The sequence below is a fragment of the Balearica regulorum genome, chromosome 1, assembly GCF_011004875.1.
Source record: "Balearica regulorum gibbericeps isolate bBalReg1 chromosome 1, bBalReg1.pri, whole genome shotgun sequence".
NCBI lineage: Eukaryota > Metazoa > Chordata > Aves > Gruiformes > Gruidae > Balearica > Balearica regulorum.
In genome coordinates this window covers 31,871,876-31,943,964 of record NC_046184.1, presented here as the reverse complement: position 1 = coordinate 31,943,964, position 72,089 = coordinate 31,871,876, and the positions used below count along the sequence as shown (strand labels likewise).

The 72,089-nt window shown below is 39.7% G+C and overlaps 1 protein-coding gene across 7 annotated transcripts; it reads right to left on the bottom strand.

The window, feature by feature from the left end:
• Positions 1 to 14,004: 14,004 nt before the first annotated feature.
• PNPLA8 (patatin like domain 8, phospholipase A2) lies at positions 14,005 to 59,903 on the bottom strand. Of its 7 annotated transcripts, none has more exons than XM_075744317.1 (12): positions 59,701 to 59,892; positions 58,505 to 58,577; positions 57,361 to 58,218; positions 56,418 to 56,567; positions 55,046 to 55,197; positions 53,183 to 53,277; positions 46,521 to 46,692; positions 41,544 to 41,601; positions 39,125 to 39,319; positions 24,983 to 25,042; positions 16,953 to 17,148; positions 14,005 to 14,867 (listed from the first exon to the last, which is right to left on the bottom strand). In XM_075744317.1, the coding sequence occupies exons 3-12, from the start codon at positions 58,192 to 58,194 to the stop codon at positions 14,593 to 14,595; spliced, it is 2,187 nt and encodes a 728-aa protein (XP_075600432.1). In that variant the 5' UTR covers positions 58,195 to 58,218; positions 58,505 to 58,577; positions 59,701 to 59,892; the 3' UTR covers positions 14,005 to 14,592. The 7 variants fall into 7 exon arrangements, with proteins under 7 accessions (XP_075600432.1, XP_075600440.1, XP_075600417.1 ...); XM_075744325.1 differs by lacking the exon at positions 59,701 to 59,892 and adding an exon at positions 59,313 to 59,451; XM_075744302.1 differs by having other exon boundaries at positions 57,361 to 58,577; positions 59,701 to 59,896.
• Positions 59,904 to 72,089: the final 12,186 nt, after the last annotated feature.

The window sequence follows — 72,089 nt, the reverse complement described above, 5'->3', positions numbered from 1 at the left end:
ATGAATGCAAAATGGAAGGAGAGGATCCTGTTCGTCGAGGAGCAGATGGAGAGGAGGAGCTGCTGGTGCTATCACTTGTCTCATCTTCCATTAGCTTGATCATTCGAGTGCTAAGAAAGGAAGTAGGAGGTCTGGGTTCAGTTGTTTCCTTTGCTTAATGAACTTTCACTTCTCAGGGCACAAACCTTGCAACAGCATCTAGGAGAATGTGAGGATGAAGACAGTTTTCAATGCACCCTATTGACTCTCTTCCACCTTGTACAGGATAGTTAAACACTGAGAGAAAGTAAGACTACACATGTAAAATACATCCCACACAAACGCACAGAAACTCTGTAATTGATATATTTGCCTATGTTTGGGGAAATTTGAGTTCTAACCCTATACCTGCACATATTTCACTGCTTTTTTGTGTCTTTTTTTTTTTTTTATTAGATTTGTAACTGACTTCCCTTCTCCCCAATAGCTTGACTAGACTAATGATTAGAGTGTTCTCTCTTGTGCCTATGAGTATTTCATAATTCCATGCAAAGTTCTTCGGAAGCAGATATGACAGCCGCATTTTATTTTTGAATACTCCATTTCTTAGCTGCTAGGTTGCAAAGGCTGAAAAAGGAGTTAAACATACGTCACACACCCTGGACAATTCTAATCACAGGAAGATATTACCATCAGCTTGGTTTTGTGTCAAGCTTAATCAATCAGATGGATGTGCTCTAAGAATGCTTAAGAGATCAAGTTTTTCAGGTAAAAGAGAGAGGTGAACTTTTTAAAATGTCCACAGGTACCAAAGTATGCAGACCATGGTACTTTTGGCCATGCTCAGAAGGTGATCTCAAGGAACATAAAGGACTGTTGGAACTTGCCAGAAACTTGAGAGAGAAAGGATTACAGAAAATATGTGTTTAATGTGATCCACGGCATATTACAGAAACTACATCCATTTTTGACAGCTGTATTCAACATGCTGAAATGGCTCAAGTCAATGGACATTTGGTACTGATTTCAACAGGACCAATGTTTTATCTGCTATATAAATAAAGGAAGGAAGTCCTTCACACACAGCGGATTAAACTGTCTGCAAACACCAAACACGTTTTGTGTGCATGATCAGAGTACACATTTTTCCATTAGAAGAGATTGGCTGAGACAGTTGAAAATCTCATACAAGCCTAATTCGTGGTTCAAGGTTCATGAAAAACTGCTCCATGAAGATCAAAAGTCTACAGACGCCGGGCAGTTTATCCAAGGGACTTCTAAAGTGCTGAATACTAACCAGCTCCATTTTAAAAAATTGGAACTTAAAATCAAGCTTGAACTTATGATTTAACCTGTTACGTCTTTCAGCTAAGTGTGTCACAAGTTAAGAGAGTTTGTCTTCAGTGGGGAGTTTTCCATTACGGAAATGAGCTAGGAAGAAACTCCAAAATTCTGGAAAATGCCTAATAACAGCTATCAGAGCTGTAACTCTTGCTTTAGTGAAACTTTATTCCAATCCACTAAATGTTCATGCACTTGTTTATTGTGTATATACATAATGTGAATTAACTTAATGATTCACAAACAATAAAATTAAGTGTGTACATCTTTTCAAATGACAGAAAAAAAGAGCAAAGTTGGTGAAAGAGTAAGATCTGCTCCCTTTCCCAACACATGAATATGGATTTTTATCACATGTAGTAAGGCTTAGAATGAGGGAAAGGTTTTGCCTGGGAAACTGAGAAGAAAGAGAGGAAAACTTTGGTGAAAAATTACATCAATTATGTCCCTTTGAAGTTATCCTTTAGTCTTGAACTAGAAAAATGCCCAAAGGGCCTTTCTAGTCTGCTTGCTTAAGATACACCTTGTTCTCTAAGTCTGTTGGACCTTCTAAGGATGAGATTAGTTTTAAATTACAAACACAAAATTGCCCTAATGGCTTGTTTGTATTTCTTGAGGCAGTTGAAGTGAGAAAATCTCTGGATAAACTGACTGCCTCTACCAGGTTCCCAGAGGTGAGACATCAGTTCATGGTCCTTGTAGCTTTCTGAAGCAGATGAGAGTGAATAATCAGCTTTATTTTTTTCTGCATAACCAAACATATTTCCAAGATTCTCTTGTATTGGTCACCATATCAGGATAATGATATATTTTTAAAGGGTCCGAAAACTATAACTACTGTAAGTGAAAGGTTTCATACTTCATGTTTTTATTTATTTTGATCCAAAATACCGAAGAAAAAATTATTTCTGACCCTGAAAATGTATAATTCACATGGGCAAAACACTCAGGATAGGAGGAAAAGCAGTACATGTGCAGGCAGGTGCCTCAGCATAAACAGAAGGAATAACTTTCCTTTATCCTCTCATTCCTAATAGAAAGTTGCACTGATACATAAGCAGCAAGCAGATCCATTTAGTTTTACTATTCTGTCTCTAGCAGATGAGCTTCTGCCTGTGGTTTTGTATTTTGTTTGATCATTTTCAATTCATGGTATACCAGCATAGCACTTCTCAGTAAAGCAACCGAATGCTTCACTATGTCCTCTTCTGCTTGATCTCCCCTAACTCCCTGCCCTTTGCTGCATAGTCCCTGAACTTTGCTATTTTTCTGTTCTTTTCTAGCAAGAGCATAGCATTTTCCTTTCACAAACTGAAGAAAAGTGACACAATTTCTGAAAAGAATACTGGAAATGAGTCTTCTCTGTCTCACTATTTACACTTTACTGAAATAGCTGGTATCACATACAGCAATTATCATGAAGTTTGGGTATCTTCCATCTGTGTGCTGTATCTCACTCAAATACTTGAAAACCTTGGTTAATGATGTATGATCCCTGCTGTTCACGTTTTCCTCTCACTGGAAGTGAACCTTTTTCCAGTTTGTGTTTTAAGATTATCAGTCTTTCATTCTGTAACTACCCTTCTCCTTCCAAAGTGCTCAGGCTGGGCTCACGTTTAAAGGATAATCACTGAGCTCCTCCAGTGCTGGAACCCACTTCCCTGCTTGCTGTGATGCTGGCTGCTACAAGAGTCCAGCAGCTTCCTCAGCTCAGGAGTTGTTCCTTTGAATATTTGAAAATTTGCAGAAGCAAATTAGTATAGTTACCACCTATATGCCCTCGAATCAGATGGCTGAAGTGACAGAGCACAGACTATGTGATATTTCATCACCAACAGTGGTGAAGTTTTCCTGGTTTACTCAAACTAATACCAACTGAACTTTTTGGTTTTTTAATAATAAAGGCAGAGTGGAAGCAAGCCTAAAATGTGAAGCCTGCAGTTTTGTTGCTCCTTGGTGCCGTAAATCCCAACTGGTGACAAGCAATGATGTGGTCCGTAGCCCTCACAGATGTAGCTGGCAGACTCTGATGCCCACAGCTGGAGGCAAGGTGGGTCAACCAACCGCAGGACAGGCGGTGGAGACCTCTGGATCTGTGGGACTGATTCCCTGACTTCTTAATCTAATACAGTCCCTAAAATGGAGCCAGGAGAATGCCTTACTCCTTACAGGGCATGGATACATCCAGGATTTTCTGTATGTGTACATGCACCTGTTCACTATTTTCCAGTACCACAGATCACAGAAACAGCTTTAAGTATGAGTTCCCTCACATATTTAAATACGCTAAATAACCATTTTATTTAGCACGTTCAATAGTAATTTGTATTTGATATATGATTATCTGCAATCAATACACAAATGAAGTTGTGGCTTACTGTTTCAATCTGTGCCTTCAAGCCAAATAGATTCATCTGTCATCTAGATTTCTCTTCAAAAACATGGTATGTATATTACCTTTGACATCAAACTGTTTTTTCTGTTAACATCCACTTATTTTCTGAAGTTATTTTATGTTGCTGTGATTAGGGAGGAACCTTCTACCATACCCAAAATCAATCCCTTGGCACTGTCTATGATCTTCTATTATTTTAGCCATGTAATAATGACTTTCTCATTGCTCCAATCATCTGTTGTTCTGAGAAACATTTGTGATCTGCTCAAAGGTTTAGAAATGCTGTAACACTGACATTTTTGAGCAGGAGAGACAAGGCTATTGCTTTTTTTGCTGTAACATTTTATCATTTGTTCTATGGCACAAATTCAAGAAGTAACATGAAGAGAGCTATCTTAGGCAAGTACACTCTTGTCCAGAAATAAACAGAAAAACAGATGAGCACAAAGCCATTCTATAAGCCATTTAACAATTGTTTATAACAGCAGCATTAAGTTTCAAAATTAGGCATCTTATCATTGAAGACAGTATTTTAAAACACAGCATACAGGGGCATCAGAGGTCAAACCACGCATAGACAAGTCCACAGGGCAGAACTTAAAAGTAAGAATTCTTCAGAACGTGGAACAATGACATAGAAGAATGTCCTGGTTTCAGCTGAGAGGATTGATTTTCTTCATAGTAGCTAGTGTGGGGATACGTTTTGGATTTGTGCTGGAGACAGCATTGATAATATAGAGATGTTTTTGTTCTATGGACTTATTGTTGAGCAGTGTTTACACGGGGCCAAGGCCTTTTCTGCTTCTTGCACTGCCCTGCCAGTGGGATGGCTGGGGGTGCACAAGAATTCAGGAGGAGACACAGACAGGACAGGTGACCCAAACTGACCAAAGGGGTATTCCATGCTATATGACGTCATGCTCAGTTTATAAGGAGCTTGGGGGAAGAGGGGGGGGGGGGCGGCGGCATTCGGAGCAATGGCGTTTGTCTTCCCAAGTAACCGTTACGCGTGCCGGAGCCCTGTTTTCCTGGAGATGGCTGAACACCTGCCGGCCCATGGGAAGTGGTGAATGAATTCCTTGCTTTGCTTTGCTTGTGCACGAGGCTTTTGCTTTACCTATTAAACTGTCTTTATCTCAACCCACGAGTTTTCTCACTTTAACTCTTCCAATTCTCTCCCCCATCCCGATGGGGAGGGAGTGAACGAGCGGCTGCGTGGTGCTCAGCTGCCAGCTGGGGTAAAACCACGACAAAGAAAAATGATCATTTCTGGGAAAGAGAAAGGGAAGATCTTGAAACAATACACAGGTAGGAACTCATATAGAAATGCTATCATACCTTTTGTCCCTAGGGAAGTAAACCTGGACCTTGAGTCACAACAGCTACTTTTCTAGACCTGGAAAGCAAGACAAGAATAAGGCACGATGACTTGTCTGAGAAAACCTATGAAATCCTAGATACCTTCACAGAGATGTGGAAGAGTAGACGCAGCTGAGTGTACAGCTCCTTGCCACCATCTACCGTGACGTCTTGTTTCAGTAGCGACAGGGACATACACGTAGAGATAAGAGATATACAGCTCTGACACATATACCAGAATAAAAGCCCAAAGACGTAAGATACTAACATTGAGCCTTCTGTGATCTCATTTCTTGACCATCACAGTAGGTGACTGCAGACCAGAGGCTAACACTAACATACGGACTAGCTGGAGCAGGTATTGTTTAATTCAAGCTAAATAAAACCTGCAGTGCTCTATCTCTATAAAGCTCTTTGAGCATGTCTGCGTGAGATTAGAAAATCAACTACTTTCAATCATTTTCTAGTCTGCTGTTTACTGTTGTAGAGAAGGGGTTTATGAGATGCAATGTGTTTGTTTTTACAAACACAGTCTGACAGGATGACTTACCTTCTGAAGAAGCTCTTTATTCTTGTTTCTTTTTAGGTGACTAGGGAAGAAAAGCTGTTCAGGAACTGTCATGACAGAGTACATACTTCTGAGCACCTTCTGAGCACCTAATTAGAAGTTCTGCTTGCTGCTCTGTATAGACTTTGGGTTTGCTTTGCGTAGTTTCAGATTCCTTCGTTGTCTTCCCTGATCATGCCTCTGACAGCATCCATAATGCTTTGGGGCTCTGGAGAAAGACCCTGCTGATGTCCAGGGGCCATGTTCCTCAAGGAACAGGACTCTTACACTACCGTTCAGATCACCTCCTCACGTGGTTTGCAGTGATTTGAGACTGCCAGCACATATTCCATGCCACCTCCACAGTGCATGCTTTTGCTGACATAGATAGCACGTGTCTGCAAAAGCATGGCAGCACAGCCACATACTGGGACCAGTTACGGTTTTCCAACCCCCAGAGGAGAGTGCCCTCTCTCACACACAATAGGAAACTTGACATTTGGAATAGCAGTCTGCCTATCCCCATGTCACCCCATGATGACAACCAAAAGTCATACAAGTGGCGTGTAGGGTTAGCAGAGCAGCAACCATGCCTGTCCTTTGGCTTGCTCAGGAAACATGCTCCCTTCCTCGTACCTCTGAAAACCTGCTCTAACACCCCTCAGCCCAACACTGAATCAAGCTTGGGAACTTTGTTGTGTCATTGTACAGTAGATTTCTGCAGGACAGAAGGTTGGCATGAGAGTCCTCTTTCAAGGAACTGTCCTGGGAAGAAAGGAGAAGGCTTAGCACCAGCTCCATGCTAAGAATAACTCTCTACCCATTTCATAAACATCCCTATATGTCAGCTGGACACTTGATACCAGGTGTGTCAGGGATGCTCTTGATAGAAAAGGTTACCAGAACAAGGTACCCAGTGTCAGCTTGAGTTTATTTGCTCTGGGGACTCCACACCTCTGAAGTGCTTTTGCAATGGAGAACTTACCATGGGGACCTTCTGCAAAGGGACCTCTTGACACTGCCAGTCTTTCACAATGCCTTTAGGGTTTGGCAGTCTAAGCCCAACTGGAAATCAGACATTTCAGAGTATTTTGGGGATCTGAGAAATAGTCCTTTTCGGGGCTTTTAGTGACTTTGAGCTGACTGTGGGCTACTGAGACCATGGAGTATTGTTTTCTGAGGCCTGGCTGCAAGAGCTTCTTCTTTACAAGTAGCTGTTGTTAGGGAGGAAAGCAAAGCCATTGTGTTCTGGACAGTAATAACAATCTAAGTCTTCTTCCTCATTATCTCCAGAAGGAAAGAGAAGTATCTTTTTCTGTGTGGTTTGATTTTGTGAAGGCCTGGCTGCTCAGAGCGACTACTAATACAAAGTGGCTACAACTCTAATGTGAAGGAAGGGAATATCCGCTGAATAACCGATTGCTGCCCGCGTACAGCTGCCGCAGTCTCCCACCAGCAGGGGCCATTTGCAGAGTGATGGAGTGACCATGCCGCAGGAGCTGCGTGGCAGTAATGCTGCCTTCAGGGGTGCCACTCATACCAGTTGCTCACAAAAGATGATAGCAACCCCTCAGTTTTGATCTAACATGTTCTGGATATATTTGATTCTGGAAATGAGTCTCTTTTGTAATAGTATTTGTTTTAATATGATGTGCCTGCTGTAAATGTACTGGTTTCAAAAGAGATGATGTTTACCTGAGAGGTTGCAGTGTGCTGAGCCTTGCATAATAGATGAGGAAAAGCTTTCCTTTTCTCAAAGACAGTCTGAAGTGAATGCATTCTACAGGCCAGACATAAAATACATAGGAACAACATCATGCTGCAAATATTTTGGTCTTGTTTTTTTCTTTACTATTTCTAATATATAAAACCATTTATATATACATATGTATATGAACCCACGCAATAAACAGCTGTCCAGAGCACACTTGCTTCCTGACAATCTCATCTAAGCTGTTCCCAGGGATTTATGACATATCTAGTGCCAATTATTTAGACCTCAGTCTGCTAGAGAAATATTATTGTCTTTCCTGCTGTATTCATACCCAGATTTGTCTAAGTATTGGTCAGACCTGCCTGGTGATTGTTTTAATTCTAACATTTAGCAAGAAATAAACCAGCTAGAATGGACACAATGCTCAAGTTTTGAAGCTATGACATGCTCATGTCTTAGTAGACTCTGTAAAGTAATGCTCTGAAGTCAGATTTAGCAGTGCCAATGGTTTTGTCCTTTGACTCCACATTTTAAGCAGTACCTGAGATATCTGCCTTCCCTTGTAGGAGGCTAGAAATATTCCCTACTCGACTTTTAAACTCTCAAATATTTCTGTTTTCTCTACAATATATGTCTTGTTTCATTGTTGGGGTGTTCCATTACTGCCTGACTTGCCTGCCTGAAAATGCATTCAAATGAGGTGTACAAAAGGACAGGGCATGACCATGTTTCTGATTTCTACAGAGGCACCAACGAGGAAGTATGGAACATCAGTTTTGCTGAAATTATGCCCAAAAGTGGACACAGACGAGGTTTTTAAGAAATTACTTCTGAGAGTTTGCTATCAAAGTTTTGAGACATTCTGGAAGACTGTTTCCCTATAATCCTGTGATGATTATTATCTCATTCAATTATAAAATAATGGTGTGAGCACAAAAAGCTGTTCCTTTTCCAGTTTACAAGGTTTTGACAACAAGAAAAAGCTTTTAAATGCTAAAATCATAAGTTTGCTGCACTCAGCATTGCACTTTAGTGGCATTAATGATCTGTCCAGGTTGTCTGTGTGGTTTTACATGAAAATCCTATATTATAGCTTCTTACTGAAAGGTAAAGATTTCAAAGTTCTACTGTGTATTTTTTATGCTATTGCAACTATATGGTAAAATAGCCATCAGTGACAGTGTCATGATAAACCAATAAATTAATTGAAATCATAAATAAAAAGCAAAATTGCATTGCTACTGAAGATTAGACGTGCATTACAGGGATATAAGTACTGGAGTATTTCAATACTTACTTCATTTTTATATTATGCTAAACATCACGAATGGTTCCCCCTTACTGAAGTCTGTCAGTTTTATTAAAGAATAGAATTATCCTTGTTAAATCTTGAAGAAAGAACACTAAAAAAAATTTGTTTTGTTATGTAAGTAGCTGCAAACAGTGAAGGACATCAGCAAAGCACTGAAACAGGTGGGACACCAGAATTAACTGGTACATACTGGGAGCATTCATGACTGGAGATACAGAAATGAGGAGGCTGGGAGTGAGGAGGCTGAGCAGCGAAGAGGGGAATGGGGGGGCAGCAGCCCCTCGAGTTCACACCTTGGCGATGTGGGGCTGGAGCAAGGAAAGAGCTGACTCTTCTTATTCCTGCAGAGTTTGAGAAGAGGGATTTGGCATGCTTATTTTTCCTTGTAAGTGAATATGATTACACTAAGAATATACCTTACCCTTAGCACCAAACTGTCACTCAAGTGGAACAGTGCTGCAAGGTCTGAACATTTGACTCACTTTTTAGGGAACAGTGCAAAAAAAACCCCAGTGGTTTTGCTTTCATGCCTTATGTAGTTGAGCGTAAAAGACAACATGTTTATACCACAGCTGTGCCTGGGAGCGCAGTCCTTAAGCAGAAACAGGAAGCCTTAACACGGCCTCTCCTGCAAAAGATTATGTCTGTATTTAATGCGTGTGATTTTGAGAACAGTCTTTTAATGGAAGAAAACCAGCACTATTTGTTGACCCAGCAGCATGTAAGTATTTTAATCTCTGATGAAAAATTAACGCTGCCAATGAGTAGTGAGCACATGCCAGATTTTTCCTTCACCTGTCATTCATGTGTCTTGTATTACTTCAGCCTCTGCAGCTCCCTTTACCAGCTAAGCAAGGAAAGCAAAATAAATGAAATGCTCTGTAAGTGATGGATCAAAGACAAGACGTAATCCTTATCTGTTAGGCCTAATGAGAAGGAGCTTTTTGAAACTTCCATAAGCCTATGGATTCTGTTATATATGAGGGGTTAACGAGTTCTTACCTGCTGCATAGGTCAGAAGGGATTCAGTTGGCCATGGAGATGGTAGCCATTCTCACAGTGCATTGTAGAACCCCATTCATGAGCTCAGTTTCTAAAACACTAAACCAGGTTCTTTTGCTCTGTTACTTCTCTATATAGCTTTCTGTAATCTTGCTGCTTGGGGCTTTGGCACTTTTTAACTTTCTGGCTAAATTTATTTCTGGTCAGTTTGAGCACCTTTGGTTTTATGCAAGTGTTGTCTTTTAACTTACTATCCTTCCTTCCTGAAGTATTTTTAAACAGCAGCATGTACTCTCCTTCCAGCCCTTGTTTTGTTAGATGAAACAAACCATGCTCTCTTAAATCTTCCCTTTGGCAGCCCTTCTTTGCATCTGTTTTAGTCTGAATATCTCTTTCTCCAATAGCAGTGACCAAAACTATAATTGCATTCAACTGCTGCTGCCTGCGCCTTGTGCAATAGAATCAGTATCTTCCTATCACTGCTGGAATGGACACTGACAGGAAATAGCCTGAAATCAGTGGTCACGCTTCAACATTTAAAAGTTTTATTTTCTTTCCTTTGGTAATGAAACCTCCTTCAGTTAAGAGCTCCTTCTGCATAGGTAATCAGAAACAAAGAGATGACCTAGAGGATTTTTATCTTTCTGACTTTGCACAAAGGGAGAGTATTTTGTGTCTATACCTTTTAACTTCTTGGTCTGGACTCTTTCTTCCTGCCTTTCAAAATCAGAGCAAGGACACTATGTCAATTTTGCAAAGATTTGACATTATCCCTGTATTGGGTCTGGCCGAGATGGAGTTCACTTCCCCACAGCAGCCCTCACAGCGCTGTGCTGTGTACGGGTACCCAGCAAGGTGTTGGTAACACACCAGTGTTTGGGCTACTGCTGAGCAGTGCTGGCACAGCACCAAGGCTGTCTCTCCAACATTCCCCCCAGCAGCAGGCTGGGGGTGGGCAAGATCTTGGGTGGGGACACAGCCAGGACAGCTGACCCAAACTGACCAAAGGGATATTCCATACCCTATGACGTCTGCTCAGCAATAAGAAGCTGGAAGATAGGGGGAGGAACTGGGGGCATTTGCTATTTACAGTATTTGTCTTCCTGAGCAACCACGATGCGTACTGAAGCCCTGCTTCTTGGGAAGTGGCCAGGCATCACCTGCTGATGGGAAGCAGAGAATAAATCTTTTTTTTTTCCTTTGCTTCCACTTTATTAAACTGCCTTTATCTTAACTGATGAGATTTTTTCCACCTTATTTTCTCCTCCTGCTGTCCTGTTGAGGGAGGGCTGATAGAGCAGCTTGGTGGGCACCTGGTGACCAGGCGTGGTCAACCCACCACAATCACTTTCTAAACCAAAGCATGAACTTCCTGGATTTCTTTCCAGGATGCAAACCTGGCACATTTCAAATGGGAACACTCATCTGGCAGACCTTGTTGTCTTCTCTAGCTTCATGAGTAACCTGGAATGGTTATCTACTATCTTCTTGTGATTTCTTATTCTAGATTCAAAAATTACATTGATACCTCATTTTTTCAGGTTTGTTCAAATTTTCCTGGCCAAGGAATTCTCTGGTGCATTGATACACGTCCTGATTTTTGTAGCAGTGACTGCTGATTCAATTTCAATTTGTTAATTAGATAACCGCACAGCATTCCCAAGGGTACTTTTTCAAAGCAGGATTCCTTTAACGTGATGTTCTGCATTAGATTATTCCTTCCCCCCATTTTACATTTAAACTGAATCAGAGTCTTTTCATAGAATTAACTGATTTAAATACAGCCATTTCTTCTTGCTCTTTATACGCAGCCTTGACCTCATCGGTTTAAGAGTTATGATTTTTTTACCCTCTGTAGTCATAAGAGTGAACTGGTGTTTCACGAGATTTACCTAGTGTTGTTGCTATCCCTTATCTCTACGTGCATGTGCCCTATCTCAAATATTACTGTTTATGCACCTCAGAACCAGACTTCCTTTAGTGCAAACCAGGGATTAAAATCAAGCTATACAGAGGTCTAACATGAAGCCCGTGCACTTCTCAGGTCCTAGTTCTTGGGCTGAAGCAACAGACACTGGGATTTTGTAGAGAGAAAGCTCTGAATAGCATTTTGCAAGTACTGTTTTGAAGGCAAAACACGACTGGCCTTCACTCGCATGAGCTGATTAAACGCACTTACGTATATCCACTTGGAAAGGCCACCTCAAGTAATATGGAGACAACGTAGATGTCTTTGCAAGTATATTGTAATTTCGTAAATACGGGATCTAAAAAGTCAGCCAAATAGCTGCACTCACCAACCTAGAATATGTTTAATGTAGTCTTCTAGAAGGCGGATTGAAAAAGCCAAGGCTCTACACAGAATGACTGTTTTTTCAACAGGGCTGTAGTGGAAGCTTTGTAGGCAGCTCATAAAGAACTAGAAAAAACCTCTGATATTTAAATAAAGCTAGTCTGAGATATTCTGTACTCATTCAGAAGATGGGTGGCTTTCCTGGGTAACATTCTCTATCACCTCCTAGTATAATGTTAAATTTATCCATGAGAAGACTACAGAGGACTTAGAGAACTTCTCAATGAAGAAAAATCCTTGCATTATGGCAAACAGAAATGACATTCCACCTGCAAAGACCAGTTCAGTATGTGCACTTACTCCACTGTCTGAACGAGTGACTTTATTTAGTAATTTTATTTGTATAAAAATTAGGTGGAAATGTTACCACTTTGTTCACTATAGGTAAGCATTGTCTTAATTAAATGCTTATTCCAAAAAACTATGACCAGCAACTTAGGAATTCAGAATCCCACCTTTGGCAGCCTCACAGAGGATGCCATGGCTTTGCTCTTTGCCAGGGGAAGCAGTGTATTACATATGTTGTTACATCAGACCATCCTGTCTTGTCTATTTTGATTTAGGATGCTGGCAACACAGCGTAACTCTACAAGGTACCTTCATCAGAGTAGCGCTGACATTTCTTTTGTGTATGCTTAAACTATCTCACACCAATGTAAAGGCTTGATCTCGTTACTCAGTTCACAGTAACTGGCACGAAGAAGGAAAGTTGTACAAAGTACACAGAACTTTCCTTTTTAGTATTTTTACTGCCCTATTTAAATAATTTTTGGTGTTCATAGTTAAAAAAAGGGGGGGAGTGAGGAATGAACAACATACATTCTTTCAGTTCTTATCTTTAAATTGCTGTAGCTTTTAAATTTCTTTCTGTTTCTCTTTTCCTCACATATTGAATTACAAAAGCTTCTTTAGTTCTTATGCACCTAGAATTTGTTTGCATTGGGAACAATTTTAAAAATGTGAAGGCTGCAGGTTATGTACCAATGGCACTTACCAGTTTCATTGGCAAAAACCAGGCAGAGAGCTGAGGGAGCACCAGAAAAGCATGGGTAGCTGAGTAAAGTGACACAGGTAAAAATTAAAAATATGTCAGACTGAAAAAGAACCACCCAAATCAAACCTTTTTTTTGCAGTCACAGGATACAATGTAGCAGCCCCTAAGATAATGAAGGATCTCAGCTGTCTTCCTCAAAGTTTCTTTCCTAAAGGCAACCTAATACCATTTGCAATCTTTTAAGACAGCAAGTACAGATGGTGACTATCAAATTAAAAGTTCTTTTTAGTAGATAATGCAACAGCAGGCGATTACCCCAAAAGGCAAAGTGACAAATGCACTGTTTTTTGGTGAAATTAGACATTTTATCTACTGCATAAACCACACATTTTATCTAGCAACTACTTTCATGTACTGTAGCTGCCTAGTAAGAGCCAAAAACCTGGAAACCTGTCAAGCAATCTTATTAACAGGCACATGCCCCAGGTGTGACAGCAGCTGTGTCTAACTCAAATTTCACTGCAGTCACACTGTTTCAGAGAGCTCATGTTCCTGTTGCTGAAAATGTTGTTTCATTGATGTACTGTATCGTCATATCTTACCACACTACCCTTCTTGACATAAGCAAAAAGTTGCAAAGGAATGAGTAGTAAGATCGTAGTAAGCTCTAAATGCAACTTCACAACTCTAAGGTAATTTCAAGCAGATGCACATGTGAAAGTTAAAAGACAAAAGGAAATCCATAATTTATTATTTCAGATATCAACTGCTAATTTTTTCTTGACTAGAGACACCAAAAGTTTGGCATTCAAAACCTCCAAACCTGAAGCTTCTACAGTAAGCTTCTAATTCACTTATGTAAACTATTTCAGTATTTTATTTTCTTTATCCTGTGACAGTAACAGCTGCTCGAGTGAAGTTTTGGGGCTTGGAATTATTTTCAAATAATGAATGAACCAATCTGAAGTTATCCCCAAAAAAACCAATAAGCAGCAACTCCTAAAAATATCAGTTAATTTTGATAATTTAATATGCCATATGTAGTCATCCAAACATCTTACTCAATACTGTTATGTACAAAAACCACTGAAAATAAAAAAAGAATTTAAGTGTTATCTTTCAAATGTAAAGTGCAATAAACAGAGACAATGTTTTTGTAAGAACATGACATTTCTATTAAATTCACTGGCTATATAAGCCTAACAGGTATACTGCCTACACTAAAGTGAATGAGAATTTTATTTTTTGTTTAATTTTGAATAAGCCTGGTAGTTGAGAAATAAAATTTTACTGCCACCATAATTATGGTACATACATCCAAAAATGCATAGCACAATTGTTTTCATAATTTTCAGTTTTATCGACTTTAACAAAGTAGAGCAACAGTAAGATCCATAAAGTTAAAAAAAAAAATGAACACCATAAAACCTCGTATCAAGTAAGTGTGCACAAACCAGCCATCCTGAATCGCTTTCTCCAGAATTCTGATGCCTTTCCAAAGATGTCATTTACCCCCAACAAACATTCTTCCTTTACAGTACTGAATGGATTTTCTGGTACAAGATTTACATTTATGATCTTTCATGCATTACATATTCACAATTTGGAAAGAAATGGAAGGCCCTCGTACATGTCAGCCTTTAATCTTATCCAGTCCTGAAGTCTCTGTAAAGTTGTTTTTTCTTGCGTTAATATTTTTGCGGCTTTTCTCAGTTTTTCTTCATTTCGTTCTAAGTAACGAATTCCATCTGTCTGCAGCTGATTGAGTTTCTCTTTACGACTTTCATCCAGAGGTATGTCTTCATTCATAAGAGGGTTAAATCTGAAATAAGTATCTGGAGGTAACAGTGCATCCAGCATGGTGTGAACTTCTGTATGGAGAACAAACGAAGGGAATAGTTACACTTATACCAGGCAGACAAATCATCCTCCAGTGTCTGAACAAGTGCTCTGGAGTGACACAGCAAGTGTAAATATCTGCTGCTTTGCTGAGTAAATGTTTTTCCACCATTGCCTTACCAAAACCCCTTTCTCATTAGAAGGTTTGCAAATGACCCTGTAACTCTGTTTACTCTGGAAAAGCTTCATCATTTATTCTAAGACAACTTCAGTGGTATGACAATTAAGAAGGTTTTGCAGCTATCCAGGTTTTTAATTACACGTACTTTCCATTCCTCTGCAAATGAGAGTGCATTCTGAAACATAACTTAGGTACTCCCATTCAGGACATCCATGATTTGTTGCACCCAGTACTAATGGAAGTAGGTATTATGAAACGGAGAGCTATATATTCTTCTCTAATCTCAAGGACCGCAGTAAAAAATATATAGTTTTAAAGCTTTCTTTTGAGAGCAACTAATTATTTTCTAATTTATTACTACAGATTTTGGGTTTGAATTTAACATTCATTTAATAGAAAACATTCACATTAAATTATAACAGTTCAGTTAACTAGTGCAATAATAAACTATATAACGTATTTGTATGTTCCTTTCTTCCTTTTCTCCTTTATTTATAACCTATTTTCCCTCTCCTTTTAGATCTCTTTTCTATTTGTTGGCTCCCTTGGAATTCCATTTCCATTACTTCTTTCATCTTTCATTCTCTTTCATTTCCATCTTCTTTGCATTCTTACCAGGCTTCTCCCTTCTTTTACTGTTATATAAGAATTCTGAAGTGAAAAACCATCATGGGTAAGACCACAGCAGAAGATTCTTGTTAACATCAAATCTTCTCTGCTTGGTCCCTCCTCCTGTAAATTCCTCAGCTGTGTCCCTGTTCTTGTCTCACCACATCCAGTCCTTCTTGCCTTATTTAACATTCTTCTCTTTTTCCTTCATAATATAACTTCCCATTTGCTCAAATGTACTCTTCCTTCTTTCCATTTCCTCTCCTTTGGTCTCCACAACAAACTTCCCTTTCCTTCTTTCCCCCAAATTTCTTGCCTGATTTTTCTGCTGCAATTAAACTGTTTCTTCCCTTAATAGAATGTTTCTCCTTCCCACAATTCCCACTGCCTTTCCACAACTGTGCAAAAAACAGACGTGGCCCAAAATGTAGCTTTTTCTTACCAATGATAGTTGACAGAGATCATGCAGCAAGGGATCTAGACTGTAAGAGTACTTCTTGATCCCTAGTTTTTTAAAGTACCAGGTCCCTTTCTAAGAGGAAAAAAGCATCTGCATAATCAGTATTTCCTCAGTTTATAAAAACAAAACTGATGGAAACTGCTAGTGACAGAGTTCCAGTGTACTCCTATCCTAGGAACAGAGTTTATTTTGCTAAATACATGCCTGGCTCCTCCTGACAGCAATGGAAGTCATGATCTTGGGCAGATATGGTCTAGCCCTTGGAAAACTACATGCTAAAATGCTAAAAACATATAGAAAAGAACAGAACTAAAATACTTTTTCTGAAGCTGTTGAAAACCAATCAGTGTTCTATATTAACTATTCAGCATTTCTGTTTATGGAAAAAAACAAATCAAGAAAACATTTTTCTACTGAAATGAATTCCTGAGTACGCCTTTAACGTGAAACACAAGTAAGAACATATCACTTTGTATAAATCCCGTTGGATTATCATTGTTATTCTGAATAAATTTTAAGTTATCTTTTATCTTTAGTATACCTATGGCATCAACCTCATATTAACAGTTGAGAACTCAAACTAAAAGAGCTTACAAGAACATAGTGAAGATGAAGACTTACAGAGATAAGGCTAAGAAACGCGTTCATATTATCACCTCCACAAAAGCTGTAATACTGGTACTAAACCACCAACTGCACATAATGAGTTATGGAGAGACGTGTTTCGAGTAGTTTTGATGGGGTGGGGGGGAGAGGAGAAGGAGAAAGACAAAAGGTTGCAGATTGCTCTCTGAACTGAAACTATTACTCTAAGAAACATCAAAAGCTGAAAACAGTCACAATACAAATGTGTCTTAAGACACCGACCTTCTGTATCAGTTGCGCTGCTGATAACATTTGTGAGTTTGGCTTTCAGACTGGTGTATGTAACATTTGTCTTTCCCTCGCTTTCGTAGCGACCGGTGCCCAGCGATATGAGACACTGCAAGGGAACACTTGGCCAAAGACACTTGCACTCATGAACTGCCAGTGCAGAAGGATTATTTAGAAGCAGACCTCCATCCTGTAAATTAAAAATAAATACAGATGTTAGTACTATATATAACATATGGTCATAAAAAACCTGTGACTATAAACCAAACTAGCATAATGCTAATACACAAAAATCAATTAAATCAAACAAGCATTAATTTCTATCTTTGGTGCAACTGTTCTGTTTGTGCCACGCAGCAGCTGCTGTCAGAGCAGCACCTGGGTCTGTGGTCAGTTTTGCTCTTCTGAGTATGGCATAGGAGAGGTAGGCTGAAACAGCAGCATTCCCTGGAGTATCTGAAGTTATGACTTCATCTTCTGAAGACCTTTTAGGTAAGACAGATATGCATACTGACAACTTTTTAAACAATCAAAAAGTCCGCATCCTAAAATGTTTATTACTGGTGTTACAAGGATATATTCTGTAACAAAATCTAGTCACTACCTGCAGATTCTAAAATTAAAAAAAAAAATCACAAGAGCTAAGCTTGGCCAAAGCTACTTTATAAGCACAGTCATTAGATAGGATGCTACAGCCTGGATTGAAGACTTGGAAAATCTACAGAATCATTTAGGTTGGAAAGGCCCTACTGTGCTTTCCTGGTCCAACACCCCTGCTCGAACAGGGTCACCTCAAGCACATTGCCCCGGGCGACATCCAGTTGGGTGTCAGAGTATCTTCACAAACAGAGACTCCAAAACCAATCTGGGCAACCTGTTCCACTGTTTGACCACCCTCACTGTAAAATCTTTTATTGTGTTCAGGTAGAATTTCATGCATTTTAATTTGTGCCACTGTCTTTTGTCCTGCCAGTGGGCACTGCTAAGAAGAGCACTGCTCTCATCTTCATTCCCTCCCATCCTTTATTTGTACAAATTGATAAGATCCCCCTGATCCTTCTCTTCTCCAGGCTGAACAGTCCCAGCTCTCTCAGTCTCTCCTCATATGAGAGATGCTCCAGTCCCTTCATCATCTTTATGGCCCCGTGCTGGACTCGCTCCAGCATGCTCATGTCTCTCTTGTACTGGGAAACTGGACACAGTACACCAGATGTGGTCTCAGCAGTGCAGAGAGAAAGAAGCACCTCCCTTGACCTGCTGGCCACACTGTTTTTAATGCAGCCCAGGGTGCTGTTGGCCTTTTTTGCCACAAGGGTGCATTGCTGGCTCACATTCAGCTTGTTGTCCACTAGGACCCCAAGGTCCTTCTCTGCCAAGCTGCTTTGCAACCACTCAGTCCCAGCGTGGGTTGGTGCATGGGGTTTCTCCTCCCTAGATGCACAACTCTGCCTTTCCCCGTGCTGAACTTCATGAGAATTCTCCAGCCTGTTGAGGTCTCCCTGAGTGCTGGCCCAACCATCTGGTGTACCAGCCATTCCTCCCAGGTTTGTTCAATCTGTGAACTTCCTGCAGGTGCACTCTGTCCCATCACCTAGGTCATTAATGAAGGTGTTAACTAATATTTGCCCCAGTATTGACCTTAGGGGGTACACCTCTAGTGATTTGCTTCCAAATGAACTTTGTGACACTGATCACAACTCTCTGGGCCTGGTCATTCAGGTAGTTTGCCATCCACCTCACTGTCTGCTTATCTATGACATTATGGGAGGTAAGTGTGAAAGGCTTTACTAAAGTTGAGGTAAACAACATCCACTGCTTTCCATTTGTACAATAAGCTAGTCACCTCATTGTAGAAGACTACCAGGTTGGTCAATCATGAGTTCCTCTTTGTAAATCCATGATAACTACTCATGATCACCTTCTTTTTGTCCATCATGACTTTAGAAATCCTTTTCAGGAGGATTTCCTCCATCACCTCCCAAGGGATTAGGCTGAGGCCAACTAGCCTGTAGTTCCCCAGAGCTTTCTTGTCCTTCCTGAAGATAGGAATGATATTTGCTCTCCCAACCTCTCCCATAGTGATCATGAATCACCATGATCATTTAATCAAGAGTCACTTTGCAATGGCATCAGCCAGCTCCATCAGCACTCATGGGTGCAACCCATCAGGCCCTATGAAGTTCTGTATGTCCAGTTTTTTTAACTGCTCCCTGACCTGGTTCTCCTCCATCAACTGCAAGTCCTCCTTGCACCAGACTTTCCCTCTAGCTTCAGGGGCCTGGGATTCCTGAAAGCTGTTTTTACTGGTAAAAACTGAAAAAAAGGCAGCATTACACATCTCTGCCTTTTCCATATCATTTGTCACCAGCTCCCCAGCCCCATTCAGTAGCAGGCCTGTGTTTTCCTTACTCTTCCTTTTGCTGCTTATGTACTTGTAGAATTCTTTGTTGTTGTCCTTCACATCTCTCTCCAGATTCAACTCCAGGCCAGCTTTTGCTTTCCTAACTCCATCTCTGCAAACTGGAGAGGAGCTCTATAAGTCCTCCTGGGTCACCTGCCCCTGCTTCCTTTTTATGTCTGAGTTCAGTTAGGACTTCCTTGTTCATCCATGACTGCCACCTTTGCTTGATTTCCTACTTGTTGGGATGGTCCTTTCTTGAGCTTGAAGGAAGCAATCACTGAGCATCGGCCAGCTCTCCTGGACACCTCCTCTCTTCAAGGCCATAGCCCATGGGATTCTTCCCAGCAGAACTCTAAAGAGGATGAAGTCTGCTCTCCTGAAAGTAGTCTTGCTTTCTTCCCTTCTCCCTTCTCTTAGGATCTTGAACTCCATCATCTCATAGTCACTGCAGCCAAAGCTTGCTTTAACTTTCATGTCCCTGACTAGTTCTTTATTGTTCATAAACATCAGGTCCAGCAAAGCACCTTTCCTTGTTGGCTCCTCCATCAACTGTGCCAGGAAGTTGTCAGCAATGCACTTGAGAAATCGCCTAGGTTGCTTGAGCTCTTCTGTATTGTCCTTTCATCAGGTATCAGGATGATTTAAGTCCCCCCCAAGGACCGGGCCCTGGGAACACGAGGCTTCTTTAAGTTGTCTGAAGATGAGAATTTAGCCCAAGACTAATAGGAACAAAGCCTACTCTCACAAGTCTGAAAGTGAGGAGAGACATCTTTTGCTAGCAACATGTCAAAAGCTTAGGTGGTGAGGCTGGGATAAAATGCTTTAGTAAGAATCAGTATGACTGACAGTAAGTCTGAGAAGCGGACAAGAAGATTTTTATCTAGCAAGTCTCAAAAAGTATGTTCACCACTTCTTGGAAGCAAAATGATCTTCTCTCCAACTAAAAAACAGATTACTTTGCATTTAACAGGACTTTACATATTGGGAATGTCTTAAAAAAAAAAGCAGTTAGAGGCAAAACTTAAGCTGAAAACATTATCGATAGCAGAGATGAGTATCTTTATAGCCATTCAAAATCTATACCAAGAAACCATGTAAAATATAAAAGAAACAGAATATTGACTACAATAAGCATTATGCAAAAGCTGCCTGAACTCCCTATATCTTATACCTGACCATCACAAGAACAATTAAAAAAAGCAACTCTACCCAGGAAGAGCTTAGAATAAAAAAAAATGGTGTTGATAAATATTTTGCAGAAACTCCTTTTAACTACAGCTGTGCTAGATAAGTAAGTAAAAACAGGATTACTGAGCTTAGTTTTTTGATTTTTTTTTTTTTAATTAAGCTTTCATTTCAACCTACAAAAAGCTCTTTGAACTCTTTCTGGATACTGTCCGCTTCGCTCAAAACACTGCTAAAATCAATCGTCTCTTCAGTGCCTATTATCCTTTGCTTATGTTTAAATTAGCTTCTACACATAAAACTAAATACAAGGATGTTTTTGTCCTTGATATAATTCCCCATGACTCTTAATCATATGATTTAATGATTTAATCATTTTAATGATTTTTAATTGTAATAGCTACCTTTGTGGAGCTTGCTTTTTTCTTTAAATCCTAGATTAAAAACATGCTTACCAAACAATTTCTACTGATCTTACAATATAATTTAATTCAACATGATTGCTTCACCATGGGAAAATAAGTGTTATCAAAAATTATTATATAATACTAGAATACTACAATATTTTTGTAATATTGACAAATAAAGGATCAAAGGAAGGTAAAGTACACATACCTAAACATATCAAACGTGTACTGTGATGATACCAACAGCTTTGTGTAATGATTTCCATATTTAAGCATTCTCCAATTTAGGTTTATTGAAATGACACTAAGCATCTATTCCTCATAATTTTAAATTTTGAGACCTTTCACATAACTTCTAGCATTTATATAGATACATGTCATTTTTAAAAAGTTAGAAGTAGGACTCAATAAGGAAAGCAATTGATTTTTTTTTCCCCCTCCAAACAGATTATGGTTGATAATGATGACATCCTGATCAATACTGTGCTTCAAATCAGCTCATTCTGTTAAACAAAGATATTCATCATACTGCTCTTTTGCTTACAATGATCAACTACTGAAGCAGTGAACAACATTATTAGTTAAATCGGACTATTAAGGACTCAGTGAAGAAAATACTGCAATAATTTAATTCTGCAGCTCCAGAAACCTTAGAGCTAATTACGTCAAAGGCTGAAATTCTTGTGGAAAAATATTTTACAAGCTTTAAAATTAGTTGCAATGATTTCACATGTATGTGAATCCTAAAAAAAAATGTAAACCACAAAGGATTTTCCACTTCTAATATTACATAATAGAAACTAACCTTTCTGATTCTGAATAATTCCTCTATCGTCATAAAACTGAACAAAAGTCCTTCCTGAGAAATATATTAAACTAGCAATACAGAAATATGAAAGCCAGATCTACATTTTTAAGAAAGTAATTTTAAGAAATGATGACATATCCTCCTTTATGCTTGTCTTTGAGACACTGGAATACAATTCCAAGTGACTGATTCCATAGTTTCATACATAATATATACTGAGATCACAAGAATCTTCACTGATCCTTGCTTGGAATTCCTATGTATTTAGTCTGTCAATTTGATTTGGAGAAATTCTAAATTCGGTATCTTAATTTTTTTTCCCCTAATTCTGCTGAAGTTATTCTATAGTAATATTATAAAAAGCAATCTAAATTATCTATAGTTTATCAATTAAAATATTTTTACTGTAAGCACTCAGCTTTAAAGAGATGTTTATAAAAATACACTAACCAAAATACAATATAACGAAAAGACTGAATGATTGCTAGTCGTATGGAATGTCTTGGCCACTAACACAATCGCTTTCTCTTCCATATGAGCTTTTATGGGCTTTATTGCCACTCCAGAGTTTTGTGCAGTTGAAAAGCTGGAAGTAAACAATGCAAATTTATCTGATTTATGGGTACAGAGATGCCTGTTGGCCAAAACCTGAATTCTTGTTTATCTCTATTTCCAGAATGAGGTCATTCATTTTATGAGTTCATTCAATTTCAAATGTTCCATTTTCTTGGTACAATCTCTTGTCTTTGATCCACCTCTCAATTTTAAATTTAAATTTTTCAGTTAGAATGATGGTAGAATTAGGATCTTGCCATTCTGCAGGAGGGAAGAATGTCAAACCAAGAATAGTAGTAATCCTGAAGCAAAAGTTTAACCTGAACAATTAAATTTACTGATCCAGGCCATGGACTGAAAGACATCCATAGCTGGGGAACAAACAAAAGCCAACACCAGTGCAATACTTTTTAGAAATACAGCAAAGTGGATAGTTGTGATGTGCTATGGGGAAAAATATGACAATCACTGAAAAGATTAGGGAAACTAGGAGTACTAGTGACAAGCTGCACCTCATACTCTATGGAACGACTGTGGGGAAGTTCCTTGTGTCTGACTTTCAATATAAAATTGTATTTACACAACAATGCATTTTAGAATGATTGCAAGTATAGTGATCAAATGCCAACATTAGAGAGATGTGCAAAATACACTGACAGAATGCAGCCTTCAAAGTGTATGAATATTGTTGCATTCTTTGTGCCCATTATCTATTATATGGAATATATTTTCAGAACATAATTTATAATTGAAAAGCATAGATTTCATGCCCCCATACTGGCATAGCACAATTCTGATCTCCTAAAGCCTTCATATAAACAAAATAATGCAAACTAAAAAGGACCTTTATACCACATACAATGGTGTAAAAATCTTGTTGATATAAAGTAGTATTTCAAATTATACTATAAGCTTCAGATGCAATTTGAATTCTACAAAGCAATGTTGATTTTATGAGCAGCCCGAAACCTTTTCAGTTCCTCATAAATTTATCAGTTGTTTTTTGACAAACTGGAATATCTTCAAATGTCCCTCCTTTCATCTATATTATTAGATATATTGCTATGGTATGGTACTGTCTGCGTGCACACAGGAAAAGAGAAACAATATGAATAGTCTGTTAGATAAACTACTAGATTATCAACATACACTTGGGCTATAAGCAAAACCAGTAGGTCAAGTGAAGTGATTGTCCCCTTTTATTCAGTGCTCGTGAGGTCAAACTGGGAATACTGTGTACAGTTTTGGAGACCCAGTTACAAGGCACTGAAAAACTGAAATACGTAAAGATGGCTGAAGGACGTAACATATGAGAAGAGATGCAGGAAACTGGGTTTACTTAACCTGGAAAAAGAGAAAGCCAAGGAGGAATCCAATCACAGTTTTCCACTACCTAAAGGGGGACAAGACACAGCCAGACTCTTTCAAAGAGTGCACAGTAAGAACCAGAGAAGCTGTGGAATCTCCATCCTTGGATATTTTCAAAAGTCAACTGGGTAAGGTCTTGAGCAAACTGACTGAATTTTGAGGTTTATCCTGCTTTGAACTGAAGGCTGGACCAGATGACCTCCTAAGGCTCTGTCCTCCTCCAATTTTCTTAGGATTCTACTCTATTTAAAGAAATACTGTATGAGTTATAGATACATGTTATTCCAGCTGTAAAATGAAATTACTTTTTAAAAGCCAATCTTATTAGAAATTGAACTTTGTCAGTCCAGGTTAAGTCTCGTGGAAAATTCAAACATGCATTTTCCATAGGCAACTCATACCTTGGAATGTGTAACCAAAAGGGTAACTTACAGGAACTCTCCAAATGACTAAATTGCTGACCAACACCCACAAAAATGTGCAACTGTCCCGAGCTCTGACTCAGGACTTGGTGTTGGGCAGAGGGCCAGAGTAGACCCCTCATTCTCTCTGTTCTCCCATTCTTAGATTGTCTGGCCTTCCCTACATTTCACCATCTCTTCTCATTTAGCTAGTTCTCAATCCAATTGCAAACTCTTTTTCACTTCCCAAACGTATGTGAGTCACCCCTTCCCTTTTGCATTCTTCTGTGCTTCTATGGTCAGCACATTGGCAAGTACCACACACTGCTTCATATTCTGAACTTTGCAAAACCACTCCACACTTGAGTCAACTTAATTTGCTGGCAGTACACTGAACACAAAGGGCCATCCTAGGAATGTTAATGCAACTAAGTGCTGAAAAGGGGTTTAGAACTCTCCTCACATCATGCAGGTAAACAGCAAGAAGGCTTTTTTAAACATTTCTAATAAAAATATGGAAGTAATCAAATAAATTAATCTTAAAATGGAGCTTAATACATATAAACCCAAGCTTGTTAGTGATAGCAAAGCAGTCTCCCAGTCCCTGAGTTCATTACTTTCAGTCTTTTGCCAAAGGCTTTCCAAGTGGTAAATATCCAATTGTTATGTTCTGTTTAATATTTTATCAGCTAATTCCCAAGTGGACTCAATGAAAAGTTTTTTTTAATACAGATTTTTCAAAAAACCCATATTTTTAAGGCTTGCTAGTTGTTAGCCTGAAGTTTAAAGCTATAGCTCATATTTTCCGTAAGTTTTCTGATAGTTGCAAAACAGTCAGGGAAGGCTCCCTCATGATTTGACTAACAGATCATAAATTATTTAAAGCAGGAAAAATGCACCTTTTGTAGGCATATGCTCCAATGAAAACTCTCTGGTGAAGATACCCTGCTTGCCCAGTTCTAGGGATAAAGAAAGGCCTGGTTAAACATTATGAAATAGATGGGGGCAAATTCTACAATCAGAAGGAAAAAGTCTCAATGCAAGCAAACGTTCCAGACCACTTGGGAGCCTCACAGCACAGAGCCTTCTGAAAATCTTGTCCCATTGAAATAATTATTGTGAATGTGACTTTATGTATATATTTAAGTCAAAATTTTAGAAACCGTTACTTAAAATTAAGATGTTGGGAAAAAAAAATCAGTTTGAACTATACTCTACCATAGGCAGTTGTTTCTAACAAGTTCAGAATACTCTGTACATTCATAGGCTATCATTGCATTTCCTAATTTTGTCAGACTCAAGTTGTGCCTCGTAATTGTTCTGCGTAACATCCTGTGCGCTGCACAGTTGCGCTTAAATGATCCTAAACTTTGTGAAGAAAATAATCTAGAAGTGGATGAAGGATGTATAACTTAAGAAAGCCAAATCTGATATTTGGAAGCTGAGTTTGTTGGCTCCATAGTAACCATTTCACCTCACTGCCCATGCAGACATGCTTTGCATTTTAGTTCACTTTTAGAGACTTGCTCTGTTTACTTTCATGGTCTTTGTGAAAAAGTGGAGGCAGAATTAATGCAAAGTTATCACACGCTAGGACAAGACAGGTTAAGATTCTGAAAGGACTTTTGAAAAGTATTTTTCAAATTTTATGTTTAAAGTCAACATCAAGATAATAAACATGCAGATTAAGGATAGGACTTACTGCTTTAAATGAGGAGTTTGAAGAGTTGCTGCACTGTTACAAGAGGTTACTACTTAGAAAAATTAAAATAACTACTCAAAACATTTACTGTAGTTTCTGTAAGTAAAATAGGTACGCCTTGCCCAATTGTTCTGTAAAGTCACCTCATTACATTTACATAAGTAGCAGCAAATGTCCTCAGAGTAGAAAACAGGAGAGTTATTTAACTACCTTTAAGATCTACTCATACAGGTAACTTCAAGATTCACATCCTGACCTAGTCCTCTCATTGCACTGGGCACCCAGTGTCATTATGAGAATGTTGGTATATTCACATATAAAGCTGTAAGGTTTGCTCAGTCAGACATCACTGGGATACCAAATTACAGTTTTTAATATACACTTTGTGAAAAAGGAATCTATCCATTCAGATTTAACTGTGCAATAAACTAGCCACTATAGCATTCAGCATAAATATATTCTCCTCCATATAAAGGTTACATGATCACCCTGTTCTGTTACACATACACAAACTCCATTTGAAATACTACATTAGTTACGGCTCTCCTCTGGTGAGTTATCAGTCACTCTGGTGACAGTACTACTGAGGATGTAACTGCGGAAGAAGGGCTTCCAGCAAGTACAGGAAATCTTTAGTCCTTGTACAAACTATTTTGACTCCATAAAATACATAGTGTTTTACAAACGTGAGACAGTACAGAAGTAGAATTGTTTCCTCTTTATCTTGCTGACAGCAATGTATGGCGGTGACTTTCTAACAAATCTCTAAAATGTACAGTGCACTAGAACAATTTCTTTTAGCTACATTCTAATGGTGGGTCTGATCTACTTTGCTGCATGAGAGATGAGTGAAAAAAAGATTTAATAAATTAGATAATTTTCTATGAAACATAATGACCTATGGTTATCCCTCTATACAAATATTTCATGCAATTTATTCAGAAATATTCACCCCTGCTTGATAATCATGCTAACAGAGATGCTATCGGGTCAACTACATACAATTTATGATGTATTGTGCACTATGCTGATTCCCAACAGAGGCCTTAATTGGTGACAGGTACTAATGCAATCCTCCTGTACACCAAATTCCTAACAATTTCAGAACAAACAGATTTGGTTACTTAAGGAGAGGCAGAGATGCTCCTTTAAGTTCTTAAAATGAAGGTCTTCTGCTCATTACTTTGTAAGGCTATCTCAAAATTAGAATTTCTTTTCAGACACTAGAAAAACAAACACTCTAGAACTGTGAAAACTAACTGCAGAAGTGTGCACTGAAAAAAGTGATTTGCCTTGAACTGGCTAGTGGAAAAATTCTTCAGAAAAATATTTGTACAAAAAATAAAAATTAAATGCATTTGTATTTATATTATTGAATGACATTAAAATTTCCATTACTGCTCTCTTTGACAGTTCAAAAAAAATCAGACAGTACATTAGCTGCATTTGTACTTCTACTACACCAGTTGCAAAAAGATAACACTTTATACTGAGATCACATTAAAGTAAAAAAAAAATCTAATAGTTTGAAAGTTTACTGAGAAGTTTCTTTTTCAGTACTGTTCTCTCATACAGTATTTATCTTTTTTCCTAAAAATTAGCAACACCATAATACACTGTTTGCATACACACAAACGTTGTATTAAATGCTTCTGAGAGCTATCAATATGATTGCTATTATAAGCTAAACATTTAATAATATTTTTTACATTATTTTACCCTACATTAGCCATGTTTGCTCTCGACATTTCTTCAGAATGAATGGTTGGCTGAGGTAGACTGCTAGGTGATTATCTTAAATTATTAACTCATCCCAGCTAGTCATTAATTCACAGAAAATGACCAGCTGCTCTGAAGACATTACTGAATTCATGTTTTTGTGTCAGATATGGAAAATGTACTCTTATACCGTATTGATGAAGAATTGCTAAATATTAGCAGACATCATGAAAGAAAGAATTATTGGGCAATAAAATATATTGTCATTAAAAGCACAAGCTGTGCACTGCAGATTTAATTACATGAATTCTGCAATGCACAACAGGACACATCACCAAAATAGTATTTTAATTTTGGTTCCCAAATGATGAATTGCCTGTAATATTACAAGTAAGGATCATAGTGTGCAACCTAAGAGAAAAAGCTGGCCTGTGACTGAATCTATATTGGCCCCAAACAAAGGCCTGAGCTCGGGTTCTCCCTATGATGTTTGTGAACCACAGGCAAGGTTCAAGAATACACAAAAACCCCCCCAACCCTAACAAACAAACAAAACCAACCAAAAAACCCCCATGGATCTCAATAAAACCCTTCTGGATTCAGATGACACTAGGGGGCTCAAGTCTAGAAAGTTTGTCCTTTCTGACAACATTTAACCTAGGAAGCATATAAAAAACTTTATTTGCTACAATGGGATATATTGGACTAAGGAGAAAACTCTACTACTTACACAAAAGAATCACATCACTACAAAACCTCCACAAGTGAGCAAGTATCCCAGATCCAGAGATAACCTAATCCTTATGAAAGCTGACCAAGTTAGATTGTCAAAATTTCAAAATCCTTTAAATTTCATTTTCCAAGTTAACAATGTAAATATTCTTAAGATTCAATATATTTTTACATCAATAACCTGATTAATATTATTAATATCACATTGAAATTAGTTTTGCTAACTAATTGGTCTATGCTTTCAGCTGTCAGTTTACTAAGGAATAGTAAAATGACAGGAAATTCAAAATGCTTTGAGAAAAGCATACAGAAGAGTATGAGGACTAGTAGCGACTCATAAGGAATCTAGGTGACATTACTGTATGTATCATTAATAAATGCTACTCAAAACTTGCTGGTCATTCATCTGTTTAAGAATTACAATAATGAGAATGTTCTAAGGTAACTCTACAGACAACATCTAAACCTAAATTTATTAGAGAGTCCACAAATTTGTTTTTATCTTCCAGACTATAATTTCAAACTGAAATTAGTTTGCATAAAAACCCCTTTTTTATAAAATTATGTAAGCTATGTAAATTTCTTAATACAATTTTATTCTTTATTTGTTGACTCAAACATTAGATTTCATTTCATTGCAACTGAAACAAAGCAGGTTCACAACTAAAGGATTTGATCTTAAAATGGGTAAAATTTAAGAAGCTTCTAATTTAGAAATGCTAATTTTGAATCTGGCATATCATTCAACTTTGCAGAATATGTCTTGGGTCATGCCAAAACACACTGAATAGTGCAGTTTCAAGAAAGACTACTCCAACTGCAGCAGGTGCAATGAAGGACCATTAGGATGATCAAGAGAACACAGAGCCTATTTTGCAAGATCGAGACAGACTGGCATATTTAGACAAAGAAAATAAAAAAGGGTATGAGTGCTTTCTATATACACATCGGAAGGGTAAATAGTACAAGAAGTTAATTAAACTAGAGAACATTACTGGCACAAGTGCAATTTGTACCCATTAGCTACGAATAGACTTAAAGCGTAAAAATCAGAAATTTTCTAGTCCTAAGAAAAATGGAAAAATATCTTCTTGAAATAACCTTTTACAAGGGTAGCTACAGCAAAGACAGAATTACAGGTTTATGAACTACAGTCTATGATGCAGTTGGCAATGATGACAGAGGACTGAATTTGACCTGAGGGAAACGGTTTTGTTCTAAACTCCCTTATCCTTTTTCGTAAGGAAATATCAGCTGAAATAATTCTAAATTCTGTAGCCCAAAATCTAAAATATATCTGCTACTAAAAAGAGCAGTGTAAATACACTCCCAGTAAAATAAACATTGCAAGTTAAAGAGTCTTTGAAGAGATTGCGAACTGATTTGGGATTTGCAAAATTAACACTACAGATTCATCCTTGTATTGGAAGAGCAGCTCAGTACAGGAAATAGAGCTTAGACATTGTGCCCTATTCAACTAATGGGAATGCACTGGGTATTGAACTAATTATGCACATTTCGTATACATGGTGAAAATTATTCCTATCACAGTACTAAGACCTGTATCCATGAAGAGGCATTTTTCTAAACTACAATGCAGAAGGCAAATTGGAGGTTGGATGGTAGCTGACAAAGCATTAAGTGATTGTTTGCATTACGCACCAGGCGACTATCTGTCACAAAAAAGCTTTTCTTAAGGTAAGAGGTAACAGTATATCAATAGTGCCACTACATTCTTAGGCTTTTATGTGCAACAAATATCACAAGGCTATTTCATATGGAAATATGGCTTCATTCAAGTCAGTCTTAGAGAGATATACAACTTGGGAAAATAAAAATTACAAGCTATCAAGAATTGACAGTAAATTGTTCTTTTTGATCTCCGAAATAGTGGCCGGTAACATCAGATTTTGAGAGCAGTGAACCAGATTGTCTGTACAGAGGTTGCTGAAGTGACTCAGTTCTTAATTCTTCACTGTACCAGCCTCCTCTAATTTTACAAGATTTGTTTTGTAGCAAATATTAGCTGGTAAACAGCATCACTGAAGATATATGGACTCTGCAGTCTAAGCAAAAAAATAGTGAAATGTAATACAGCTCATTTGGGAGTGACACTTGTTTTTCTTTTTTAAATAATCACTCTGAAAGTTACATTAGCGAACCATCACTCTGAATAACTAGAGATAAACATTATAATGCATCCAAGTTAAATGCCTAAACAAAATATACTCTCAATTTCACTTCACTAAACAAATCTTCAATAACACCTCACTTAGCAAGTCCCTGCAGGGAAGGTTGCAAGCAGTCTGCTCTGCAAAATACTACTGGTGCAGTAAGCACAGCAATTTCACGAAGGCTGATAAACTGCATCATGCGTGTCCACCTTAAGAGCTGCTAACCAAACCTCTAGAATTCATAAGAGAAAAAGGAACACACACATCCATGTGGCTAACACATTCCAGTAAAATCCCTCTTCCTTAAACAGTCGGCGATGTTGCCTCCGAGGCTGTAGGAAAATGTGTATGGCAACAAGTAGACAGAGAAACAAAGAAATATTTGTTTCTATCATTGTGAGAACAAGATACACCTATTAAACCACAGTCTGTATAAGCTCTGGTGCATACTGATCACCGTGGCATATCCTAAGAATGAAAAGAACTCCAATGTGACCTATATTCTATGTCTTCTTAGAGCCTGGGAAGCACCCTTGAATCTAATTTTAAAAGCTACCGTGTAAAACCAATTAGGGTAGGATCCACTAAGCGAATCACTTTTGAAGGCCTCTCCTGTAACAAGCTACAAAGACGAAATGGCTTTACAGATTTACTGCCTAATAAAAGGAAGGGAAAAGTTTTAAAAATAAAAAAGGATAATACTCAGTTTCTTTATAATGAAGGTGAGACTTGAAATTTTAGTTACATCATATTAGTGCACTATACATATTTTTTTTTAATTTCTAGGTTGTATTCTCACCACACATCCTGTTACACTTGCATTATTAAAACTCCACTAACAGATTAGCTGCCAATTTAACTGCTTTAGTATCTGATCTTGCTCAAAGTAATTATGATTATTTGAACACTACTGTAACTCATCACCAGCATTTTAATGACTGGAATTGTAATGCAGCAATGAAATCATGGGAAGTTATCAAGAAAAAGGTGATCAAATCCTTTGTATTAAATTGATGACATTTTACTTTGAAAAAATCTGTGGCTTTGTTAAACTCGGCACCAACACACACACAAGAGCTCTGCTGCCCTTTTAATTAATCCTGTGGGACAAATTGAGTTTTCACTGTAAAACCTAGTAAATGAAGTGTGCATAATGATTTTGTTAAATCTTAAATTGCTCTTTTAATTAATTGGCAATTTCCTCAGCATACTGTACTGTCTACTAAAGTGACATTATTGAGTCCCCCAAATGCTTTTCACACTACAGGGGAAAAAAAAAAAAGAAAAAGGAATATGTAAAACAAACAATACTTCTCTGTGGGAAGTAGGAAAAAACAAATCACTGGTTGTAACAGGACTGGGGAGAGGTTGAGACCCCCAGTGATTCATAAATAGATTTTAATATTAAAAAGCTGACATGTGGCGATACAGCTTCTATATTGTAACATCATGACTTGGTTTCTCTTGACTTACACAGTTCCTGGAGAAGCATGTTACAGGGATTAAATCCCTTTGAATGTTAATGTGTTCCTCTTTTGAACCACAAAGAATATTAATCCTCCTCCCCTCATCTACCAACAGCTGCACTGTTTTTTCCTACTTGACACAGTGGAACCAGATAGCATGGCATGATTGACCTGAATGTAAATATTGCTATTTGTTTTTGAACTGCTTGCTTTTTGCAGTAATTTAACAAACCTGGCATCAGCTTATCTGCAGCACAAATAACAGTAAGTGTTCAGGCACCTAGAAATCTCTTTCTAAACAATTACATGAGAATTGTTTAGAAATTACTCTAAAAGTAATTTATTACCTTTTATTAATAAATTAACACACTTTACAATCCCCGCAAACATTTACAGTGACTAGTACAGGAAGTCAGACTGGAATGTTCCCAGAGAAAGGACATACATGTGTGTACACAAATACACACGCTTATATAAATATATGTATAATAGAAAAGCGAGGGTTAAAGCAAACAGTTACAGTTCAGTTCAGGCATGATTCCAGCATATATATATGTAGAGTCATGCATAAAATCTTTGTGAATTCATCTCAATTCTACACATAACTCTCATGCAACTAATTCATATAGTTTGCAAAAGGACTCAAATTTCAACAAAAGCTAGATAACATAAAACAAGAATACACAGGCTGACTATAAAACAAATCCACTAAATTTGTATTATCAAAATAACTATCTTCACACATGTGAAAAGTGCTAGGTCAGATAAACTGCCACAGCGCTTTCCATTCAGATTTAAACGTACAACTCACTGATAAGCCAATACAAAACCTGGTCTCCATATATAATCATAGAATGGTTTGGGTTGGAAGAGACCTCAAAGATCATCTAGTTCCAAGCCCCCTGCTGCGAGCAGGGACACCCTCCACTAGACCACGTTGCCCAAAGCCTCATCCAACCTGGCCTTCAACACTTCCAGGGAGGGGGCATCCACAACCTCTCTGGGCAACCTGTTCCAGTGCCTCACCACCCTCACAGTGAAGAATTTCTTTCTAACATCTAACCTAAATCGACCCACCTTCAGCTTGAACCCACTACCCCTTGTCCTGTCACTATACTCCCTGATAAACAGTCCCTCACCATCTTTCCTGTAGGCCCCTTCAGGTACTGGTAAGCCACAATTAGACCTCCCCGGAGCCTTCTCTTCTCCAGGCTGAACAACCCCAACTCTCTCAGCCTGTCCTCACAGGAGAGGTGCTCCATCACTCCAGCCAGCTTCGTGGCCCTCCTCTGGACTCGCTCCAACAGCTCCATGTCTCTCCTGTACTGGGACCCCCAGAGCTGGACGCAGTACTCCAGGTGAGGTCTCACAAGAGCAGAGTAGAGGGGCAGGATCACCTCCCCTGACCTGCTGGTCACGCTGCTTTTGATGCAGCCCAGGACATGGTTGGCTTTCTGGGCTGCAAGCACACACTGCCGGCTCATGTTGAGCTTCTCATCAATCAATACCCCCAAGTCCTTCTCCTCGGGGCTGCTTTCAATCCATTCCCCACCCAGCCTATAGTCGTGCTTGGGATTGCGCCGACCCACGTGCAGGACCTTCCACTTGGCCTTGTTGAACTTCATGCGGGTCGCACAGGCCCACCCCTCCAGCCTGTCAAGGTCCCTCTGGATGGCATCCCTTCCCTCCAATGTGTCAACCACACCACGCAGCTTGGTGTCGTCAGCAAACCTGCTGAGGGTGCACTCGATCCCACTGTCCATGTCACCCACCAAGATGTTAAACAGTGCTGGTCCCAGTACCGACCCCCGAGGAATGCAACTCATCACCGTTCTCCACTTGGACATTGAGCCATTGACCACAACTCTTTGAGTGCGACCATCTAGCCAACTCCTTATCCACCGAGTGGTCCGTCCATCGAATACATGTCTTTCCAATTTAGAGACAAGGATGTCGTGCGGGACAGTGTCAAATGCCTTGCACAAGTCCAGGTAGATGACGTCAGTTGCCCTGCCCTTATCCACCAACGCTGTAACCCCATCACAGAAGGCCACCAAATTTGTCAGGCACGATTTGCCCTTAGTGAAGCCGTGTTGGCTGTCACCAATCACCTCCTTATCTTCCATGTGCCTGAGCATAGTCTCCAGGAGGGTCTGCTCCATAATCCTGTCAGGTGTGGAGGTGAGACTGACTGGCCTGTAGTTCCCTGGGTCTTCCTTTTTCCCCTTCTTAAAAATGAGGGTTATGTTCCCCCTCTTCCAGTCAGCGGGAACTTCGCCGGACTGCCAGGACTTCTGAAATATGATGGAGAGTGGCCTGGCCACTTCATCCGCCAGTTCCCTCAAGACCCACAGAAGCAACTCATCAGGTCTCATGGACTTGTGCACCTTCAGGTTCCTGAGATATTCTCCAACCTGATCTTCTCCTACAGTGGGCGGTTCTGCATTCTCCCAGTCCCTGCCTTCTGTGACCTGGGCAGTGTGGCTCAAGCATTTGCCAGTGAAGACTGAGGCAAAGAAGTCATTGAGTACCTCAGCCTCCTCCATGTCCCAGGTAACCAGGTCACCCATTTCATTCCAGAGGGGACCCACATTTTCCCTCGTCCTCCTTTTCTCACTAACATACCTAGAGAAGCTTTTCTTGTTGTCCTTGACATCCCTGGCCAGACTAATTTCTGTCAGGGCTTTGGCTTTCCTAACCTGATCCCTGGCTGCTCAGACAGTTTCTCTGTATTCCTCCCAGGCTACCTGCCCTTGCTTCCACCCTCTGTAGGCTTCCTTTTTTTGTTTGACTTTGCCAAAGAACTCCTTGTTCATCCACGGGGGCCTCTTGGTGGTCTTGCTTGACTTCCTCTTTGTTGGGATGCATTGCTGCTGAGCTTGAAGGAGGTGACCCTTGAATATTAGCCAGCTGTCTTGGGCCCCTCTTCCTTCCAGGGCTTTGTCCCATGGTCTTCTACCAAGCGGATCCCTGAAGAGGCCAAAGTCTGCTCTCCTGAAGTCCAGGGCAGTGAGCTTGCTGTGCACCCTCCTCACTGCCCTGAGGATCCTGAATTCCACCATTTCGTGGTCACTGCAGCCAAGGCTGCCCTTGAGTTTCACATCCCCTACCAGGCCCTCCTTATTGGTGAGAATAAGGTCCAACATGGCACATCTCCTCGTGGGCTCCTCTATCACTTGGAGGAGAAAGTTGTCATCAACACATTCCAGAAACTTCCTGGATTGCTTGCGCTCAGCTGCATTGTCCTTCCAACAGATGTCGGGGTGGTTGAAGTCCCCCATAAGGACCAGGGCTTGTGAGTGTGAAGCTGCTCCTATCTGCCTATGGAGGGCTTCATCTGCTCGGTCCCCCTGGTCAGGCGGCCTGTAGCAGACCCCTGCTATGATGTCCCCTGCCCCAGCCCTCCCTTTAATCCTGACCCATAGGCTCCCGGTGGGCTCCTCATCCATCCGCAGGTGGAGCTCCATGCACTCCAGCTGGTCATTGACATAGAGGGCAACGCCCCCTCCTCGTCTGCCCTGCCTGTCCTTCCTAAAGAGCCTGTACCCTTCCACCTTCCATCCCAACACTCCAGTCATAATAATCCATATATGAAGTCCCAAACTTCAAAGCAAGGAAACAAATCCCATTATATTTACTATTCTCAATTTTCACAGACATTTTACAATCATTTTCTCATTTTGGCCATCTCTATTATTTTAATTATTTAGAAATATCAACACTACAGAAGCAGATTATATGTAAGTTAATAAGAAACTAGCATGGTTTATGTTCAGAAAAGAGATTGGAAGTTTCCAAGCCATTAAAAAAAAAAAAAAAGACCATCATCTTTCTGACACTGTACTACAGTATTGAAGCCTTTGGCATAAATTGTTATTTACAACTAATGCATACTGTGCTGATGCACTTTACAAAAATCATGGTACTATTGAGAACATCTAACACTGCTATGCTTCATTTATTTCTGCAGTTCAAAAACAGCCCAACCTGCTAGTTAGGCTTAAAGTGGTAAGATAGAAAAGAGTATTTCCATATAAACTACAAATGTTAGTATCATACATGACCTGGTTGATGAACTTAATGTGACAACTGCAGTGCATTTTTAGAGTAGAGATAGTTAACAAAAATTTACTTTCTCATTTATGATATGATCTATAACTTAACAGTTACTAAAATACTTTAAAAATAATCACAAAGCTATTTTAAACAGGAATATGACTGCATTTAGGGTTCTATTTATTTAAAAACATATTTATGCATACTTATTCTTTTCGGTTCATTTTGAATACTTTAATGGAGCTAAAGCTCCTGATTACCTTGCATTTTGCACTCAGGTACCATTACACCCAAGAACATAAAGGGTAAATCTGCCCCAAGCATGAAGGCTCTTACCCCAGAGTTAAAACAAGGTAATTCAGGGAAGCTTGAGCATGCAGTGGTGGATTTATAATCTGAGACAGAAATCTGCATGAAGGCAGTTATGTAGCATTTGCCACGTAGCACCTTGCTAGATGGCTGTTCATAAAAAACCAAGCACATCCCATAGAACATAGATAATTATGGAAATAGAGATGTGGTAAGAAAAGTGTAATCTGGGGAAAGAAAAGCATGAATGACATGAAAGATAACATCCTTTAGATTCTAAAAGAATTCAAAAGTGTTTCAATATCATGCCTGGGTAGAAGAGAGAAAATTTAGCAGAAAATTTAGCATCTAGTGCTACTACAATAAACATTTTTAGTACTGAAAACATATTTAGCTCTTTATGACTTACAAAGGTGAACCACATCCTAAGCCCTTGCTTTCTAGTAATTAAAATATATCACATAGAATAGAATGGTGAGTTTCTCAAACAGTGTTGGTAAGATCATACAGAAGGCTTTTGTCCAAAGAGTCTGGAGCAAGGAAAAATGAACTAGACTTCATCCTAGCCCTGTGTGACTGAGAATACTGGATCTGATCTCTATTAACACTAAACAAATGATATTCTCTGGTCTGGTAAACTGGACTTAAAAGTAAATATAGATTAAATTAATATCCACCTTACTGCATTTCACACAAGCCTGGCAATTCAGAAATGATGTTAAGACAAATAATTGTCTAATCACTATGTAGAAGTTGAGAAATCATGTTGTTTATGTAGCTATTCTTCATACAGAAGCACAGACAGACTTTGATGTACTCTCAATTCAAGGAAAGAGGGGGTGGAAAGGTGAGAAGAGGAAGCAAAGTGCTTCACATAGCTTAACACTGACCCATTCAAGCAGTTAAGGAGCAGCTTGGAACAGCTCCAAAGGCTAAAGCAGCTCCTTTCCAGTTTTGCTTGCCCAGGTGGAAGATGACCATGTTTCAGGATTTCAAGCAGCGCTTAAGCTTGGAATATCTAATGTGTTACACCAATTTTAGCTTTAAAAAAACCACCGTTGTGTTGGGTTTGTGTGGCAAGGTTTTGGTAGCAGGGAAGGGCTACAGGGGTGACTTCTGTGAGAAGCTGCTGGAAGCTTCCCCTGTGTCTGACAGAGCCAATGCCAGCCGGCTCCAAGATGGACCCGCCGCTGGCCAAGGCCAAGCCAATCAACGATAACATATTTAAGAAGGAAAAAACAGTTAGGGAGAGCTTTTGCAGCTGGAGAGAGGAGTGAGAAGATGTAAGAAACTCTGCAGACACCAAGGTCAGTGCAGAAGGAGGGGCAGGAGGTGCTCCAGGCACCAGAGCAGAGATCCCCCTGCAGCCCATGGTGAAGACCATGGTGAAGCAGGCTGTCCCCCTGCAGCCCATGGAGGAAGGATGAGGGGGTGTAGAGATCCACTTGCAGCCCGTGGAGGACCCCACGCCAGAGCAGGTGGAGGCACCTGAAGGAGGCTGTGGCTTATGGGAAGCCCACGCTGGAGCAAGCTCCTGGCAGGACCTATGGATCAATGGAGAGAGGAGCCCACGCCAGAGCAGGTTTGCTGGCAGGACTTGTGACCCCGTGGGGGACCCACGCTGGAGCAGTTTGCTCCTGAAGGTCTGCACCCCATGGGAGAGGCCCACACTGGAGCAGTTCATGAAGGACTGTAGCCCGTGGGGCTAAATTCTGTTTCTGTGTCAATACTTCATTTTTTATCTTCTAATCAAATGAATTTTTCATTATTTCATCTAATACTCCTTAATTATCTGTTAGTCTTTAAACTTCACTATTACTTATGCACATTGCAATGCTAATGAGATTACACAGCCTTTCAATGGACACCATGAGAAATTCTGTATGTGACCCAGGTACATCTTATTACTCAAAATATGCTATTATTGCTTTCTAGTAGTTAAGGCTAATGCCACCATATGAATTAATAAGATAGAAGTGTAATAGATGCTTTCTTTACATTTAAGTGATTGAATCCTATGCTATTTTTGTTGAAGGTCTCTGGTTCAGTCACCCTTTGTAGTCCTTTCTGCCACAGATCTGCAATACATCTTTTTAAAAATAAATACTAATGTTTTAAATTAGTATGTAGTGTAAAAAGGATTCTTTCAAAACTCAGAGAACTGCAGAATAATAAAGGGGCACGGAAAGACAAGAACACAATGGTTAAAGAACTACTGAAGAATTTAATTTGCCTTGCTCTTTACTAACTAGGGTCACCAATAGAAGCTATAATACAATTAACGAGCATACACTGTTCATAGGAAACATTGCTTTATCCTCAAGGGAATTTCTTTTGCAGTTGTCCTCTGAGTTTAATCTTACTGCTGTGGCATCTCTTAGTCTTTTCCTAGCTCAGGACCAGGGTAGAGCTTAATCAGCTATCAATGGAAAGAATTAAAAGTAGACCGTAAACCAAAATTATGCACTAATAAAAGGAACAGTGAAATGCATAACTTGATTTTTTTTTTTTTCACACTTTATAGTATTGTTAGATTTTAAGTCATACCATCTGTTTAGTGAAATAAAGCTCAATGAAATACCAGTTGTAAGCAGGAAGTCACGAGAAATTTACAACTCATATAAGGTTTCCTTCCAGGCAGAGAAGAAAGGAAGAGCAGAAGAGCTTAAGTTTGTATTGAGAAGATGAAAATTTTTAAGCCTATACCTTTTCTAGTCCTATAAGTGCTATACAAGCTAAAAACTTCATTTCTTACCCCTATCCATCCTAGATTTCCTTTCTGCTACCAGCTTATCTGGTTAGTTCTGATTCAGAAATTCAGACAACTTTTTTCTCACGTATAATATTAGAAAATATTTACTAAAGGAGAAGATTTCATCTTACCTGATGAAGATCGTTGCCCAAAATGTACTCCTGAAAGTAACCTGGTGCAGCAGATGATGCTCTAATGGCCTGCCACAGTTTATACTGACAGCCTCCAATATAATGAGACTTAACACCAGGAAAGTGATTGTAGTTTCTAAAAACAAATGCTTTCAGTGGTGTTCCTCTGTTTACAATGGTGCTTACTGCAGCTACCTAGTGAGTTAGGAGGAACAAAAATAGTTATATATGATAATCACAGTAATGACAACTTCCCACAATATGAAATTCAATTTTATATGTTAAATGCATCTCTGCAATCCTACTTTGTTCATTATTTATTTCCTTTTTTATAATGCCTATCTAAATTTTAAAAAGCAAAAGTCAAGAATAACCCCAAAACAGCCCCAAACCAAACTCCCTAAAGAAAATGCTATTTTTAACCTGAAATTAATTGTTTCCACTGGCTATTCTGTTTCTACCAATCTCTCTCCATTGATATTTAAATAAAATGCTGGTGTCATCTGTAAGATTTTAAAATGTTTTGCCTTAATGAATAGTAGTTAATTTTCAAAAGTCTGTAACCAGCAATACAATGCCATTAAATATGAATGTTAGAAACTTCAACCAAATTCTTTCTCCAAGAAAATGATTACTTAATATTGCTACCGGAGTTAAAGGATTGTAGGAAGAATCTGTCCCAAAGAAAAACCAAAAAGAATCAAACATAAATCTTTCAAGTTTTTTTGTAAGGAGATTGAAATGTCATTAAAAAAAAGTCACAGATATAAAACTGAGTGAAAAGCCAAAAGAGTATTTCCATAAAACAAAAAGGTATAACTGCAAAAAAAAAAAAAAAAAAGAAATTGCATCTTACAAATACAATCACACAAGGTGAGAGCACCTATAGTTACGGGTGAGTGTTAGAATGTGTAAGACCTTTTAGTGACAATGCTCCCAGCCTGGCTGGTGCTGTTCAGAACAATATTTTTAAGCAGACAAGTGGGTGTTCAATTCTATCTTGTTTACTATTTTGCAGAGTAGAGTGTTTTTGGGAAACATTACTCAACAGCACTAGCAGCTGAGGCTGTGCTATTGCTGTATTCGTTTCCATTCTTCAGCTACACAAGTTAAATCATTTAATTCACAGTAAGTCCATCCTTACAAACAAAGAAAACAAGAAAAGTGTAAATTCTATATGACAAAGCAGAAGCAAACCACATGATGATTCATACTCCATCATTTGATGAAGTTTCCTGGTTTTGTCAAAAGGAAGGTTTTGTTCTAAGCTCTACTACAAGCAGTAAAAAAAAAAGCCTTCAGAAAATTTAATAGAAACTTATCAAACTGATGCTTGAATTTATTTTTTGTAATACCCATATACACTTCCACTTCATGATGCAGCCTAAGTTGTAAAGTGCTGAGCGCCTTCTGGAAAAATCCATGAATTTTACAGCAGCAGAGCACACAACTGCATGTTTTGGTTTTGCTGCGCCTTGTAAAAAGAGTGCCACCTCTGCTAGCACTACAAAGCTATTAGTGGGAATAGCTAGTTTCAACTCTATTTATATTCACATTTTATTACTGAAGAACATGGAAGAAAGCCAAAGATCCCAGTTCAAAGATAACTTTCAAGTCAACATAGGATAGCTTCTCTCTGAGAAAGCAACATGCCACTCCAGTCTTTTCATGTCCTTGTTTTAGACATGGACTAGGAACAGAGTCAGTCAAGCACGTTTCTATGTTTAGAAAAATGTGAATATCTTCCATTTAACAGTAAAGCATTGAATATAGTGCTATGACACCAAACCACCTGTTAATTACAGATTGTTCTGAAATACGTGCTATTATATTTCTCCTCTTTCTTCACACCCCATCCTTCACCAAAAATAAAATACCCATGCTGTCTCATCTTTCACTCTCATGCTGCTGCTGTATATAAAACCCTTCCAATTAATTGGTGCCCTTTAGATCATACAGAAAGAGGAGAGATCTCGAGGCCTGTGACTGTGACTGGAGAAAACCTGGTAATCCAGATAAATTGAGGAGAAATGCTGTTCTCTCACTACACAGTAACACAGATCACAGCTGACACGACAGCCTCGCCAGATACGAGAATTCTCTTTTGTGAAAAAACAAACTTTGCACAACTTCACGAAGCTGACCTAGTATTTCTCTGCTTATAAGCCTTTTAACATCTCTGAAACATATTCTACCTTAAAATATTATATAAAAATATGAGAAATTGCTGCAGAAATTTAAGAATCTAATGAATTTCTATCCTTTAAAAGCATGGGTTATCTCATGTGGAAGCTTGGAGAGTGTATCAACACTCATACTGTTTATCCAATATTCTTCTGGGGCTAATACTCTTACTGAGAACTCTTAAAAGTACTTGTGGAATACACAATTAGTATTCACCTTAGAAAATCGTACATACCTTCGGACATTTGGAATTTCTTGCAGTTTCAATCATAAGATTTGAGCCCATTTTTTCTCTGCAAATAAGTGTAAGAAATTGAAAATGCTTCATGAGTTTAGCATGAAGAAAAGACATACATTTTTATTATTCTTACTTCTGAGAACTTTGCATTTAAAAGAAGCAATGCTTGGATTTCATTTTAACAATTGGGTTTCTACAGTTGACTTCAATGGACCAATATCTCAAACCTTCCAGGCTGTTGGAAATAAGTTTGACGAGTGATTGAGGTCTTGATTCAGTTACTCACTTCACCACATACTTAACCATAAATCATCAGGAATACTCAACTACTTTATGAGAGGAAAACGTAGTACTTTGCTACATTTAAGAACCAAAAAAAATCAACATCTTTATTAAGCAGTTTTATAGAAATGAAAACTATTCTTTTGAACTGTTATGAAAACAAAAGCTAAGGAAAGACAACATTCCACATGATTCAGAAGAAAGGTAAAACATCTACAGGTAATCTTCCACAATAATTCAATATGCATTTAACATCCATTTTGCAGGAAGAATTTTTTCATATGCATACATTTTTATCAATCTGACAGTGAAATCACACGAACAGTCAGCATTGTAATTTATCATCACATCAGCATTAGGATCAGTATTCTAATTGCTAACTAGATGGTAACCCTCCTACATAGCGCAGGAGACTGGAGGATATCAACATCCTAGCCCATACTCACCCATCAGAATCTATTTCAACTTCGATTTGCTTACAGAAAAGGTATAAAACTCCACAGAGTGGGTGCTCATCCATAACAATTCCAAACAGGCTTTCATTTAAATCAGCAAGCTTTCTCCCTCCTCTTGTACACAGCGCACACAAACACATGTGGTGCATCTACCTTATTCTGCAAAGATGGTTTTCAGTATTGCCACACTTTTTATGTAAGGTGGTTCCATGTGTTTTTGTTAAGAGATCATCCATCTATAGCTCGCACTACTGTGACAGTAGGTAGTAGCGCTTCCACTGTTAACAACACCACCTTGATCAATCCAGTCAGGTCAGAAGATAAAAGAAGCTTTAAATGCTATAATAGCAGTAGTCCTCAATATAGACAGTAAACTGTATTTGGAAGTAGAACAATTTACTCTTCCACTAGTGGATATCTGTGTTTGAAGGATGGCTGTGTACATGTCCTTGAGAGGGAGGAAGGAAGGGAACAGCTTCTAGTCCTATGACTGAAGACTGCTACTGACACAATTCTTACATCAATAGCACTGGTTTAGTTTGGGTTTTCTTTTGTTTTGTTTTTTTTTCCAATAAATGCATTAATTCCAGTCTCACAGTCACCAACCAGAAGGGGTAGAGTGCCATCTGCACTCGCTAATTGATTACAGAAAGAGACGAAGGCACACAGAACCATGAAGTAGAAATATTCAGAAATAAAAGATGAGACTGACAGAGGTGAGATATGAAAGACATCTACTGATTTACATCACTGTCATATACTTCTTCCTAAATATCTGCATTAGGTACTTTTTCCCAAACCCTGAATGCAAAGATTAAAAAACTGCAAAAGCAATATCCACTGCTTAATTACAGGAACTGTCAAACTGACTAATTATTTTCTCACATCTTGTTTCTTATGAAGGCCAGGAACTGATTCTTCAGAGTAGGTACAAGAAATCCCTTAAACTAGTATGCAACTGTAGACACTAAGGTGTAAAGATAAAAAATATCACCACCAAATTTGTTTTAGTTTTGTTGCTAGTATTACTGTAATTGCATATTATAGAAATGTCTTTCTCAAGCCTCACTGTTCAATTACTTTCTGTACTGAAGTCACAACACAATTAATTCCAGTTTATTCACATACTGCGTTAAAAGAGAAAGTCTCCTAATTTTAATTTTATTGAATAGTCCCTTGTTCTTGAAGAAAAGATGAGAACAGTAATTCTCAAGATATCTTACTATCTCAAATTACCACTTTAACTTGTTTGCTTTTTTTAACAATAAAGAGTCCCAATTCATTTGTGTGAGTTATCTTCAGGTCACTGGCTACATTTTACCAATCTTGCAACAAAAACATTCTCTAAAATGGGGTAACTGGGACTGTAAATAGTATTTTAAATGAAACTGTATTATGTATTAATATAACTGCATTTTAATATTTTCTGTGTTTTCAATCCCAACCATCACACACTGAATCATCTTGTTTGACCACAAGCATACAGATGTTTCATTAAACTGTCCATGACAACACCCAAATCACTTTTGATATTAAGGTTTAAATCCTGTAAACATTTTTCCACTCATGGGTTATTACTTTACACATAGTTTCATTTGCCATCCCATTTTTCCACTTATCTGCTTTGTTTGTGTCTGTCTGTGACCTATGTCCTCTAGACATGACCTACCTAAACAACAAGTCTCCTTTACAAGTGTTGCTCTTTCATTGCTTTGAGTCACTAACATTGCAACACTTATTTCAATAATGCTATGAAGAACATATTGCCAACCATATGCTTAAAGAAACATTCACATGGGCTACAGCCAGGGTGCAATCAAGTAGTCTGGAGAAACAGCATTCAATTCGAAAGACAACATTGTAACTTTTACCCTAACAACAACAAAAGTACCAGGAAACTATGACATCCTTACCAGAAGTACAGTAGAGCCTTTTACTGTGTGTTCCATAAAGATATAGAACACGTCACTGATAATGCTGCAAAATCTGTTAAGTATGTCTGGAGTGACTAACTGGTACAGAATGTGTTGCCTGTCCAATCACTGGAGAGCAATCTCAATTTATACTTCAATTTGTGTAACAAATACTGGTTTGAAGTAGTATTACTTGTTGTCCCAAACACACGCATTCTCCATTTTCCTACCAACAGAGAACACATAACTTTAACCCTACCCTCTATACGGTGCTTGATTGCTTCTCAAGACTATAAATTCCCAGTACAGGATTTTAGTTAGCTTCTGAAAACCTCTAGCTGTTCACCAAATTTCTCCAATGGTTTCTCAAGACAGTGTAAAAGAAGAAAATTGTAGATGTAATCAACAGTCAAAAGAAAACAGAAAACTTCGAACTATAAGCCAGGTTCTTCTTACAAATACAATTCAATATAGTATTACATAGACCGATATATGTAAATACAGTTTTCTGCACAGAATAATGAAAGTAACTAATTAAAACCAGTCCTCAAACTGCAATTCAAGGAATACATAAGAAGACTTAAAATAAACATATATGTAAGACACAAAATCAATTCCCTACAGCACTCAGAATAAAAAAGTTAATCAAGATTAGTTGTTATTTTCTGAAATGGAATTTATAGTATGCCTCATGAATGCATGCAACATTAGCCTAATTATTTTCAGCAAAAATGCTTTCTGACAGGAAATAATACCATCAATATTGTGGTAGGGTTAAATGTATATTGCATGCCTGTATATTGTAAATGGATATTCTCTATTTCAAGCAAGGCTGACAAGTCTACCACCATTTAAACAACAAAATCCCACCCTGTACAGGTAAGGCTTTTAAATTTAAAACAAAACATGAAGCAGTTTTCCTATGCAATGACTGAAAGTTAGACCTGACCTTCTTATTGCCATAAAGAGATGCTATATAACGTTCCAATTCCCTCCTGGTTCTAGGCTTCCGCAACACAAGAAAGCCTACAGGAATCCCTACTGTTTAAATAAAGTGTTGTGTAGGCATAGTATCTCCCTTCAACACTGCAAGATTAAGTCAACAAAAAGTCAGTTGTTGATCAGTAAATTTGATTTTTAATTTAATCTATGGGTAATATAATAATTGCCTGGCTTCTGTCCATCACACAGGAGTGCTCTACCTCTCTCGTGTTAAATGTAGCTGCAAAGAATAATGGCATTTTAATTAAAGGCATATAAAGTAATTTCACGAGATAATTCTGTTTTTCACTAGACTTCCTCCCCTGCCCAACTGAAATAAAAGAGGGAAGGCAGAGAAAAATCTCTTTTCTAAAAAAAGCACAACTCCAGATACCTGAGAACAAAAACTCACGATACTCATTTGATGAACATTTATCCCTAAAAATATGCAAAAGCACAAAGAAGTGCTTGGAAGCCTCTCTCTCCAGCAAAGTGAGATGCTTAAAACACAGGCAGCACAGGTATTCCCACTATAATGTCTAGGAAAAACTATTTCAATCCCATAAAACACATTAACCATGTTCCCAAAGGGACTTGCCATTACTTATCCAAAGAAGTTTTTTACCATTTTACATTTGCTCTCAGAGAAGGTTGTTTCAGTTCTTTCAGTAGCAGTGCCAGCTCACACCATTTGGGAAACCATGACATTAGTTTGCTAAAAATTATAAACAATGGAACTATCAATACAAATACAGATGAATAAAACTAAGTACTAAAACCTGTAATAAATATAAAGAACTTCTTCCAGCGACTCTTCCTGAATGGCCATTAATGCATGTGTATACATATCTACGAGCAAACATCATTTCATTGGCAACTCTGACACAGAGGATACTTTTTCACTGCAATTCTTACAACTGATTTCCTTTTTCAAAGAAAGCAGCAATGGGCAAACCCCCTCCATACAGCAGCTAGGATTAAAAATCCCTACTACAGCACATCATTTCTCACCATGTCTCCTATAAGGAAAAAGGCACAGCAGGTGGCTAGTAAAATTTGTAGCAGATCTATAATGAGTCAGATCAAGCAGAGCTGGCAAGCATACAGGAATATAATCAGAAATCAGTGCACTAAAGCTTACTTTACTCCCCAGAAGCAGAAATCATTACATTAAAGGCTTTCAATGTCTTGGTAAATATGAAAACAGCTATTTCAAAAGAATGAGAGTATATGCTAATCCTTTCTAGCTGTTTTAAGAATTTGCTTACCAATGAAACAATAACAAAACTGAAGGCTCTCAGACGTTATATTAATTATTTTTCACCTGGTCATTTTTTACTTACTTGAGCATTTTTTCCCATATATCACTGTCATAAAAGGCGTGGCTCCACCCCATTTTGACTGTTCCAACAATGACATTCTGCTTAAAAACATCTGATCCTAACTTGCGATACAGTTCTTCACAATCATCCAGAGGGATATGGAACAACCCCAACATAAAAGCTAATATAGCTCCTGAAAAAGAAATATTTTGAAATGTAAAATATAGCCTGGAGTAAGACTACAAAGATAGATTACCATTTAATATAGTTCATAGGTTAGCAGAATATCTATCTTAAAAAGGGAGATTAATTGATATTTATGTCAATAAATTCCAGTTCAAAAGTCACAAACTGTGTTTTAAAAGGACATATACAAAATAGGAAGAGTCTACTTTCAAAAACAGAACTATGAGAAGCTGACAAGTGGCATTATTTCATTTTGCATATTTCATCCCTGGAAACATGTATATGGCAGAAAACAAATTAAATCCACTGCTTTATTTGGAAGAAGAAATGAGTGAGACAAATCTGTGCTGTGGTATTAACAAGTAATGCTCCAAATATATTTTTATCTGGCAAACTCTGAGTCAGTAAAAAAAAATTCTAGGAAAATTCTGTGAAAAGAAGGGAGTTTTGACTAGTTTGGAATATATCTGGTTGTAATAATTTATAATTAGCCTTTCATACACACTGCCATCTAGTGTGTGCCTAAAAAAATTATTACATACCCTTGTAGGAACAAAACAACAGTATCGAAAAAGCATGGTTGCAGAATACCATTAAAAAGACTGTGGAAAAATACAATTAATGCATCGCTACAATTCTTAGATATATTAAGCTGAAAGAGACATATACAACCTTTAAATTTAATTGTGCAATACTGTGAGGACATGTAATTAAGCATTAGGAATAATTAGAATAACACGATTTTTCCAATTTGGAAATGAATGCAATAGGTTTGAATAAAATTAATTTAAAAAGGAGTAAATTCTAGAAATAAAGCAAGAATAAAACACATATGCAGAAAGAACTACATAGGGAAAGTTACAGATGGCTTTAAAGGAAACATGGCTTCCAAGCTGCTTTTGCTCTCACAACCCCCCCCCACCAGGATAGCTGAGCATCAGTGGATTGATGGCCTCAATTTTTTTAAAATGCAACACACAGGCTTAATATAACCTGGGCCTACTTGAAACATCAAAGTATCATCAAGAGAAACTATACTCAACTGCCAAATCATCAAATGCCTGTGTTCAGCACAGACTGAACATCTAGCAGCAGAGAAACACCACTTTCCCGAATCACGCAAATCATCTGCTACCTTCTTTTCCTCTTAACTCTCCAGCACCAAATCTATAATGTATCATAGAACGGTTTGGGTTGGAAGAGACCTCAAAGATCATCTAGTTCCAAGCCCCCTGCTGCGAGCAGGGACACCCTCCACTAGACCACGTTGCCCAAAGCCCCATCCAACCTGGCCTTCAACACTTCCAGGGAGGGGGCATCCACAGCCTCTCTGGGCAACCTCTTCCAGTACCTCACCACCCTCACAGTGAAGAATTTCTTTCTAACATCTAACCTAAATCGACCCTCCTTCAGCTTGAACCCATTACCCCTTGTCCTGTCACTACACTCCCTGATAAACAGTCCCTCACCATCTTTCCTGTAGGCCCCTTCAGGTACTGGTAAGCCACAATTAGACCTCCCCGGAGCCTTCTTTTCTCCAGGCTGAACAACCCCAACTCTCTCAGCCTGTCCTCACAGGAGAGGTGCTCCATCACTCCAGCCAGCTTCGTGGCCCTCCTCTGGACTCGCTCCAACAGCTCCATGTCTCTCCTGTACTGGGACCCCCAGAGCTGGATGCAGTACTCCAGGTGGGGTCTCACAAGAGCAGAGTAGAGGGGCAGGACCACCTCCCCCGACCTGCTGGTCACACCTCTTTTGATGCAGCCCAGGACATGGTTGGCTTTCTGGGCTGCAAGCACACACTGCCGGCTCATGTTGAGCTTCTCATCAATCAATACCCCCAAGTCCTTCTCCTCGGGGCTGCTTTCAATCCATTCCCCACCCAGCCTATAGTCGTGCTTGGGATTGCGCCGACCCACGTGCAGGATCTTCCACTTGGCCTTGTTGAACTTCATGCGGGTCGCACAGGCCCACCCCTCCAGCCTGTCAAGGTCCCTCTGGATGGCATCCCTTCCCTCCAACATGTCAACCACACCACGCAGCTTGGTGTCGTCAGCAAACTTGCTGAGGGTGCACTCAATCCCACTGTCCATGTCACCCACCAAGATGTTAAACAGTGCCGGTCCCAGTACCGACCCCCGAGGAATGCAACTCATCACTGTTCTCCACTTGGAGAGCCATTGACCACAACTCTTTGAGTGCGACCATCCAGCCAATTCCTTATCCACCGAGTGGTCCGTCCATCGAATCCATGTCTCTCCAATTTAGAGACAAGGATGTCGTGCGGGACAGTGTCAAATGCCTTGCACAAGTCCAGGTAGATGACGTCAGTTGCCCTGCCCTTATCTACCGACGCTGTAACCCCATCGTAGAAGGCCAATGCATTTGCTATTTTGGGGAGCAGTTGCAAAGCCAAAGAGCCAAAATTCATACCAAATGCAAACTCATTTTCACTGTACTTCCTGAGAAACAGCACCAAAAACTGCAGTCCACATCAGTGCACAAGTGGCAGTTGAGAATATGAGAGTCAAGGTACACCTTAAAGGGCTTTGCTGAAACCTGCTGGATGATAACAAGACACTCACAGGAGAATAAGGTCAAAATCAAAGATAGAGCCTGGATTACATCAGATGGTCCAGTGAAAAAAGTTTCTAACACTTCCATTGCATCCTGCTCTGTATCACAGACTCCTACACTCCAGCCACCATCTCAGGCTTGATGACCAATATTTCAGGGGGAAAAAAACCCACCTAAATAAAACCTGGGAGGCCAAGGAGCATATCTTAAAGAACACAGGGATAGATATGGCTAATGAGACATGAGATAGGAAAGAATACAACCTGAAAGACAAAAGTATTCCCTTCTAATTCAGTACTATTAAGACTTCAGCAGAAGTGCTATACCTGGACCTGAACGATGTTCTTCAAAATAGATGTGGACCAATTGAAAAATAAAAAAAAACCCACACACCAAAACAACCTCCCAAAACCCAATCACAGGTCAAGGAAATTGGTCTATAAGGAAAACCTCAGTAAACAGGCTATGACAAAAGCTTTTAAGTGCACAAACAGCTGTGGCAAAGAATAAGGAAAGAATCTGTTATCTGTGTTCCTGGAGAGTCAGGACAAGAGGAAACAAATTTGAACCAAAACAGGAAGATCCACATTAGACATTTGGAATTATTTTTTTCTGAATGTAAAGATAGCAGATCACTGGAACAGATTTTCTGAAGAGATCTGACATGATTCAAAATCTTAGACAAGTGTCGGCAGTGAAACACACATGACTGATCCTTCCCTTGGGAAACAAGATAACCTCCTAAGGATGCTTCCAGCTCTACACTACCATGACTTGTTTTATTTGTGAGTTCTCCTGAAAAAAATACTTCTTCCATCAGAAAGGTGTTCAAAATGTATTTCATAACTGGAAAGAAATCATGGGGGAAAAAACCAACCAAAACATCAACACAGAGAGATGCCAGCTTTGTTTAAGGAGGCTCTTAATCTGCAAACCACCGAAGGCTGGGAGAATACATAGGGACACTAGCCCTATATTGTTCTCAACAGCTTGGAAGAAATATTTTGGGAGAATATCCTTATGTGAAGTCCTTATACAAATTTCACATACATCCAAAATTGATGATCCAAGTACAATTCAGATGTCTTTGTAGAAAAATGCACTGGAAAACAATATGCTTAGATTAAGTTTTCATCGCAGTATGTCAATGATCGAATCCCTCATATGATGCACCTGAATGCCACTAATTATTAAATCATTATAGAAACTTAGGAAAAAAGTGTATTTTTAAAATTCTTGGAGCAGGCCAGCACATTTGAAAACGCGGTAGCACGCACTTTACCTGATCACATACTCTTGATGTTATAAACTGCTCCCTCTGACTGAATCGTAAGTGCACCAATATTAAGAAGTATCTTTGATATATGTGGAGACTGCATGAGCAATACAAAGAACATAGAAGCCACATCCTCAGCATACCTGCAGGTAAGTTATCCTCAATGGGTTAAGTGTTCTGTGCATCTATAAAAGCATGTCATACTCTGGAGAACAGTGATAACCACCCTCACTTACAGAACTCCCAGCAGCTGAGCTCATGGGGCAACGGCACCTCCTCCCCTCAGCCATCTTGCTTTTATGTTTGGGTTTTTGCACAGAACAGGCACTCAGTACAGAATTTATATTAACTTGTTGCACAGAAGAAAATTTCAGTGGCCATCACTGCACTGCATGTGTTTGTGGATTTTCTGGTGCCTCCATGCCCAGATATTGTGCTCAGCAATAGGCAGGTGACTAAGTATGGAGGGCCCATTACAGCGATCTTTCTCTGCCACTACCTTTACACTACATTTACACTCTATGACCACCAGTGAAGTACAGCAAAGCTAACTACAAAGACAGGCTCTGTGATGCTGAGTTCACAGCAAACTGATTATTTCTAAACCTCAAAGGCAAAACAGCTAGATGATAGTAAGAGATGAAAAGCACAGCAGAAAAGAACCTGTAATCCACAAGAGGCATCCTTCCTTTCATTTAATACATCACTCTTACAAACCACAACTCATCCAGCTGCAAGCTTCTGCAAATCCTATTGGCATACGTACCATCAACACAAATTGAAATGGTAACATACACTGCTAGCACATACTGACAGACATGTACAACCTCTCCCAGCCATGTCTGGTCACCTATTATTCAAGCTGGACTACCACAGACAAAAGCTCAATAGCATAAACAAAGCTTAAAAGAACATGTTAAGTACTTGCTAGCAGTACAAACCCCAAAATCTACTGAAGAATTAAGTTAGTTCTAATCAGAGTAGCAGGATTGAATTGAGAACACCAGGCCTCTCTACCAAATGAAGGAGACAGAGAAGTGTTTGGGTAGTGAAACTATGTTCCAAAGAAACAACCACTGACTGCTAAGTTAACAAAGGATTTTTTTCAAAGATTATTGAAAATGTAAAGCAGGGAACTATATTGTGCCTACAAGCAAATTCTGTCTAGAATTCTCCTCCTCTTTACTATTTTAAGCCCACTAAACAAATCTCTGGAAACACAAACATTATATCTAGTCATGGTGATCTGCATTTGATATTATTTCTGAATTAAACAGTATACTCAACTTTAGTAAAAAAAAAAAAAAAGGAAACAGAAGAATTTGAGTTTCTAAAGGAAACTGAGCTATTGAACTACAGCATATGCCTTAGGTTAGAAATCAGCATTATGCTGCTACTGGTCTAGCATCACTTCCAAAAGAGATGACTGTCTTTTAAAAAGAAATTTATGCTTTAGTTTCCTGCTTCCTAGGGAGGAGTAACTTATCACTGAGTCACAGAGCAATTAAGGCTGGGAGGAACCTCCAGAGGTCATCTAGTCCAACCTCCTGTTCAAATGAGTTCAATTAGAACAGGTTACTAAGGACTTGTTCAAATGAGTTCTGAACATCTCCAGGGATGTAGATTCCACAGCGTTACACAGGCAGCTCGTTCCAGTGTCTGACCATCCTTGCAAGGAAAACATGATTCCTTATACCGAATTGTAACTTCCCATATTCCAACTTGTCTGCTGGCATTTCTCCTATCACTGTGCACCTTCAAGAAGAGTCTAGCTCCACCTTCTCCGTGTTTTCCTATTAGGTGAAACGCTAATAAGGCCTCCTTCTTGGTTTCTCAAGGCTGAATAAACCCAGTTCTTGCCCTCACTCCCTGTATGTCATGACCTTCAAGTCCCTGACCATCTACTTGGCCCTCTGCCAGACTCACTCAGCCTGTACAAGAACATATCCAAAAGATTAACGGTCTACTGAGGAGCCTAAAACTTGACAAACAGTGGCCAAAGACCCTTCATCTGTTGGGTACGTTTTTGCACATACAAGCCAACATGTGGTCAGCTTTCTTTGCTGCGTGGGTACACTGATGATTCATGTTCAACTTGTTCCAGCAGGAGCAGGTCTTCTTCTGCAAAACCAGTTTCTAGCCAGTCAGCCCACCTCAGATGGAGGGCTTGGTACTTGGTGTTACTGAACCTTCGGTGGTTCCTGTCAAGCCATTACTTCAGTCGATCTGATCAGAGGACGTCACTGTACTGACCAGTTCCTCTAATTTAGTATCATCCAAGATCTTGCTACAGGCACACTCTGTCCTTAATAAAGACAGGAAACACTATTGGCCCAGTATCAGTCCCTGAGGAACATTACCTTGGTTGTCTGTAAAGCCCCATAAATATCTAAGGTATCTGTGTGTAAAATGAAGGTTTCACATTCGTTGAAAGAAAATGACAAATCACTTTGAAGTTACAAGCATATCATGAATCACCCAAAGCTCTTATTCAGAAGGAAAAAGAAAGACTTCAGAAATCACACTTGTACTTTGCCAGCTTACACTCAAAGTCAGAAACTGCAAAGTTCTGCAAAATCTACACTTATTCTCAGATATTCTTTTACTACATTGATAGCAAAATTCCAATGTGTGGCTTGATTACCTGTGCTTACACCACAAATGTAGTCAAAAAGTTGATGAACCGGCTTTCCAGTCAGTTCTTCTAGTTTCCGTAGAGTCTGAAGTGCAACTAAACCCCTGAAACATAAAAAAAAAAAACAACCCACCCTTCACATACAATGGTAGTTTTACCTTACATAGTTCTAATTAAGCCCACCTTTGCTTAATTATAACTAATTATAACTGAATAATTACAACAGTAAGAATCCTGAATATTTCAGGGAATGAAAGAGTAGCAGAACACAATTAAAATGGAATGATGAATACTAAATGTAAATGACATACTCAGGCATACCAAAAATAATACTCAACAGGTACAGCCGTATTGCTTTGTAGCCATACTGTTTTGCAGCACAAGCTCAGCGATGAACATCATCTGTAGAAGTAGACTCAGGATACATTTTAGCTACATCCATACCACACAGCACTTAAAGTTTGGTCTTAACCAGGCTATATAATGCCCCTTGGAACACTATTTTTCTGTGGGTTTTTTGCCTCAATTCAATGTGTCTGAAATACTGGGAATGATGCAGTCCAGACCATACTTGTGCTTCTATAGCATGGAACAAGAGCATCTGGCATCCAAACGCGCTAACTCTGCTGAGCTAGAGCTAGAGAACTGTGTTTGGCAAAAGAAGCACCAAACCAAGTACCATCTTGCCAACATATTCTGCTGAGAATGGCACCTCCTGCATGCTGCCCTCAAATCTGTCCTGGCTTGTGCTGAAGAGTCCAAAACTATAACTAGCCGAACACATCAACTAAGCGGCTCAACAGCCCTGACAGTACAGTCAGCACTCAGGGTCACTCTCTGGACTCGTTAATTTAGTGTTATAGACGTAGATACCACTTTCTAAAGATAAGGTGTCTTCTAATGTCACTCCCCTAGAAATCCAACAGAAAAATTAACACACTTTATTAATACGCATTGCATCTTTTTTTCTTGTGAAATCTTTATGGTTTACAATGAACTTTTGAAATCACAAATGTTCAAGTTGTGATATACGCTTACTCCTTACTGCAGACAACTGATTTTGATGCAAGTAAAGAAATACTATGGAGAAACAAAGAGTTCGTGAAACTGTATTTCTGCAATGACTTCACGCTTCACTGTCTACCAATAAAGATTTGTCAATCAGTAAATATTTGCCAACAAGATATCTTCAAATATGCCTGAAAACACAGCTTTTAGTAAACGTCGTACTTCAACTTTAATTAACACGCTTCTACTACTACTCTTTACAAATTGTGATAGGCGTATAAATTCATGCAGAACGAGAACACAGGTAATTCAGGACATGTGGTGCATAAATTAAAAAAAGTATGGTCATTGTAGAAGATACATAAATCAAGAGCACAGCTGGAGTAGCTTTCACCACTAGCCTATTCATTCTTTCATACAAGACCAGTCCTGCTAATGCAGGTCACCCTCTAGACAAGTACAATAACATTTTTTGTATCACTAAGCCAACACAATCATAGGAGTATGAACTACTTCCAGCATTTCACACCAATTTTGTATTTCTGAGATTAGACTTGTGAGCAGACTAACTCAAATAACCGTTTAACTTACTTCCAAAAGGAGAAAGAGCCAATCCAAGCACTTAAGTGTGCAGCCAACTTTAAACGGGTAGGTAATTTCAGCATCATAGGACTACAAAGGCATAGAAATTCAAGCACAAATACATACAAAAATAATACCCATCACTTGAATAGTCAAATGTAACAGAACTGTAAATCATAAATCGCATCTTTAGGCACAAACTTATCAAAGAGAAACTAAAATTTTATTTCCAGTTACAGTATGAAAAAGGCTACAAGCATATAAAAACCCCAGAGGTTTTACCTTGTCCCTCCTCCATCAATAGCAAGGACTCGAACTCCCCAGCCTTTCACAGGGTCTGTATATCCAATTATAGCTAAAGTCTCTCGAACAGCAGCCTGAAGACTTTCGTCATTTGCCTGTCTCAGTCGCAGTAGGCATGGGATTAATTTTTCCTATTGATAAATACAAAGATATTTCATTCTAACTATATGTTTATACCAAAAAAAAATCCATGCTTAAATTTACTAGTTTGGCACTTAAGTCTAAAAGTAATATAGTAGTTAAACCCAGAGGAAAAGTTCTTTAAATTTGTATTTACCCATCCATCTTTCTAACAAGGGAAAGAAAGCACTCCAATATTATGTCATACATGCTTCATTGGTAAAGTAACTAATTATCAGAATTAAATGATCAAGATGAAATGTAAATCTTTTCAAATAGCTATATTTACCAGCAGTTTAGTTTTATCGACTTTAATGTCACATTGGCCAAATACAAACTCAAGTATGGAACACACCAAGTATAGCTAAAAGCCCAGATTTTGCTAAGTATCGCACTGCTTCAAAACAGGAAATGCCTTCTAAGTTCACTTATATTAAAACAAAACAAAAATTAAAATTCTTCCTACATACTACACTATGTAATTTTTAAATGTACAATTATTATCACAAAGATACAGAGTATTATAATCAAAATGGTAGTCATGAATGTACTCATTCATAATAAAATAATTCACATCTATTCATGTGGACGCCCAACCCATACCCTGGCTGGCTGATTTATCCAACCTGCACTCCCAAAGATCTCTTTTCTAGCAGTTCTACAATCTATGTCGCACATCTGTCAGATCTTGTGGCACGAGACTGACAAATGCTGTGATTTGGCTAGTAGCGCTAGAATAGTCTACCACCCACCTCCTGTCCTCTCTGAAGGAAAACAGAATGAGTAGGACTAGATTACATGAACTTATTTGATGGTTACACTCCACTCTCATCATCTCTCTTCGAAGGAAGCATGCAAACAAGCATAAAAGTTGTTGTTGTACATATGCAGATCAACTGTACAGTACATTCCCATCTGGTCAATTACGACAGAGGACACAATGTACGACCTTCATCTACCACTACACATACTATCTATCCACATGACAATGCTGCATGCTTCTAAATTAAACACTGCAATCTTAAGTCTTTAGCTAAACTACTGATAGTTTGCATACAAATCTGCTTGAACAAGCTACAAAAACTAGCTATAAAAAGAGACATTTGCATTGTAATCTTTACAAACAAAAAATACGACTAGCCCACAAAAGGACAGAAGAAAGTTTTATGTTATTCTATGCGAATTGTCTGTCAGATACTTATTTTTGTCTAAGCATAAAAACTATTTGTACCTTAATTGCAACTCCTCTGCTCTCTGGAAATTCTAGAAGATGATAGGTCAGTTCTTCAACCCTGCTGATACAGACTCTTCGATTAGAGGATCTTCGGAGGGCTTGAACTAAAGCTCGAGTCCTGTTATCAATACTCATTCTTGCAATAATCTAAAAAAAGATAAAGTTATACAAGTAACATAAAACTACTCTAAGAAATGTGTAAAATTTGTCAAGACTCATTCCAAATTGTTATTTTAAGGTTTCTCAGAAGTAACAGACAGCATGTCGTACCAGAGATCTGCTACAGGCTCCAAGTAAGCATTGCTTAAACATAAACAGGAGACCTTTTGATTATTTGTTTACTAGAAAAATAAAGGGGCTCAGAGCAACAAAGCACCAAACAAACATGTGTCAGCAAGTACTCAGATGTGTTTTCACGGAAACTCTGAAATCATAGTGGCAACTCTGAAATCATAGTATTTGGACCATGAAGGAGCGTAAGAATACTGTAACTACAAAAAAACCCAACTAGATCTATATTTACGTATTCTCTCTCTACATACATATGAACTAAATATATATACCGTACAGACATGTATGAATATACACACTTTATAAACTTACATATACGTGTACGTACTTATATTAAAAGTATATACACATTTTTATATATGTATACACACATATATGCTTATTTATAACAACATCTATGTATATGTAATCTTACATATAGTATGTATTTATACATTTATATAGTTTCATATATGTGTATATACATATATGCCTGTTTATATAAGGACATATGTACTTCTGTAAGTACATACATAGGTATATACTTATGCAAGTATATATGTGTGTATTTATATACATGTGAGTTTACATATAGGTATATACATGTGTATACTATATACATACACCTGTACAAAATATATATAGAAATGATATAACACCAAAGACTTGCCTTTTCTCTCTGAAGAGACAGATGTTTTTCCCTCTCTTCTGCAGTCTTAGCATCTTTTGCTTTGTCCTCCTCATCTTTCTCAGACACTGCTTGTTCAGGCTGTTTACTCCTTTCTTGTGAAACAACTTTCGTATCGGATCTTAACTTGGGAACCAACCCACCAATGTAACTGTCTACAAAAGCTTGTACACTGTTACTGGGATATGAAAGAAAGTTTGCAATACTTTTTTTAGTGGAAACTGGAAGAGCAGTATTTGTCTTTTCAGCACCCAGAGTCTCTGCTTCAGGAGCTAAAGTAGCTGCTGAATCCACTGTCTTTTCTTCACTCATTACAGTAGTTTCTGATGAATCAAGCTTATTCCTCTCTTCACTTTTAGAGTCCTGTAATAAAACATTCCTTTTTTTCTCTTGATCCATAACAGAATTATTATTAAAGTACCAGTTGATATGATCAGCTACAAAGCTGTAAGTCTCTCCAAAATTGGTAGAAAAGTAGCTTATATGAAAAAGGTGGTTTTTAGCAGACACTGAATCTTCTGGAGTATCTTGGTAAGTGCCACCTGAACTTACTAACATGGACTCTGAGTTTTCACTTGCATAAGTGGATTTCTTTGCAGCTGGGCCTCTGTTGCAATCCTCCTGAGTTCTGGCATCTGTGACTTGTTTATCATTTTCTAGATCTGCATCAATGTTATTTGCATCTGCATTACTTTTACTTGCTTTTCCCAGAGTACCTGAGTGTGACTTTAATCGAGCTATCCGTGAAACCAGTTCACTGTGAGTGCCAGACACTGCCTTTGAAACAGATTCTATAGTATTCTTAATTCGTGACATGCGATTGTTCACTTTTGCAAGTCCCTTGGAAGAAGAAGTTAGAAGTTTAGAAACTCTGTAGTATAAAAAGTCATGGCTGTAAATGTATTTGTTATACCAAAATGTTCTGCTTCTGGCCCATTTACACCGAGGCTCGCTTGTATGAAAAACTCTCGGGTGAATGGCATGATTTATTCTCCAGCAGACTTTAGGTCTATACAAATACAGGTATTTGTTTCTTTGCTTCCACCACAGACTTTTTGGGTTAATCACAAAGAACAAATACGCGTCTAAAGATAAATGAACTGTCATTACTTATAAATAATTACACCTTTTCTATGTTGCTTGTCTACTTCATCCCAGAAAATATATTTCAATAAGTAAGTCTCATATCACGGTGTTATCTGAAAAAGAAAAAAAAACAACAATGGAAACCCAAAACCAGTAACAAGTTAAACTAAAAGCACAGAGTTGCTTGAAGCAGATACAGCTTATTTACTCTTTCAACAAACATAGATAAACACTCAAATTAAATAATCTCATGGGAATATCTACTGCTCAGGACATTTGGCAGTGACATCCCAACATTTTAATTTCAACACGTTATTCCTTAAAGGCCAGTTTAAGTCCATCTTGGGCAATATGCAACACTTGTTGAAAGCATTTAGTGACATACACCCAATTTCTTGCCAGTCTTTCCAATGAAGAAAAATTTGTATCTCTTTAGCAAATTTGCTTGTACAGAGACCAAATTTCAAATGAAACTGTCATCATATTACCAGCCCTAATACAGAATTCCTCCCAGGGGAGAAAGGACACCAATCCTTTGAGCAAAGCTTCAGTATCAAGCCACAGGTTCAACGAAACGTTCCTACCCTACGAGCTAAGGGCAGCATATAATCCTCACTCTACCAGGAAAACACAGGTGTGTCTGGGGCGGATCAGAGTTTTACACCCTATGCAAGAGTTGCGCTGAAACCGCAGGTGGAAATCCATTATTTGCCTAAACGGCAAGCTCAGCCTCCTCTAGCTCGGGTGACAAGCGCCAGAGGGGGTCCGGCAGGCTAACGTCAGCGTAGGCCGACGACAACGCCAACAGCGGAGGCGATACCGCCGCAGGCAGGAGCGTCGTTACTTACGGTTTACTCAGCGGCTGCCTGAGCCTAGGCCGTGCCCGTCCCGCGCCCGCCAGCACAGCTGCTGGCTCACCGACGCCGCCGTGCAGCCGGGCTATATAGGGACACGGGCGGCTCCTGCCCCGGGAGGGGGAGCGGGTTGTTTCTACCTTGCGCCATTTCGCAGAAACGATTTCGAGAGCGGCCGCGTAAACAAGCGGCGAGTCCCCTCCCGTGTGCCCCCCCCCGGCCCTGCCCGGCGGCGGTCCCACGTCACGCGTCCACTCCCACCCGTACGTCACGCACGCGAGTTCCCCGTGCCTGGCACGCGCTCACCGTCCCCTCCCCCCGTACTCCTTCCCCCCCCCCCCCCCCCTCCCGGGGAGACGCGACCCAGCCCGACGGCGGGTACCTGCAGGGCAACGACTCCCGCCTCCCCCCGCTCCCCGGGCCGCCGCCGAGCGCCAGGCAGGGCCTGCAGCCCTCACGAACAGGACGGCCCCAGGGGCCGCGGCCCGCGCGGTGCCACCCCGACGGAGCGGGCAGGAGGGCGGCGGTAGCGACTACAACAGCGGCGCGGAGCAGCGAGCTCGGCCGCGATACTGCGCCTGCGCCGCGCTCAGCACGCCGGAAACAGCTGAGACGCGCGCCGTCCCACCGGCCGCCGCGGGGGGGCAGCGGCGGGGGCGGGACGTGTGACGCAAGACGGTCGGGCGCCTCGCGCGGCGGCGGGCAGGGCGGAGCTAGGCGGGGCAAGGTCATGGCCGTGGCCGTGGCGGCGGCTGCGGCTGCGGCTGCGGCTGCGGCTGCGTCTGCGCGCGAGCTGAGGCCGGCGGGGACGGGGCGGCGACGTGCGGAGCGGCACGCGGGGGGCGGGGCCGAGCTGGGCCAGCCCCAACTCTCCTCAGCGCGGCCGGAGGGCGGGAGGTGGGGGTGGTGCTCCGTGTCTCGCCTGTGACGGGGGGCTGGGCCTGCCGGGCGCTGCCGCCCCCCCCCCCCCGCCCGAGGCGTTGGGAGCGAGGGGACTGGGAGGAGGAGGAGGAGGAGGAGGAGGAGGGGGTCCCCTAGTCGGCTCAGCTCCTCTCCGGCCGCTCGGTGCAGGCGCCGCGGGCATATCCCCCCCCGCCTTGAACGTTAGGAGGGTGATGTCTCATTTGTAGTTTCAGACTGCAGTCATTGCTCTTGTTCTTTCTCACAAATTAAAAAGTAAAATTAATTTTCTTACCTGGTATTTTCTTCCCCAAAAGAAAATTTATGTCCATTGCATGTTGTAATTCTTACTACGAATTTTTCATAAACTGAACAGATGGATCTTTCTACATCTCTCAATGCAAGGCATTCTTCAGCTCTTGACTATTTTATGAATATTAACCGAATAATTTGTAGCTCCTTTTATGCCTCCTGTCAGTGTGCCGGGTTGGCCCAGGCTGGAGGCCAGGTGCCCCCCAAAGCCGCTCTGTCACTGCCCTCCTCAGCTGGACAGGGGGGAGGAAATATAACGAAAGGCTCCTGGGTCGAGATAAGGACAGGGAGAGATCACTCACCAGTTACTGTCATGGACAAACCAGACTCGACTTGGGGAAATCAATTTAATTCATTACCAATCAAATCTGAGTAGAGTAACGGGATATAAACGTAAATCTTAAAAACACCCTACCCCCACCCCTCCCTTCTTCCTGGGCTCAACTTCATTCCCGATTTCTCTCTCTCCTCCCCCCAGCGGCACAGGTGGATGGGGAATGGGGGTTGTGGTCAGTTGATGACACGTTGTCTCTGCCGCTCCTTCCTCCTCAGAGGGAGGACTCCACACTCTTCCCCTGCTCCAGCGTGGGGTCCCTCCCATGCGAGACAGTCCTCCATGAACTTCTCCAATGTGAGTCTCTCCCATGGGCTACAGTCCTTCACGAACTGCTCCAGCGTGGGTCTCTCCCACGGGGTGCAGACCTTCAGGAGCAAACTGCTCCAGTGTGGGTCCCCCGCGGGGTCACAAGTCCTGCCAGCAAACCTGCTCCAGCATGGGCAACTCTCTCCATGGGGCCACAGGTCCTGCCAGGAGCTTGCTCCAGCACAGGCTTCCCACAGGGTCACAGTCTCCTTTGGGCATTGACCTGCTTTGACATGGGGTCCTCCACAGGCTGCAGGTGGATATCTGCTCCACCATCATCCTTCCTCCATGGGCTGCAGGTGGACAGCCTGCTTCACCATGGTCTTCACCACGGGCTGCAGGGGGATCTCTGCTCCGGCGCCTGGAGCACCTCCTGCCCCTCCTTCTGCACTGACCCTGGTGTTTGCAGAGCTGTTCCTCATATCTTCTCACTCCTCTCTCTGGCTGCAATTGCTCTTGGTGGGTTTTTTTTTCCTCCCTTCTTAACTATGTTATCCCAGAGGCGCTACCACCGTGGCTGATGGGCTCAGCCTTGGCCAGCGGTGGGTCCGTCTTGGAGCCAGCTGGCATTGGCTCTGTCAGACACAGGGGAAGCTTCTAGCAGCTTCTGACAGCACTCGCCCCTGTAGCCCCCCCTGCTACCAAAACCTTGCCACGGAAACCCAATGCAATTAAATTTTTGCAGTCTTAAGAGAGTACCAAGGCAAGACTTAAAGGCGGCATTCCAGTATCACTTCCTCAGTGAAGTACTCAGTGGCCACAAACAGCTCATGAGCCATGTATTATCTAGGGTCCTTTTGCACAGGACAGTGGCGGTCCACACCCAGGTGCTCATCTGTTCCCTCCTAAATACTTTCAGAGTTGCTGCCTTCTGGATTACAGTGGCCTGTTCTGCAGGTTTGGTCTGCCTGCCTTGTCTGTAGATGACTACACATCTGGTTGTATTATCTAGTGATGGTTTACTCCTGGCAGCTGTCTTTAAGACTTGTATGCTATTCTTTAATTTATTGTGGGATTTCATTATATATGGTTAAGCTCATTTTTAAACCAAATAGCTCAAACAGTAGTGGTGTCTGCCCTAAGTGCCAGACGTAGCTAAGTACGGAGGTTTTGCTGCCTGTTGTTGTATGAGTTTCTTCAGGTAAAGGCCACCTACTGTTATGAGAGCAACACGGTATGATGTTTCAGGCTGTGGCAGCAGTGTTAGCTTAAGCAGCTTCCCCAGCTGTGTCTGCCCTTGTGCAAGCCCCAGGACTCTTTTTTGGTTGCCAATGTGGTGAACCGAATTGGATCTCATGAGATGACTTAAGAAGCAGTGGCCCATCTGAAGCCACAGTCTAAGCTGGCTTTAAACAGGCTAACTTGCATTCTTACAACAACAAAGGGTGAGGCAAGACAAGACCTACAACTTCAGTAAGAAGGAGGTTTGGCCACATTAAGCTTCACACTGCCCTCACACACGTCCTGCCTCTGAGTGGCAAATAAAGTATTGAAGGTAGGTGGCAACTGATCCCTTTTAGCTACACATAGCTCCTTCCTAAACAGTCACACTTTCTCCCATAATCTCATTATAAAATTCTCTTCTGTGCCTGCTCAGGCATTCGTTTCACCACTGGGATATGTACAATGGTATGTCGATTCACACCTTTGCTAAGGAAAATGCTCAAGGATGTCGCATTTCGGGTCTAATTGCAAACCCATGCGTTCTTGCCACATGACTCTCCCCGAGGATGAACAGTCCTGACTGATCTGACATATTCAGAGGCCCATGACTCATCAGCTTCTCAAAACAACCACGCAACTCTCTGAAAGAAGTAAAAAACACTGGATGAATAAAAAGATAAATTTATGTATTCCCAGGCATAAATTCTGCATCCACACCTTCTCAAACATTTTGCCAATTTAGCCTTCTCTTTACTGCAGTCATGACATTAAGAAGAAATTATCTCGAATTTATTTATTTAAAAGATAGATACTTCAACTAAGCTAATTTTTTAAGTTCTCTTAATAGTCGAAAGTGAGTTGATTCATCCTGTTTACTAAACACCTACTTTTAAGATAAGAGAGATGAATCCACTTGCAGTATTCAGAGAGTGGCTAACTCCAATTACATTAGTTTTCACATAGTATGGAAATGATCCCATGTATCACATTTTGAGATATATTTTAATTTTAATAGAATGTATATTAACTGTTTTTTGAAAAATACTTTTGCTTCAATATTTTCCATGGGAAGTCTCAAGTAAGAATTTGTTGTGATTATTGATGGTTTTTTTGCTGATCTCTATTAGGTTACATACCCAGCACTCGAGCTCTATCAGAGCGTTCCCTTAAAATGTGATAGTTTCCAGTGCAGGACAACACTGAAAGTAGTTTGATCTTAATGAGTGCTATCCCTGTAACTTAATTAAAAACATCAAAGGCTTTCAAAATGTTTTCTCAATGTACATGTTCATACATGTTTTTGTAGATAAGATGCAAACTTTTGTAAATCAAGTTACAGACCAAAAATTGTGGTAGATCTTCCTCCTTTAATGACAGTGTACGTGTGTACGTGATTTTTGTCATGTTATAGCCAAAGTGTTGTGATGTCCATGCTACGAGTGAGTTAACTGTGTTCATTTTTAGGTATGTTCTACTTTTAAATGCCATTAATTGTTTCTAAGACTCACATTTGTACGTTTGTCTTGGACTGCTACTTGGAGAGAAAGTCATAATGTGTTATGAGGAGGTTTGATAAAAAATCGATATTTACCAGGAATAATTGTTCCAAAATTTGTCTTTTACTCTCTTGATCTATGAAATATGGAAGTTTTCTATTTTCTTACACTCTCCTTTATTATAAAAGGTGGCAGAAATACACTGAAATGAATTAATTATTAATTCTGAGAAAAGAGTTTTGCATATACTTTCACTGTACATTTAATACAAAGGTATTATATGAATAGCATTTGAGTATATACAGGCAGGGGTGTTATTTTTACTTGCCATATTGATTATGGAAGATATCCTGGAAACACAGCACTGTCAGCTAAGAGACTCCAACAAATTTAAAAACCCCAGGTATTTCAAAGCACTATGACAAATTAACATACGTTGGTAGGGTTGTATTCTGCTAATAATGGCATCTGAGAGAATTGCTTAAATCTAACATCTTCAATTAAGCCTTAGGGAAAATGCTGTTTTCTATTTTTATCAGCATAGTATGACATAGGCAGAAGCTGTGTAGTGCTCCCAAGTATTTTAAGCTTTGTAAATGCCGAACACAGGTATTCTGCCTCTTAACACTAGATGGCAGACAAAAATGGGAAAACATTTCCTTGCTTTCAGAGCTAGAATACTGAAAAATCAATTTGCAACTTGAATGAACGTTCACTGGAAGTTCTCAGAATACTAAGAATGAAGACCATTGAACACAGAGACAAAATATCATGGTTATGATGGCATGGATACTTCCTGCAGCCTTTTGTTTGCACAAATACTGCAAATAATCGAGTGGAACATTTCTACATTATTTTTTTATTGCTTTTTATCTCCGTTACTTCCCTTCCATATTTTCAAAGAAGAACTAAAAATTCTTGAAGCCTTAGAAAGGCTTAAACAACTCAAATAGAAGAAACTTTCAGAGAAAACTGTCCTTGCCAGATAGTCACATGGTTGTGAAATTGCCTTCCGTAAATCAAAAAAGGAGGAGATATAAGACTTATATTGCAACTCCTTAGTATCTTTGTCTTGCATCAGTTACCTAAAGTGATTAGGCTGCTTGACTCCTTATTGTGACTGAATCTTAGAAAATAATATGGAAGTAACATGTTTGCTAAGGAGGCAACTCATTTTCATATAATATTCTAAATTGTTGTACTAAATATTATGTAATCAGTTCACCTAGCAGCCAATGAATATTTTGGGTTGCTCCTCCATTCCTCTCCCAGATACATCGTCTAAAAGAAGAGTAGCAGGAGGGTCGGAATCCCCAAGGGTGCATTGACACTGAATCACACATTAAAATGTGAGTTCGTCCAGCTGTAGCACCACACTAATGTGACTGCTTGCCAGATTCAAGCTACTGTCTGCACCACAGGCGAGGCAGTTGCTCTGTGTGTGTGTGTGAAGGTGCTGTTAGTTAACAAGACAGTCTGGGATTGCTCTACCAAAACCTGCTTTGCGTTGCCTATTATGTATAGATGTGTAGTGCATTTATGGGACTGATAACCAGCACAGACTTCATTGCTATTAAACCATGATGTGCGCATACAGGACTAGAACCATAGCAGATCCCACCAAATCCCACTTCTCTGTGCTGCTACTGTGGCTGCACGGACTCCAAGCCAGTCTGGCTATCTTCAGTGCTGCATTGGCCAGCGCTAGCAGCCTGATGAACTATAATCAGAAAACATCCAAGTTGTTCCCATGGTGTTTTTCCTGCTGGGATCATTCCAAATGAGAAAAATAAGTGTACTAGAACAGAAGGGTAAGTACAAAAGTAAAAATATGACTTTCCTGCCTCATGGTTAGGAAGTCATCTACAAAGATGGCCATAGCTTCTGGTCTTTCTTCTTCAGATTATTCTCATTATGCAATAGCTTTTGGTATAAAATGTATCTATTGGACCAAATGCCAGATAGTGGCATTCTCCTTCCCATGGGAGTGCTTTAGCCACAAAGATACAGAATTAAGTCCCTTTTTCCGGGGTTTCTTCCTGGTTCTATGAATTCTCCATTCTTTAGTGCATAGTCACCTAGTTTCAACAAAAGGAGAAAACATTTTCCATTCTGCCTTGCCAATAAGTTGATGAACAGGAAATTCTTTCAGGGAATCAGAAATGTGTATTTAAACCTTCTCAGACTTAAAATAGCACTGATCCCATTTCCTTGCATCACCTGGGCAAATATTCCATTGAACATAGCGTTATACTAGATGTTGTCAATGACCTTGTTCCTGTTCTCTGCCCTGTTATTCCGGCTTTTTCTCCTCTCCCAGCCCAGGGACCTCCATTTTCTCACCTCATTTGAAAGAACTGGGCAATTCCCAGTCTGTTCCTTGAAGGAATGGTTGTAAGGTGCCTTTAGAGTTACAGGCTCTGCATTTGGAACGGGTAAAGGTACCTGGCTCCTGTTTGGAGTTAAGACTCTAGATTAGAATCTGGATCCCAGATTTAGCTACAACCCCGTTTGTTCATTTTCCTGCTTTGCTAAATCCAGGCAATTTCCTGCTTCCCACACAACGTAAAGGTGCTTGGATCCTTAAATCAGCGTCTAGATCCCTACGTCAAGGTTTTGGAATCTGCTCAAGGAATTGGTACCTGAAGTCCTTTACACAGCTAGCCTTGGCTTCCTGTGCCTCCACAGCTCATAGTCAATGGTCTCTGGCCTTGATCAGCACTTTTGTGCGTTCTAGAAATCTGTCAAAAACAAGAGTGTACTAATCCAATAATTATATAGTAGTTATGAATAATGCAGTTGATTACTTAGAATTTGAAATTCAGATTCATGCTAGAGGTCATATTACAATTCCTTTTCAGCCTCCTGTGGTGACTATAATAGTCATTGTTATCTTTCAGCACTCAAGAACTGATGGATGTGCATTTTGTTACTGCAGCGTCTGGTTGAGAGTATGATTGTGCAAGTATCAGACAAAGTTCTTGGCATGAATGGAAAGAGGTCAAAACGCACAGTCTCTTTAGATCTGCTGGAATTAATTCACTGTCCACATTGTCTTATTCAGTATCGTCAGAGAAATTGAGTCATTGCTATTTACTTTGTCTTTTAATTAAAACATTGAAATATATCTGACCTTTGCACCAGACCTTGAGCTATTATACTAGGTTCCGTCTTCGCATTTTTCCCTTTAATAAAAAACTCTGTTTACATCTTTTAATCTGTGGAAAAAGTACTTTGTCATTCTTCTTCAAAACCAGTCCATCATAGTTCCTTCTCCCAAAGTTACACACTATTTCTCCATTTTTCTTCATTCTCAGCAGCCTCGGTGAGGCTCCTTATCTGTCGGTTGTTTTCTGTGGTCCTGGTGGCAGGTGAGCTGGCAGGCCATTTAGTGTACTAATGGAGAATCCAGACTGTCTGGAATGCTGCAAATGAACAAGATGATACTTTTTGGCAGAAGCCTATGTACCTGATTTGTAAGGATTTATTTATATCTCAAAGTAGCCTGATGAAGCTGTAGAAGTACCAGTAAAAGCTCAGTACTGTATGGGTAAACACTATTTATTAAAGTTGCACAAAACTGTACAGCAGCAATGGGAAAAAGGCATTATTTAGAGAATGGTTTACAAGCTGCCGAAGATAATTCTATCACCATAATTCAAGTACATGAATTAAGCAAACCAGTTTCAGGCTTTGGGCCGCGTGGGACTCTCATTCACTGCTCTCAGTAACATCTGTGAAATCAGAAACATACCCAAAGAATGAGGTCAGCACTGGTGAATAATAAAGCTTTTACTGAAACAGGTTAAAAAGTTATTCTTTCAGACATAATGTCCTTAGAGATTAAAAAGAGGCGCGTAGTAATGTACGTAGTCAGTGGTACTATTTATGGTGAGTACCTGGGACATGCCTAGTTATGAGTCACAGGGGACCAATACCCGTTGTTTTTTTCTCTGGCTTTAATGCCTGTAGCTAATTCCTACTGAAGAATGCACTCAGTTTAGGAGAGTCTTGTTCCAAAATATTGCCTAACACTAATTACAGTAGTTTGTTGTGTGGAGTCCTACGTTTTAAGGCTATAAAGCTGGTTCTGCTGTTATGTAGCTTTTAATCTTAATATAGTAACATGCCCTTCCTTTAAATACACAGTTAACTTACTCATCTGGGAAGTGAACATAGTTTGAAGGAAAATGAAAGGAATCCATCCAGATCACGTGTGTGCAGGGGAGCCGCGTTTGCACACCCATACACACATACACAGAACATAGGCATGTACACAACTAAGAGATAGATCCAGTTTGAATTCCACTTTTGGTATATAAACAGTGTTAGCAAGACAGAATGTTGTCCTGTGTTTATTATAATGTTAATTTGAATAGTTAAGTGTAGTTTGTGGTGTGTCTGGACTGGAAATGGATGAGATTTTGGGTTGTCCTGAGATTTTCTAATAGTCTTTTGGCTTCCTTAAAAGTTCTCCTTCGTGCCCAAAAGTGGTTTTGTCCAAATCAAAGCTTAACTTTTTCTGAGGAATGGAGTTATTGACACTATTCATCATTTTGTCTTGACAGCAGTATTAGTAGCTGCCTACATTGCGTAATTGTACCTATGCTGTCTGCAATACTGTCTGCAATACATTTTTCGCTATCTTTTGTTGGCACATTGGCTTTAGCTGTCGCATTTGAAGCTGCTTTAGTTCCATAGAGCCTCTCTAGTAACTTTCTAACTATACAGGATTGGAGCGAAGCATTAAGCCTGGTCCAAAGGACCTTATATGTTAATATACCTTGAATTAGGGGTGGGATTTTTTTTTAAGAAACCGGAACTGTAGGAGGTTGTACCAGTACAGCAGCAAAAAAGATGTACATAGTTTTAGTCCAGTAAAGATGACTTACAGTGAAGTAGTTTATCCATCACATTTTGGAAATAAGCAATATTTGAATACTGAAAAATATAAATCTACCTTACTTGCATCTGTGCTACAGACAAATTCCTTGAACAATACTTGTGTGACTTTGGCTAATCTCCTATATGAAAGAATCCATTTGCTAGCCATTACACTACTTCCAAAAGGAGTTCTTGTTACATTTCATGTTACTAGTATGTATTTACCTTACTTAATACATCTCCTCGAATGTATTCTCTATCACTAAGGCAATTTCCATGCAATATCATGTTAACCCTTTTTATCAACCCTAGAATATATTACTAAGTAAATGTTTTATATAAAAATATATGAAGAAGTAAATGTTTCTACCATCTTCTTGATAACTGAATCTTTTACTGCACACTCTAGTCCTTTCCACCCTATAGGGTCTATGGTAGCTGTTTTTTACATTTTAATGTTTGAAAAGAAATGGAATCACATCATCACTAAGGAAATAATTTTTGATTTCTCTAAAAACCTCTAGAGACGTAGCCAACCATGCAAAATTTTGCTTTTCTTAATTAATTGGTTTTCATGACTTGACAAGTGCAGTAGCAATAATCTTCTAGCTCTTCAGATCTACAGAATCTCACCGAGAGAAGAGGCAGACCTGGGTTTCTTAAATCAAAAGGAGACAGTAGTATTTTCCACTTGATCTTTTCTTAAACAGGAACTTTTTAGAGGTTGTTTATGCATTCCGAAGTAAAAGAGTGCAAACCTATTATCTTCACAAGTTATATTTAATAAGTAATGTCTGTCATGAGATGAAACAGTTGCTGGTTTTTAGAAGTTGGTGGGGGGCTTTTTACATTAAAATGCACGTATTTCTGCTTCAGCATATATTCCTTGCCTGGCTTTGCAAAAAGCATCTGCAATGACTGCAATTCATGCAGTTTTTGGAAGACAAAGATTGTTTAGTCTGGCAAAGATTTGGTTAAGGAGTAATCTAATACCAGCCTATAAGTACTTTAAGGGCAGCTACGGAGTTGATGGAACCAAATTCTTCTCAGTGGTGGCAGGTGATCTAATAGGGTAGAGTGGCTACGGTGGGAGGTTCTGGAGGCACATTAGGGAGTAATTCTTCACCAAGAGCGCTGGAACAGGCTGCCCAGAGAGGTGGACATACACCCATACTTGAATTTCCATACTTCAAGGATATCAAGGCCTGGCTGGACAAAGTTATGTCTGACGTGATCTGTTGATGGTGATCGTCCCACTTCAATAGGCAGTTACACTCTGGAGGAAGACCTTACCATGTCCCTTCCAACTAATATATCTATGATTCAGTGATTCTATGATTAAGGTACTCAGGCTGGTGTAGTCAGTATTGTTGCCATAGGAGAAATTGTGGTTGAGATTTACCTAAATCCTAGCTTTGAAAATATCTCCTTGAACAACAGTGACTTGAAATGATTATTCAGCTACAGGCAGAGAAAAAATGCTTACCTGATTTACGTCTTGTATAGCCTCAGTAAATTCAGATGGATTACATGACCGTACCGCAGATTTAAAGTATCAAATGCCCGAGGAAGGATGAAGGAATTATTATTTGGATAATGTTGGAATTTTGACAACTGCAACATTAACAACAAACTAGGCAATATCTCATCTTCCAAGATAATATTTAAAAAAATAATACACCGAGGAAACTACGTGGAAAGATTTTAGAAAGTTAAATTGTTCCACAATCCTAACACAACGATAGGGTAAAGCCAATGCTGAATGAGTCTTGGGCCATCTCAGTATACTCTAGGGCAACTCGAACAGTCCTCTGTACCTACGTTTAGGCACTGGACTGAAGCCTTGATTCCCTTTGGATGTGATGGAAATTGACAGACACAGCTCACACGTAATCCATAGGTCGAGGGAAGTGGTTATTCCCCCTACTTAGCACACATTATACCGCATCTGGAATACTGCATCCGGTTGTGGAGCCGCTGCACAGGAAAGGTGTTGATGAGCTTGAGTGAGCTCAGCATAGGGCTGTGAAGATGATCGGAGGGCTGGAAGATGTAACCTGGTGGGGGAGGCTGAGTGAGCTGGGCTTGTGCTCTGCACCTGGGGGGGTGCAGCAATAAAGGGTGTGGTAAAATAGCTGTTTTCATAAGATAGGGTAGAAACATAGATAATGATAAAATCTTAGGTCACTTCCAATGCTGGAAACCCTGCTCTTGTGCAGCATCGGACAGATTGCAGATGGATTTTCCCCCAGCACAGTACACAGATGCCATCTGTGGAGGGGTTCCTCCTCCCTCCCATACTGTGGAGCCTTTTATTTTGTGTAGCAAACAGTCATATATCTTCTCCTGACAGGCTGGGACGCCATCTCTGTCATAAATTTACCAGCGCCAGCACAGGCTTTAAGTGCAAATCTCAGTAGAGCTGACACGTCCTGTTCAAGATCACTAACTCCTCAAATGCAACATTTTCCACAAGGCTCCCAATACATCTTGTTCAGCCTGGGGGAGAGACGGCTTCAGGGGGCCTAACAGTGCCCCCCAGTACCTATGGGGAGGCTGGCAAGAGGTACGAACCAGGGTCTCACTGCGCTCATGGCAGAAGAACAAGAGAAGGTGGTCAGAATCAGGGGAGGGTCTGGTGGCACATAAGGAAAGCTTTTTCCCAATGAAAATAATTAAGCATTTGCAACCGGTTGCCCAGGGAGGTTTTGGGGTCTAAGCTCTTGGAGGTTTTCAAGACCTGACTGGACAAACCCTGTAGTAAACTGGTCTGAATCTGGTATTGTCCCTGCCTTGAGCAGCTGTGTGATTCTGTAATTCTAAGCAGACATCTAATCCGTGCACTGAATCCCTCCTTACTAGCTAACCAACACACATTAGAGGAGAACCCACACTGAGAAATTCAGCAGAAGTTAATTAAAATGTGCCTTCCCACACTACTGAAAGTAAATAATTTAGGAAAATAATTTAACTTGGACAGATACGGGTTGGAGTGAAGCAAAGCTGGGCAACAGGAGAAGGATGCTATTGGAGTAAAAGAACAGCTAAGACTACTTAAACATTTTCATCTGTTATCCTGTTTTTCTTTTCTCAGTGAGTTATATTCCCAGAGTGGATTAATTTTCAATATAACATTATCCTGAGTGTCTGTTACCATGGATGAAAAAGATGGAAAGGGCACAATTGTAAAGTTATTAAACCATTAACATCTATTGAACAGATTATATGCAAGATGGAGTAGAGTCTTACATCACTAAGACAGTTTGTACAGGGAGGGCCACCTCCCTTTTTATAAACATGGCAAGGGCTACTTGTTGCACAGCGTGCTTGCCCTTTAACCTACGTCCACGTGTTGGCTCTGACACCATTTAT

Bases quoted from the DNA above. Each gene is read 5' to 3' on its own strand.
- PNPLA8 (XM_075744302.1), bottom strand. From the start codon at position 58,485: ATGACAGTTCATTTATCTTTAGACGCGTATTTGTTCTTTGTGATTAAC. The intron at 53,278-55,045 runs GTAAAACCTCTG...TTTATGTTTCAG, and splicing joins ATTGATGGAGGAGGGACAAG to GGGTTTAGTTGCACTTCAGA. The intron at 39,320-41,543 runs GTATGTACGATT...CTAACTCACTAG, and splicing joins GAAATTCCAAATGTCCGAAG to GTAGCTGCAGTAAGCACCAT.